This window comes from Sus scrofa, chromosome 12 (genome assembly GCF_054392235.1).
Source record: "Sus scrofa isolate SSC_HxYL_T2T_F1_AM1 chromosome 12, Sscrofa_HxYL_maternal_Yorkshire_Landrace_v2.0, whole genome shotgun sequence".
Taxonomy (NCBI): domain Eukaryota; kingdom Metazoa; phylum Chordata; class Mammalia; order Artiodactyla; family Suidae; genus Sus; species Sus scrofa.
The window spans coordinates 64,043,979-64,112,782 of record NC_139394.1 but is presented as its reverse complement, the minus strand read 5'-3'; the positions used below and the strand labels follow the sequence as shown (position 1 = coordinate 64,112,782).

The following is a 68,804-nucleotide window of genomic DNA, read 5'->3' as shown; positions in this document are numbered from 1 at the left end:
ATGAGGGTATGATATTTGAACAACCAGTCTCATTAACACAATGACTTAATTTTACCAAAGTATTGCAAAGTCCTAGATCTAAACTTCTTTGAGTCTGTCTTTAAGTAGAATTTAAGGATAATATCTGAGTGTATATTCTGTTTTGTCAGATGGAAGAAACAAAAAACAAAAAAAGCTCCAGCAGTTGCCAGAGGTACTCGATCCTAGAAGTCACCCTCTTCTAGCATCTGGCTGGCGGTAACCACTGCTAGAGACGGACTGTAGGATTGTCCTTCATGTGCCTGGGTCTCTGACAGGCTATTTCTTCTAAAGGGCCTTCAGTCCCAAATGGGAAGTGATTGTGTTTTGTGACACTTACGGGCATTTTGGTGTGAGGTAACTAAAATAGGTTCTTTTCCGTATGTGTGCATTTTGGGTTGTCGTCTGAGTGGAGTTATAGCTACAGAAATAGCTAACTTCCTCTAGAGAGAAAAGAGAATTTAGAACTAGGTGCCTCCCTTTCTTACCTTCGTTTGGGTTCTGCTCGTCTTATCTTGTGGATTTTAAGACCCTTAGCTCAGGATACATTTCTTTGCCTGCCTGGGGCTTGGGATGTATCAATAAAATGAGCTTATGGAGCTTATGGAGTAGCAGCGTTAGAGAATGAGAGCTATCTAGGGAGAATTTCAAGAGTCTTTGGGGTCCTGGTTGGTTGATACTCAGAATGAGTAATTACCTTCTTGAGGAGAGACATTTTGAGATGTGTCCATTATTGAACCTTCAATAAGAGGAGGAAACTGTTCCTCTCTCAGGGAGGGAAAAGCTCAAATGCTCAGGGGTGAGGCAGAAAGACCTATGGGTGGTGAAATAAGGACCATCTCTGTTGGTCGGTTTCCTGATAGAAGGTCAAATCCAGTGGCAAGAAAGCAGATACACTGAAGCCCCGTAGGAATGGCAGGATGGTTCAATAGCAAGTGAGCCAAACCTCAGCTTCATTCTGTGTCCCTGCTTGCCGGCTGGTTGGATCCCTGGTGGAGGGCAGAGCGAGATGTGTGGAGTGAAACCGTGCGAGGAACTGGGGTTCGGACTGGGAACTGTGACACCTCCTCCGCCAGTGTCACCCCCTCCTGTCTCCACTGGTCAATCCTTTGAAGATATTGTATGTGGAAAATTGCAATTCATTCTTGTTTTTATGTAATGATTTTTATTTTTTTCCATTATAGATGGTTTACAGTGTTCTGTCAATTTTCTGTTGTACAGCACGGTGACACAGTTACACATACATATATACATTCTTTTTCTCACGTGATCATGCTCCATCATGAGTGACTAGACATAGTTCCCAGTGCCACACAGCAGGGTCTCATTGCTGTGCAGTTCATTCTTGATCATTCACTCAGTCAGCTGATGCTCACTGAGTCCCTTCCATGTGGTCGTGCTGTATCGGACTCTGGAGATAATGGGAGGGACAAGAGTGACCCGGTCTCTGCCCTCCTGGAGCTTGCAGTCCAGTGGATTAGACTGGTAACTAGATCATCATATAAAGCACTAAGATCATTACGACAATTTGTGGGAGGCATTGGACCTTGAAAAGCTTTCTTTCCCTTTGGAAATTTTATTGGAGTGTAGTTGACTTACAAAGTTGTGTTAGGAAGGCTTTCCTGGAGTTGCGACCTGTAAGGGACTGTCTGAAAGGTAAGAACTCTAGACCTGTAAGGGACTGTCTGAAAGGTAAGAACTCACGACCTATAAGGGACTGTCTGAAAGGTAAGAACTCTAGACCTGTAAGGGACTGTCTGAAAGGTAAGAACTCACGACCTATAAGGGACTGTCTGAAAGGTAAGAACTCACGACCTATAAGGGACTGTCTGAAAGGTAAGAACTCACGACCTGTAAGGGACTGTCTGAAAGGTAAGAACTCACGACCTGTAAGGGCCTGTCTGAAAGGTAAGAACTCGCGACCTGTAAGGGACTGTGTGAAAGGTAAGAACTCGCGACCTATAAGGGACTGTGTGAAAGGTAAGAACTCGCGACTGTAAGGGACTGTCTGAAAGGTAAGAACTCAGGGTGCAACGTGACGGGGGTGGGGGAGCCCGCAAGCGTAGGTAGAGGGTGTCACATTTTCAGAGATCCTGAACATTTGAGGCGCTCCACGCAAGCGTCAGATATGGGCAGGACTGGCCTCCTGGGCATGAGAGCTGTACAGTCACTTGGGGCCCTGGGCTCGGGATGGCTCATGCTTGGTTCAATGCTCTCTTGCCACCATCTTGAAATTCTTTATAAGGAGCCCTGCATTTGCATTTTGCAACGGACTCCTCAAAGCGTGTAGATAGGCTTGGTTGTGGGAGTTGGCCCGTGATCCTGCTGGTGATAGGTAGCCCCTGGAGGGCTATCCTCTCGTTTCCTAAAAGATGCTCTGGTTTTGGTGTGACGCGTGGAGGGAGGAACACCGGTCATTGTCTTTTAAGAGCTTATAGTACAGACGGCGAAACAAAACCTGGCCAAGGGGGCTCTGAATAGTGACACATCGAGGGAATGTACTGAAGAGGAAATTGAGCGGAGGCTCATCTAGGAGAGGCTGCCGGTTGGGAAAAGTTACCGTCTCTTACCTGGTTCCTCCCCATTGCCCCCCGCCCCAGTCTTCTTTTCTCTGAGCGAAATAACCATCTTTTTTCCTCTTCAACTCAAGCTGAATTTCTTAAATCAATGAAGAAGCTTAAAGAACTGAAAACCACCAGGTCCCATTTGAAGCCTCACGGTACTTGGAGGCATTGCTTCGTAGCTTTGGCTTAATGCTGGAGACGTTCACGTGAGGCGGGGCTGCTGGCCGCTCTTCCTTCCTGTGACTCAGGGAGCTCCGACAAGATGATCAGGACGAGGTTTTTCAGTTGTTTGTCTGCGTCTCCGCTAATCTAATTCCTCCGACGCCCTGGAGTCCTTCCCGCAGACACTTGCTGTCTCTTCCACTTAATGGGCTGTTTCTGTTGTCAGTGAAGCTCCTTTTCTAGGCATTTCCCATAAAGACTATTTTATGGCATTATTGCCAGGCACAGCATCTTCTCGTGGTGTTTTAGCTGTCGGTGCTTAAGTCCAGTAGAACTTTCGGGAATGAGGGAAATGTCCAGCACCTTCTCTGTCCAGAACGGTAGCAAACAGCCACAGGTGGCTGTTGAACACAGACAAGGGTTCCATGTGAAAATTCAGGGCACTAAAGCTCAGGGAAGCTATTTAGTGGTTCGGGGTCCCAGAGCCAGAGTAGGGCAAATCCAGACAGAAGCTCAGATCCTCTGAATCTTCATGCTCTTTGTTCTGTGGTATGGCTGGGTGGTCCCTTACAGCGTTTATATGTAAGGTTTTATAGAGCATCTCCCTGGTGTACTGAGTATTGTGGGGCTGCTAAGAAATAAAATAGCTCCATTGGGTCAAAAAGGGGTGAGCAAAGAGAAGAATCACTTTGCTGACCTCTAAGAGCAGCGAAAAAGGGAGGGTCCCAACGTTCACCTCTAGGGGTTCAGAGGTGTTGCCCCTGCTGTTGTACAAGATGGGCTGGGTTTTGCCTCTGTGCTCAAGGCAAGGCTCCTGATCCCTGACACCCAGGCTACATGTGGTGAATCCCACCGGCTATGCCACTCCAAGGTTACAGGTTCAAAACACTATCTACCCAATAATATGTCATCTCACTCTTCCTCTGGTAATTGACAAAAAATATCAAATATTAGGAAAGAGTCAAATTCTTTGCTACTAATTCATCTGCACCAAGTGTCCTTCTCTTGAAGAACCCTCATAAATTGCCAAATATATAGTTGATAGTTTCCACACATGCACAAAGCGCTTACATCACTGAAATGACCCTAAGTGATATTATCAGAGCCATGAAGTAATGCTTTTAAAATACCATGAGCTCATTCCAAAATTCAGATACACATTTGAGTGCCTTTTACCCAATAGAGTCTGTGTGGAAAAGAAAACCTTATATTTCCTGCTGATCCCTTCACACCATGTGCTGAAAAGACATGTGCCAAATGGACACCACCAGATTTTAAATTCCAGTATGAGCGCCTTTCCTGCATTATTGCATCATGATTGGCATGGATAGCATTGATCCTGAGAAGACAGATATTTATTTTCATGGCACCTGCTCCCCCAGTGCCTACCTGGCTACTGTTCCACGTACCCTATTCCTGACACATATCTTCCTATCCTCACCATGACTCACACGATAATTGTTCACTAAGATAAATGCCTCTTCTTCTGCACTATAAGTTTCCAGCAGAAAAAGGTCGCCAGCCTCTTCTTCCTTGAATCTAGGTCACTCACGTTCTGAGTGCGTTCAAAAGCTGGTGCCTCTCTGGTTGCATCCAACCGCAAACCGAAAACACACAAAAGCCTTCCCCCCAACCCCTCATGATGTTGTTCTTCCCATGTTATGTGCTCTTAATACTCTGCGCCATCCAACTGAGATCCACTGATGAATGAGGCCTATTACGATCTATCAGTCAGGTTGGGTTAAGTTATGCTGTAGTAACAAAAGGCTCTCAGATCTCACCCAGCGAAGTTCATGTCCAACAGAGGGCAGTTGAGGGCTCTGCTGCATGTCATCCTAACTCTGGGATCCCAGCCAGTGGAACAGCCACTTCTGGAGCATTGGCAGGTTGTCATGGCAGCGGGGGAGCGAGAGCTCTGAAGTTGTTTTTCCACCCTCATTTCTCAGCCTGAAGCAGGTCACATGGCCATGACTTCACTTTGCCTGACTTCAAAGGCAGCAGAGAGATGCAGTGCTGTCAGGCACACAGAAGGGCAAGCCCTGGAAATAGGTAGTGAACGGCTCTGATGGCTTCCACATGCTTATCCCACTTCCTCTCGGAGCAGAAATGTGTCAAAAACGATGCAATTGGGTTCACAAACTTTGGGAAAAGAGTTTGGCTCAAACCTGTTTATGTTTTGGAGACGGCTTTGAAGTTTTAGACTCCTTAGATAGAAATATTCCATTGAAGACTGGAACGCAGTATTTTGTGGTTCTAGGGGGAAAAAAAAGCTCAGCGGGTTTATTAGAAAAGGTCACTGTTGGAAAATGACTCAGAATCTTCATACTTTCTGGACAGGGCAAATCCATGAGGAGTAGAAAGAAATTCCTCGGTCCAGTGACACTCAATTTAAAAAATTCACTCTTCAGACTTTTTATTCAGCCCTCCAGTTGGAGTTGTTTGCGGGAAATCTAATTGCCTATCACTGTGCTGGCACCTAGAGATGTATCCTCTATATTTGATCCCTGACACACAGGCTACGTGTGGTGCATCTCCCACGTCGATGAGATTCCTCTTTCCTATTTATATCATATTTGTGATGTTGTCTTGAGCTGTAGTATTTACATGACTACTTTCCTTACACTCTTACGCTTAACAAACCGCTTTTGAGCCATGGATTCCTTTCTGCGAACAGGGAGTTTAAAGCAGCAGGAGAGGGACCACCACCCCAAACAACATATTTGATCGAAGAATAATTTTGAAGAGAAAATAAAATCAAGTACTTAAATAGACAGGGTGGACGTCCTTGAGCAGGATGAACATATGTTCATTAAAAAATAAATAAAAGTTGACCTGTGAAAACAACACGGGCAAACCTCTGTGTCCCGAGGGACAGATGATGTAAAAAACCTCCTGAATTTTCAGGACAAGGGGAAAAATCTGAAAAGATCAGCATTTGTGATCTGAAGAGAATGGGCTCACACCCTGGTCTATCAGACCAGGTCCTTGTCAACAACCAGCAAGGGGTTCAGAGGTTTATTTTTGGCCTTTTACTGAAAGAGACGCCTCACTTATTTAACTGGTCCCCTCTTTAACCTTCTGACTCATTACTATGGCATGTAGAGACATTTGAAGAGCCGATCTCTCCTCCTGCTGTTGAGTTGTATACACAGATCTCTCTAAGCGACAGAGAAACATTTTCATTTTTAAGCGTCCTTTTTTTAAAAAAAGTTTTACGGGCGTGTCGTTGACTTGCAGTGTTGCGTTGGTTTCAGGTGCACAGCAAAGTGATTCGCGTCTGCATGGACACGTATCCGCGCTGTTCCAGCTCCTTTTCCCTCGTAGGTTACGACAGAAGAGTGAGTAGAGATCCCCGAGCTAGACCGCTGGTCCTTGTTGGGCATCTGCGGTAAATACAGGAGTGTGTGTATCTGCTCATCCAAGACTCTGGATGTGTCCCTCTTCCTCGCATCAGAGGGAGGAAGTTGGTTTTCAAAATCTGTGCGTCTCTTGCTGTCTTGTATATAAGTTTGTGTCATTTCTAATTAGATTCCACATATAAGAGATGTCACCGGATATCTTGTCTTTCTCCTATGACTCCACTTCGTACAATCATCTCCGGTTCCGTCCGTGGTGCCGCACGTGGCGTGATTTTATTCTTTCCACGGCTGAGGAGGTATAGGTACCATACTTCTTTATCCGTTCGTCTGCTGACGGATACTCGGGTTGCTTCCATGTCTTGGCGATTGTAAATAGCTCATGCTTCCCTTTTAATGGGATGTTAGGTGCGCCGATTAAGAACACAATATCCTGATGCAAAATTGAAAGTGGGTTCTCAAGCTCAGGACAAAATGGGGGTCTCTTCTCTCCTGGCTCTTCCCCTAGGATTGACATCTGGGAACCACATTCTCAGCGGTAGGGCCTCAAGAGAATTCCTGACTCAGCCACTGACTCTTGCTCAGGACTGAGGGTAACTAGCCAGCTCTGTGCAGCTGCTGAAAATACCAGAAAGAGCGAGCGGCCCAAGAGCAGTGGCTTGAATCCGGGGAGCCCACTGCTGTGAATGAACTTCATGGCTCCAGGAGTCAGTGATCCTCATTCCTCCCTGGGGAAGGACCCTGGACGGGGGTAGAGAGGGACTCCGTAGGCGGGAGAGAGAAAGTCCCTTTGTCTGTGAACCAAACTGTGGACCATAGAGAAGGATGGTCTTCCTATCGGGCTCTCGTGGTCATTGGCTCCTGTGGTTTGAATGTGTGTGTCCCCCCCAAATTCATGTGTTGACCTCTGCCCCCCAAGTGATGGTGTTAGGAGGCGGGGCTTTTGGGAGGCAGAGCCCTCACCAGGAGGAGTCATGTCTTTTATAAAAGTGACCCTTCTGCCTTGAGGACACGGCAGAAAGACGCGAGGAACCAGTGTCTGTCGTGCATAAGCTCCCAGTCTGCGGGGCTTTGTTACAGCCGCCGGAACGGACTGAGACTGACTCAGAAGACGGTGGCGGCAGTGAAGGACCTGAACGTGGCGGCAGCATCACTGGAGGGGTTGGGGGGATGACATTAACCGATCTGATCACACTTGTGCAGCATCCTCACAGGCCGGGCGAGGCACTGGGCATATCCCAGTGACGTGAAGAGGGGACGCGGCTGCCCTCGTGCTCCAGGGGTCGTGGGAGATGGCCCCCGGAAGACGGGGAGAAGGGCCATCCAGGAAAGACAAAGGAAGGGGTGTTGGGAGGCAGAGATGGAGGTCGGGGGCTCTTTTTTGGTCTTTTTTGGATCTGGGGAAGCTTAATACAGGGTGTGAAATCTAGAGGTGGAGACAGATAAGTAGGACAAATTGTGACAAAAAGTATAAAGGGAACAGGAGGGACAGGGGCGTGGACAGGGAGTGTGCTTTCCGGGTGGCTGGAACGGAGGGTTCAGGGAGGGTGGGGGGACGTGCCTGGGAGGGAATCTAGTCACTGACAGCCCTGAGGAGGCATCGGGGTGGAGCTGTGCTGTGGGGAGAGGCACCGGGCTGTGGTCGGAGGTTTACGGAAGGAGGGAGGGTTGCGGGCAGTCGAGTTAGGGGCGGGTGAGATAAGGGTTGGCAGCCAGTGAGTCTGGCTAAGACATGGACCGCGAAGAAATATGTCTCCTTCGCAACAGAGGAGGAAAAGGAGTTCCCGTCGTGACTCAGCGGTTAACAAACCCGACTAGCATCCAGGAGGATGTGGGTGCCTTCCCTGGCCTCGCTCTGTGGGTGAGGGATCCGGCGAGGCCGTGAGCTGTGGTGTAGGTCGCAGATGTGGCTCGGATCCCGTGTTGCTGTGGCTCTGGCGTAGGCCGGCGGCTACAGCTCCAATTCAGCCCCTAGCCTGGGAACCTCTGTGTGCTGCAGGTGTGGCCCTGAAAAGACAAAAAGACAAAAAAAAAAAAAGGAAAAGAAACTTGGGGGGTTGGGTGAGGAAGGAAGGAAAGAAGGAAGAAAGGAAGAAAGAAGCCCAGACACTCCAAGTCTGCTCTCCTGGGGAAGGGATTTCAGCTCTTCTCGCGTTTGCTTCCCTTGGCAGAATCCCTCCTTCGTCTCCAAGCGGCCCTCCCACTGGGTTTGGGTTCCGTCAGAAGGAACCAGACTCACAGACAGAGGTTGCTTAGGTCCCCTGTTCACGAAGGGACTGTCCAGGGATGGACGCCTTTGGGTCCTCCCACCATCTCCTGCATCCAGAGGGTGCTCCCCCCGCAGCACCTCGCTCTCACCCTGTGGTCACAGGTGCTGAGAGCAGGGTCAGGGCTCAGAACGGAAGTAGCCCATGGCTGGAGTTTGTGGCCAAGACAAGAGCCCCGGAATCCAGCATCCCCACCTCCAGGCTCATCTACAAGCCAGGGAGGACATCCTGGGTGCCTGCCTGGCTGTGGTGGCCCCACCCATATGCAGGGAGGCCCGTGCAGTGAAGGGGCTGCTCTAAGCATCTGATGAAAGCTGTGTTCCCCCACCCCTGGGAGGGCCACGGACCAGGCAGCTGCACCCCTGCTGTATGTGTGTGTGTGTGTGGGGGGGCAACGCTTCCCTCTCACTCGAGACACACTGCAGGAACATTCTCTGGCAAAGACGAAGCCCTCCAGAGCCCTCGGGAAGCAGCTCTGAACAGCCAGGTCTGTGTAAACACAGCTCGGCCCCTCAGATGTTTGGAACATGACCGAAGGGTCGTACCGTGCCGCCTTTCTTTCATCAGAGGCCTCCTCGTAGTTCACACAAAACCCGGAGCCTGTTCCAGGCGGCTGCTCGTGTCAGCGGGTCCCCTGTGAGAACAACCTGCCGCCGTGAAGGAGATGAAAGTGGCCTGGGGGAACCGAAGTCTGAGCCTGAGCTGGTGGCTCCCGCAAGCGAGCCCGGTTCTGGTTTCCTTACTAATGGACCCGGGAGGTTCCTTAGACTCAAAATCTCACGTTCTTCATGTTCAAATGGGAATACTAGGCGTTCCCGTTGTAGCTCAGCAGGTTAAGAACCTGACATAGTGTTGGTGAGGATGCAGGTTCGATCCCTGGCCTCGCTCAGTGGGTTAAGGATCTGGCGTTGCCATGAGCTGTGGGTGTAGGTCGCAGATGCGGCTCGGATCCGGTGTTGCTGCGGCTGCGGTGTAGGCCGGCGGCTCCAGCTCCCATTCTACGCCTAGGCCAGGAACTTCCATATGCCGCAGTTGCGGCTGTAAAACAAACAAAAAATGGGGAAAATAACAATAGTGTGCCTTCATTTGCGTGGCTCGAAGTCTTTAATCAGATTATAAGGCAAGCAGGCTTCCTGCTTGACGGTAGGGAATGTCTCCAGATTCTTGCGTGCACGTCAGGAAGCATCAGAGAAGGTGGTTGTGACCTTCAGAGACGGTTTATCACTGCAGGAGGCATTCCGGAGACATCCTGTGACTCTGCGGCTTCAGATTTTATGTACCTTAAACCTGTCTTAAAGTCCACATGACGGAATGGAAGCTAGATGAAGCCTTAGGATGGAAACTTAAAAACGTATCAGCTGTGGGGAGTTCCCGTCCTGGCCCGGTGGTTAGCGAATCCGACTAGGAACCATGAGGTGGTGGGTTCGATCCCTGGCCTTGCTCAGTGGGTTAAGGATCCAGCGTTGCCGTGAGCTGTGGTGTAGGTCACAGACGTGGCTTGGATCCTGCGTTGCTGTGGCCCTGGCGTAGGCCGGCGGCTACAGCTCCGATTTGGACTCCTAGCCTGGGAACCTCCATATGCCGCGAGAGTGGCCCAAGAAATGGCAAAGAGACAAAAAAAAAAAACCCAAAAAAACCCCAAACAAATAAACATATGAGCTACAACTCAGAGCAACGTTTAACAGCTGAATCGTGGTGCGTATAAATTTGGAGTCTCTGTGTGCAGACAGTCCAGAAATACACGGAGGTTTCGAGATTTGTGTGTTTCTCTGACGCCACTTTTGCCTGTGTGTTCAACAAATATTAATAAAGTAGTGAATTTATGCCAGGGACTATAGTCAATCAGGAATCAGAAAACAGAAAGCCAGGCTTATAGCCTAGAAGGAGGAGGACGCCAATAAGGAAAGAAAAAATAGATGCCGTGAAGTGTAATTAGATTCCCAACAACTAGATTTGGTGTCCATGGCGTCAGCAGTGTGAGCACTTACCCAGACCTCACGGTGGTTTTCTTTAAAGACTATTTTTAAAATAAGAGTATGGTTGATTGACAGCGTGGTACCCATTTCTGCTGTAGAGCAGAGTGCCTTGGTTATACATGTATATATACCGTCTTTATAGTCTTTTGACAAGTCAGCTGCCGGCCTCATCTTCCCCGCTTCCAGAGAGCAACGCAAGGTATGTCAGCCTATGTTCTGACCCGTGGAGGAAGATCTTAAGGCCACAAGATCCTCCATCAGGAAGATTCTTTGCGGGACATCCCTTAAGGCACCCGGCGGAAGTTTCTGGAAGGGACACTCTTTATGGTCCTGGTGTCTGCAAGTTGTCAAGAAAGGGGTGGCTCAAGGCGGGGGCACACCCACATCCTTCTGCTGCCTGGGGTGCGTTTCCTGCCGCCCCAGCTCTGAGCCCCTCCCAGCAGGGATTGGACCAGCGCCCAGGGCAGGGCAGGGCTCCGGGGGCAGCTCGGACCAGCCTTGCCATCAAGGCTGTGTGTGGCTCACACTCAGTGCCAGAACCGTGCTTCAGCGTGTGTCTACTCTTTCTAGCCCAGGCGGTGCTCCAGGTTTGCAGCTGCTATTCTCACTCCTCGGCGCCCTTCCCAAGCAAGGGTTCTGGTCTTCGTAAACGTTTTTCCTGTTGTTTGCTTTTCCATGGGCCTTGCGCTGGGAATGGAGGATGTGCCATTTGGTCTGGTGTTCAAAGAAAAATGTTCAGAGTCAAGCTCGTGGTTCCAGGCCAGGGGCTGTAGGAACTGTGGGGCCAGGCGGCTTTGGGATGATGCTGCTGGAAGCGTGGGGCGCCCGTGGGAGGGACCCGTGCCAGGTTCCATGCTGTGACAGGGCTGCTTCGAGCAAGGAGAAACCAAGAGTGGGAACTTAGAAGGTTTCAGGGCAGTTTTATGTGGCATGACATCCAGGGCACAACCAGGGGGGCACGTCCACGTGGCTTGGTGATAGGATCACAGAAGTGGCTGGGACGGATTTAACTTGAACAGGATAAAGAGGCCCATGTGGGGGTGTCCCCGCAGGTAGTCTGGGGGCCCTGCTCTTGGCTGCATCTCGGAACACCCCACAGACACGCAGGCTGTGACCTGGAGGCTTCTCCATGGACCCCCGAGGGTCTCAGAAATCGACGGCCAGTCTCCGTGGAGTCAGGCGTTTCCCACAGAACCTTGGGAATCTTCTCATCTCTCTGGCCATTCTCCTCCCTCAGAAGCAATGATTAAAGCCCGCTTTCCAGGCCCCGGAGGCCCAGGAGCGTGAGCAAGTCTGTCCACCACCACGGGGGACGTTGAAGCTGCTCTGTTTGGTGCCAGAGCACAACTCTACGGGTCTTAATGTAGCAGGCAGCCTCTGCTGTGTAAGAAATCTCCCCCAGACTTAGTGACTTAAATGGCAAAGTGTTGGTTTTCATGAATCCGAGGGCTGACTGGGCTTTGTTTGGCATTCCTTCTGGTCTGGGCCAGAATCAGCTGTTCTGGCCTGGCGTGGCTCATGCATCTGGGTATCTGCTGGGCTGGCTGGCACAGTTGGGGTCACCGTCTAGGTGGTCTCGTGATACCCAGCAGGCCTCCCTGGATTTGTTCAGATGATGAGGGTTGGTCCCAGGTAGGAGAGTCACCCCAGTGGGCCCGTGCTCTTCAAACCTCTGCTGATGTGATGCTGCTAACAGCCCAGCAGCTCTCGTGGCTATTTCTGCATTTAAGGAAGACAGATGAGACCAAATGACAGTGTCTGCTCCTGGCCCAGAGGAGCTGCTCACTAAATAGCTGTTGAATGGATGTTGGCTCAGGAGGCCTTCAGTTTTCCTTCTCTTCACATAGTTGAGGCTAAGATGTTCGAAATACACTCCTCCCAGATTCTGGTTCTGATTGTGCATGGCCTTGGGTGCCCAAAACGCTTACTCATCTGTTTACTCTGTCATCATGGAAGAAGCCAGCAGAGTCCAGCGGCCTCAGTCAGAGCCTCATAGAAGCTTTGTTTCCCTCATAGAAGCAACCGCTGGTGTAGACCAGACACTCAGTCTTCACTCACTGTTGGGTTGTTTAGACAACACCAGCTGGTTTCAGTTCCACCCAGGTAGTCACACATGACATTGTGCATAAGGAGTAAGGGAGTAAAGATCCGCCACCGACATTGTTGGGTGAAGAATGGTTCTATCAGGCATACATCTGGAGAAGATTCTAATTTGAAAAGATACATGCACCCCAGTGTTCACAGCAGCACCACTCACAACAGCCAGGACATGGCAGCAACCTGAATGTCCATGGACAGATGAATGGATAAAGAAGACGTGGTGCATACACACAATGGAGTATTACTCGGCCATAAAAAAGAATGAAATAATGCCATTTGCAGCAACATGAATGCAACTAGAGATGATCGTACTAAGTGAAGTAAGTCAGAGAAAGACAAATATCATATGATATCCCTTATATGTGAAATATAAAAAGAGGATATAAATGAATTTATTTATAAAACAGAAATAGATCTACACTCTAGGAAACAAGCTTATAGTTACCAAAGGGGAAATGGGGGGGTGATAAATTAGGAATTTGGAATTATACACACACCTATATATAAAATAGTCAACAAGGACCTACTATAGAGCATGGAGAATTATACTCAATATTTTATAATTTTATAAGGGAAAAGAATCTGAAAATCTGAGAAAGAATATGTGTAACTGAAAAAATATATATACATGTACATCTGAATCACTTTGTTGTACACCTAAAACTAACACATTATAAACTATACTTCAATTTTTTTCTTTTCTTTCCTTTTTCTGCCATTTCTTGGGCTGCTCCCTTGGCACATGGAGGTTCCCAGGCCAGGGGTTGAATCAGAGCTGCAGCCGCTGGCTTATGCCAGAGCCACAGCAACTCGGGATCTGAGACACATCTGCAACCTACACCACAGCTCACGGCAACGCAACGCCAGGTCCTTAACCCACTGAGCAAGGCCAGGGATCAAACCCGAAACCTCATGGTTCCTAGTTGGATTTGTGAACCACTGAGCCACGACGGGAACTCCCTTTTTTTTTTTTTTTTTTTTGTCTTTTGTCTCTTTAGGGCTGCACCTGCAGCATATGGAGTTTCGCAGGCTAGGGGTAGAATCAGAGCTACAGCTGCCAGCCTACACCACAGCCACAGCAACACGGAATCCAAGCCGCATCTGTGACCTACACCACAGCTCATGGCAATGCTGGATCCTTAACCTAATGAGTGAGGCCTGGGATTGAACCTTAATCCTCATGAATCCAAGTCAGATTCATTTCTGCTGAGCCATGACAGGAACTTCAATTTTTTATTAAAAAAAAAAGAATGGAAAAACTTGAGCTTGCAGAAAAAGTTTTATTACCTTTTCTAATAAACCTCATGTTTCCAGAAACAAAGAAAAGAAAAACGGCTCCATCACGGCACCGGGGTGGGTGGGCATCCAGTGGTGTGCTGCCTGGGTGGGGGGCTCTGGCGCCACCCGGCTTACGTACAGGCTTCTGGACAGGATCTTATTTTCCAAGCTCCGTGGCTGAGTGGTCCAGGCATTCAGCCCCGTAACAGGTCTTAGCTCCCAGCTGGAGAGAGTGAGGCTTCTCTCCTAGAAGCTCTTCCAGTTGGGGCCCATCACAGGCAACCCATGCCGACCACTGTCACCCTGGATTCTGGAGGGAACTCTTGGGCCGGGCAATCTGAGGGACCTGGGAGCGTCTGTGTGATGATCCAGCTGGATGCTTGTTTCCATGGCGGAATTCCTGCCCTTCTTCACAGCATCCTCAGCGCATTGCTGGGTCTCCGAGCACCAGCCCCACTATCCCTCCGAATCTTCCCTCTCTTTATGTGTGGGGGTTCACCAGAGGATTCTGGGGCTGATCTAGGAAGAAAGGTATGACCACAAGTGGCTGCCACACACAGCAGGCTTCAGGAGATGGCTCTTGGGCATGCTTGCCTGAGAGACAAGGCCCTCCCAGCATGAAACTGTACAGGGTTCTGGTGGGCACTGGGGCACCACCCAGAAAGGAAGGAAGGAAAGGAAATTCCCTGGGAGGGGCTCCTTGAGGGGCTCATGTGCCCTGCTACATGGTGGGGTCCCCAGGTCTGCGGATTGAAGGCCCATCGCTGCTCGGGGGCATGTAACCAGGCGCTGGCTCATCTGTGGCCTGGGGTAGCGGGCGAGGTCATGGGTCCTGCAAGGCAGACAGGTTCTAAATGACTAAAATGCTGCTTGTTTGCCTATTTTAAAAGTAATTGGGGAGTTGCTGTCGGGGCTCAGTGGTTAGCAAATCCGACTAGGAACCATGAGGTTGCGGGTTCGATCCCTGGCCTTGCTCAGTGGGTTAACGATCCGGCGTTGCCCTGAGCTGTGGTGTAGGTCGCAGACGCGGCTCAGATCCCACGTTGCTGTGGCTGTGGTGTAGGCAGGCAGCTACAGCTCTGATTAGACCCCTAGCCTGGGAGCCTCCATATGCTGCAGGAGCAACCCCAAAAATGGCAAAAAAAAAAAAAAAGACCAAAAAAAAAAAAGGAGCAATTGGATGTGTGACAATTTGAGTTAGATGCCACCGAGCCTTGAGGTGCGAGTCTCAGTCTATAGTGAAGACACATCCTAGGGACCACTGGGCAGGGGCTGCCTTTGGCTCCTTCCTGTAGCACCGTAACTGGGTTCTGGGGTGTTCTTCCAGAGCTCATGATGAGGTTACCTCCCAAGGTAAGATGCTGTGTTCCCCTCCAAAGGAGGATAAACAGGTGACGGGGGAGCCTGAGGCCACTGGGAAGAAGGTGGCCTCATGACCTTGGGCCATATCCGCCTGTTTCCTCACTCAGGACCACAGTGCCCACGGACGCTGCCTCTTCCCTGCGGGCCTGGGCCACATGCCTCCTGCCTCCACGTCCGCCTCGCCATTCCTGAAACACCTTGCCGTCACGTTAAGGAAGTGCCCTGTCTTCCATCGGTCCCTGTGGATGGAGGCCAGACGGGGCTTGGAGGGTCAGCTAGCCCAGTGTCCCCAAGAGTGAGATCCAGGGCATCTGAGTCTCGGAGAGAATCTGGGAACAGGCGTTCCACGGCTGACACATTTAAAACATGCCTCCCCATCTGGCCCCTCCAAGGGCTTCCCAGGACACAGCTGGAGTTCAGTGATCAGTTGTTTGTTTAGTTGTATGTTCAGTGATCCAGGGTTCTAGAGGAGTGAGCGTGTCATGCAGACAATCCACTGGGCACATGTATTTTTTTTTTTCTTGAAAGATTACTTCCAAAATATTCATTTTTTAAAATTATTTTTTAAATGTATAGTTGACTTGGAGTTCCTGTTGTGGCGCAGTGGTTAACGAATCTGACTAGGAACCATGAGGTTGCAGGTTCGATCCCTGGCCTTGCTCAGTGGGTTAGGGATCCGGCGTTGCTGTGAGCTGTGGTGTAGGTCGCAGACGCAGCTCAGATCCCGCGTTGCTGTGGCTCTGGTGTAGGCTGGCGGCTACAGCTCCGATTAGACCCCTAGCCTGGGAACCTCCATATGCCATGAGAGCGGCCCTAGAAAAGGCAAAAAGACAAAAAAAAAAAAAAAATGTATAGTCGATTTACAGTGTTGTGCCAATTTCTGCTATACAGCAGCGTGACCCAGTCATACACGTATAGACATTCTTTTTCTCTAATCATCTTCCATTATGAACCACCCCCAAAGACTGAGTATGGTTCCCCGTGCTGTACAGCGGGACCCCATTGCTGCGCATTCTAAATGGAATCGTTTGCATCTACGAACCCCCACCTCTCTGGGGCGTGCTCTAGAAAGCATCTCGCTGGGGAGGAAAAATCTAAAGGATGCTGAGGTCTTTCAAGGACTGAGGCGAGTACAGGTAGTGAAATTCGGTTATTAATGGTATTTTGATTTAATTATGGTTGTACAGCATGAAGGATGGATGAGGCATGAGAGGGGGAGAGAAAGGAGGGAGGCAGAGACAGAGGGAGAAGGAGGAGAGGATTGGGGGGCAGATAAAGGGAGAGAGAGATGACTCTGAGAAATCAGACACGGGGGTCAATTTGATCCTCTTGGTCAAATGGACCACAGTGTTCATCTGAACCCATCTGGCCTTGCTTTTGCTAAGGGTTATAGGGATTCCCGGATTTCCAGTCGTGTTCTCAGTTAGCGAGTCCGCCACTTCCCTCTTGGCCTTTCCGAGACTCTCGATGTACAAAGTTAGGTCCCAAACTCACGGTCCGCGTACCCACCCGCATTTGGCCATCGGCGCCGTCAAGACGCACAGGGATTTCTTTGTCAGGCAGCATCGCAGCTCTGGCCTCTCATCTCTGGGCCTGGGGGTGCCAGTCCATCCGGAGATGGCCCAGAAGATGAAGGGAGGCCTGGCCCGAGGCCCTGCGGACCCCTCCCAGGGTGGGCCCAGCGCCCGGTTCCTGCACTTACGCCAGTGGTCACAGGCCCATCGTGCCGGAGGCCTGGAGCGGAGACGTCTGGTTATTAATCACCGCTTGCCTTGTGATGCCTTCGCTTGCGCACACGTTTGTTCTTCCCATATCGTGTTAGAAGTTGGAGACACGGTGTTGGGAGACTTCTATTGCGTGTGTTTCTCCAAGCTTGGCAAGGCACCTCCCTTTCTTTCCTTCCTTCCTTCCTTCCTTCCTTTCTCCTTGCCGGATCCTTAACCCACGGAGCAGGGCCAGGGACTGAACGGGCATCTTCATGGATACTAGTTGGGTTCTTAACCTGCTGAGCCACAGCGGCAACTCCTTGGCCTTCTTTCCTCTGTCACAGCGGTTCCTGGGACGAGGTGAGGTTTGTCCATTCGATGGAGTTTAGTAGCTTGTGGTCCAAGTTTACACTTAGACTCCACCATCGGCCAGCTGTGCACCCCCTCGGGCGCTGTGTTAACATCTGGCGGCCGTGGGGGCCACAGCGGTCCACCCCTCCGGGGACTGCTCTGGGTATTAAATGCAAGGTTTTTGCTCCGCGCCGGGCAAGCACCGATCCGTGTTGGGGGTGGCACTTTGCCACTTTTCCCCACTAACTACACGGGGTTGCCGTTCCCTCAGTTGATGAAATCATCTTCCTGGAGGTTATGTTAGGTCCCCACGGAGTGTTGTGTCTGCGGGCCGCGCCGGCCTTTAATCACGCCTGTCTCGCTCAAGACTCGGGGTACTCCTGTTTCCCCTCAGTATAAAAGTACTGCCACGGAGAGCTGCATGGTTTGCAGAGCCACAATTCTAGAATGTGGATCAGAATCCTCAGGTCATTGCCCCACGCGGTCCAGACCCTGAGGTGCCCTGGAGAGCGTTTTCCTGCTCTTTAACAGTGAAGAGTAAAAATACTCGAAGTTGTGCCCAGCTCTGCCTTGAGCCTCTCCAAAGGTTTTGACCTCGATCTGTGAACTTCCTTGGCTTTGGCCGCAGTTTCACACTTGATCAGGAGCTCGGGGACTGGTGAGGAAGAAAACTTCTGCCTTCAAGGTCACTGGCAGTGCAGCCTTGTTCCTCCAGCTCAGAGGCGCTCACGGAACAGAAGGAGGCATCGCGGGGCCAACAATGACCCAGTTTTCCCAGGCCCCCTGCAGGGATGGTTTATATGTGCCTGTGGTTTTATTTTTACTTTTTGGCTGGTGATGTGGTGTGACCTCATGTGCCTGGTGTGACCTCATGTGCCTGACACAACCCTCCTCTTGCCTTGCGCTGGGCTTTCCCGTCCACCTTCCCTCAAAAACAACCAACCTCTGCCATCAATCCCAGGCTGCCTTCTTGGCATTGTGGTGCCTGGTCTGTGGCACCTGGAAAGTCCACGAGGAGTGTCACCTTTCCCACCTGAGTGAGCCTCTCCCCCTCACCCCAGCTGCAGCAGAAACGTGTTCCTTAGGAGGGAGAGTTTTCGGAAAGTTCCCGAATGTTCCATCCCAAGCACAAGCCTGTTTCTGAGCCTCTTGCTTGAGTGGCTTCCACATCCTTGCCTGGGCAGCTCATGAGAGGTCAGTGAAAAGACTGCCCTCCAGCTCCACTTGCATCTGTGGAACCCGGCTTCCTAAGCAACAGTGCATTTGGGGACAGAGTGTTCTTTGCACTTCGCCTTGTGCCCATGGCTCCATGCCCCCCTCCTGTGCTTTCTCGCTCCCACAGGTGAAGGGACCAAAGATGCAGTTTATCCTGGGAAATTGTAAGTGGAGGTAACCTCGGGAGTGGTCCTGTGCTGCCCTGAGTTTGTGTTTCCTGCTTCCTTGTTGCTCATTGAGAGCATCTTTTAGGGTACCGGCGGTGGCTTAATTGCAGACATGTCCAGTTAGAGCGGAATCTGCTCCCTGAGGTCAGACAGGCTCTTCTGTCCTTGCCTTCCCCCCACCCCGCCCTCCTCTTCCCTCTCTTTCTCCTCCCTTCTCTCTCCCCATCGGTCCCTCCCTTCCTTCCTTCCTGCCTTCTTTCCTCCCCGTTGCTTGCTCTCCTAATACTGTGCTGCTCAGAAGAGTCTAGATGGGTCTGGATGGGGCAGTAACTGGCCCCTGGAGGACCCTTTCAGACCAGCTGCGTCCGGGCCTTGCCAGGAACGCCCACGCAGGCTGCTGGCTGAAGCTGGAAAGGACTTCCTGGTGGAGTAAACACTCAAGATCGTGACTGAGTGCCTGGTGAGGCAGATGCTCCAACGACAGCTTCATCCCCCGGACAGATGCCCAATGAGACGCACCTCTGTTTTCCCTTTGGGGAGTCCGCATCATGGAAAAATCTCAGGTTTGGAAGTTGGAGGAACTGGTTTCCAGTCCCAGCCATGCCAGGTACCCGCTGGTCAGTGGAGGAAACGCATCAGCCTCCACCCCTGTTTCCAGCTGAAAACGGTCCTAAGTCCCTTCGAATGAGATGCTCTTGGAAGCAGCATTTTAGCCGCTCTAAGTGCAGAAAAACAGGGCTGCCCTGCGCTTCCAGAATCTGGTCAGTTTCTGCATCCTGTAGGGGATAGTGAAGGTCTTATAAAACTGTCACCTGTGTGCAGGGCCCATCGGCCACTGGCTCTGAGGCACTTGAAAGGGGGGCACGCAGGCCTGCGGCAACTGGGGGAGATTCAGGGTCATTCTCTTGCTGTTTTTTTTTGTTTTTGTTTTTTAATGGGAAAAGAAACTTGGATTTGTAAACAGACACAATGTGTCAGTATCTTTGATGAAAAAAGGAAATCCGATTACACAGTGTCTGTGGAAGCACCACGGAGAAGATACAGATGGGCTATGAACTTGGAACACAAAGATGAGGCTCCGGACAGCCCCGGGTACCAGCCTGGGCTCTGCAGCCGGGGGCCTGCTTTGAATCCGACCTCTGCTGTTTCTTGAGAGGATGTCTTGGGAAAATCCCTCACTGTCCTTCTGTGTCTTGGTTCCTCCTTGTGTGAAAGGGGCTGATGGGTGCCTGTTTCCTAAGGTGGTAGAAAGATTCATTGATCTGATCCGTGCAAAATATTCAGAAGGGTGCTAGCCGCATAGTAAGCACCGCATAACTGTGAGCTATCTGTTATTGTTGTTGCTCTGTTCATCAGTGACTGAGGGATAACTCACGGCCGTGAGTTGAGGCTGCATATGGTGCAGCAGAAAAGCCCGGGTGTTGGAATCAGCTCGTCTGATGTGATTTAACTTTATCTCTTTGGGAAGTTTGCCCAAGTCTCATTTTCCCTGTCTAGAAAATGGGCAGAAGTAATGTAAGAATGACGGTAGTAATACTATGATGATGATGCGAATCGGTGCCCATGTTACTCGTTATCGTGGCAAGTGGCCCAGTGGGATCTTCTCACTCTCCATGGCCCTCGGGGTACACTAAGGGGTACTCAGCACAGATGCCTGCAGTGGGGTCCCATCTGGCTGAGGAGGGGGGTCTCTAGAAGCGGGGGCTGGGATGGGGTGAGTGTTGGGACCCACGGCCAGGCCAGCCGGGCACAGCAGGGACCAGCAGCAGGGCCTTCACCCCTCAAGAAGCTTGTCAAACAGGTCACGGCCAAAGTCCGAAGGTGCTCAGGGCTTGGGTGGAAGGAAACCCAGGGCCAGGAGAGGAGGTCTTGGGCCCAGAACTCACGGAAGGATGGAGGGCCAGTCGGGCTGGCCCCATCCAGCTGGACCCTGAATTCTCAGGCCTTGGAGCAGGAATGGGTTGCCCAAGAGAAGGCAGCTGGAACCCTCTGATGCCACATGACAATCTGGCTGGATGCTGGAGCATCCTGGAGGGTATTAGAAAGAACCCCCACCCAAGCCCCCTCCCACACTGCTGTGTCCACGGCTCTGGGCCTTGGCACGGACATTCCTGGCTCTCGGGTGATTCTAAGGAGCAGCCAAGGCTGAGATGTGAGAAATGGGAACAAGTTAAACTGTTTCACTGCGATGGGAAGATGCTGGCTGGGGGCAGAACGGGGAGAAGGCCGCTGGGCCCCCTACTCCTGACTGCGGAGCCCAACAAAACGTCTGTGGCCGAGAGGGACCTCCCCACAGCGCAGGGCGCTCCAGATGGGGGTCCCCTGACATGAGAGTGGGGAAACTGCCAAAATCCCAGGAAACTCTTTCGATGAAACCACGCCCCTCGCCTTGGAGCTTCCACCCAGGAGCCCTTGCAGGAGGTGAGGGCTTTTTCTGAGAGCTTGAAGGTACCAGCTGCAAAGGGCCTGAGAGACACTTTGCTTTCATTCACCCATCCCTCCGCAGCTTTTCAACTTTGTCCAGCCAGTCCTGCCTGACAGGTTAGAATGTTCTCAATAGAGGTTTGTTTGCTCCAAGTATCTCATGAAAGTCAACACTGAATAATGACTTGATTAAAGGCCCAGGGAAGACAGAGCTGGAAGGACCCAGTCCCCGGAGCTCCCTTCCAATACCAGCCCTGTGACTGGGTGGAGAGGGGACCAGAGAGGCAGATAGCAGGGGCCCCAGGCTGTCGGGGGCCGGGACAGTGGACCGATTTGGTTCCTGGCAGTGATGCTGTGAGAGGGACCGGGGCCATGTCTGCGCTCCTTAGAATGATGTTGTTGATTAAAAGTGAAACGACCTGCACACACATGTTATATACACAGTGTATTTCATCTTTGCAGACTTCACTGGGAGGGGAGGGGGTGCTGAGCATGGGGTGAGGGGAGCTCTTTGCCCTCCCACAGGCTGGCCCTCGAGGTGAGAAGGGCTTTGGCATCACAGGTTTCGGGCACACCCAAAACTCCTCTCCCTGCCGAGCGGCTTCCCGGCCCTCTGTGCCCTGAAGGGTCTCTTGGGATGACTGTCTGGCAGGTGCACAAAGCCGGTTACTGTCTCTTTAAATAGTAGAGGCTGAGCTGCTCTCAGGCCACCATGACATATCCCAGCATTGGCCCAGCCCCTGAATAAACTGGATGGACGCCTGGTCTGGCTTCAGTCACAGGGAGCACCACCAGGGAACATCTTGGGGATCCTGGCTGGAAATAGGGGGCTAGATCCTCCAGCTGCCGGTGCCTCTGCTGTCCTACCCCAGGGGGCCTCGCCCGCACACTCCTCGCGTGTGATTGCAAAGAGAGCCGCGTGGAGGAAGGGGTTACACCGTTTGGCCTGGTGAGTTGTCCTGGCAGACCATGCCTCTGGATGGTGTGTGCTTGTGTGTTACAGAGAGCCACCCCACCCCACCCGCTGCAAACCACAAATGGACAGGATTGCAGGGGAGAGGGCGCGCGCGGGTGTTGGAATTGACCAGAGTCAGAGAATTTCTACAATCCTCGGTTAAGAACTGGATAGATACTGGCTGGGGAGGCAAGAAAGACCCTCTGGGAGCGTCTAGAAACCCCAGTCCCTCCAGAGTTGAAGGGAGGAAAGGGACCAGGCGTGCCCTCCTTGATGGGAAACCGCTCCCTGCACACAGCTGGCAGGTGACCCTGGATTGGTAAGCAGGTTAGGGAGAAGCTTCCACCTGTAGTGGAGCCCTGGGTGTGGCCGAGCTGGTGACACTGCCCGGGGTGGCATCCAGTCTTCCACCACTGGGGGCTGGGCAGCTGGACAGGGGGGTTCAGATGTCCCCAAACTCCCAGTGTGGTGTGATCTGACTAAAATACTGGGTTCAAAGGAGAAGAAGAACTGAGCTACGCCTTACAGCCTGTGCACGTTTCTAGATGTCTGCACTTCATTTAGGAAAAAAAAGAAAATCCCCAGTTAAATATGCTAATATTTATAAAGTGCTTAGAATAGTCCTGGGCACAGGGTGATCCAGTCAGGGTCGGTTAAATAAATACAAAAGTCTGAATGGCCTAAAGGGAGACAAATAATTCCCAGGACAAACCTGGCCTAGAACAGGCCCCTGGAGGACAGCGATCACGCCCATTTCTTCAGCGAGCGCTGCTACCTACATTTGTGCTTTCAATCTATGGGAGTGATGAGCAGTTTGAGGTGGGGGGGCAGGCTTGCCTTGAAGGGATGTTGGGAGGATTAAATGTGAGATAACAATGATAAAAATAAGGGGGACCTGTTACTGAGTACTGATCCTTTATTTTGTTCCAGACAGCATGGTAATTCCCTTACACACTCTCTCTTTCAATCAACACAATAACCCTTTAAAATGGGCATTCGTCGTCCTGTTTGCAGATGAGAAAACCCAAGCTTCCTGAACTTGAGCTAAATGCCCCCATCCACAACTCTGGGTAATCAGGTTTGTCTGAACCCAGAGCCAAAGTGCCTAACCCCTGATCACACCACCTCTCCTGGCCCACACCCAGGCCTTGCCAACGGGCCTGTCATATCACAGGCACTGAACAGAAATTTTACAAAGATTCTTATTTTTCATCCAAGCATTTCTCAAAGGCCATTGTTTGCAGAATTTTTCCAATGATTTTTACTTAACAATAAGCCTGTACAATTAGCTGCAGTAAGCAGCTGCTTCCAAATAATAAAAGAAGTAGTATGGGATTATTTGAACCGCTTCAAGGGGCCGTGTTTTGCGACCCAGTACGCTAGCAGGTGGCCGTGTCCTGTGTATGACCTGCTGCTTTAGTAGGCAGACGGTTAATACCCGCCTTGGGGCTGGCTCCCCGTGGCTGCACGGAGGCTGGCCCCCAGAAAGACTCCATGGGGCGCCCTCAGCCTGCGCCCGCCCGCCCGGAAGGGCTATCCTCTCTCCCCGTGATGCTGGGCGTGCAGGCGGCTATGAATCAGCTGATTTCCCTGGCTGCTCTTCCCCCACCTCAAATGGTCAACTCCCCACCCTGTGGCGGGGGGGACGCCAGCCGAGGCTGGGCGCCAAGCCAGGCCAACTCGCCTGGAGCGTCCCGGTTGTGGTCTGAATTTGCCCAGGCTCAGAGGACCCCACCCCAGGGCGCGTGTCCCGCAGTGGGCAGGCCTCTGCCGCTCCCCTCACTCCCACCCAGGCAGCCCCGCTAGGTGGGTCTGGGAATCCGAGGCGCCTGGCGCACGGCCCCGGCGCAGACAGCGGGGGCAGACCAGGTGCGCCAGGACCCGAGAGGAGGGACACTTGCCAGCGCCGAAGTGCCACCTGTCCCCTATCCGTGGGAGGGAAATCCAGGCTGGGTCTCCGCGTGGGCGCGGTCCGAATGCGTGCGCCCCCACGCCCTGCGCTGGGCCCCCGCCGGGGCGATCTCTGGCGGGCTTTTCCCACGTGGGCGGAGCGGGGAGAGGCCAGTATTGGGTCAACTCTTGGTCTCTGCGACTGAGCCGGGGGAAGAGGAGGTGAGGAAGCTCTCCGCCTCCTGGTTTGGAGTAAAAGTCGCCGCGGCTCTGTAGTCATCGACTTTCTCCGGGGACACAGCGAAGGCCGCGGAACTGTGTACTGTCCTCCCTCCCCTCCCCGCGGCCCCCGCCACCCAGCCCGCGCTCTCCCCTCCCGGAGTCCCGCCCCCTGCACACGCTGACCCAGGGACACACCCTACTGCAGCGACGCAGACAGGGCGTTGTTCCCGTTAAAGGGGAACGCCGGGAGCCTCCCTCCGGCCCCTTGCTTCGCGCGCGCAGCCCAGCAGCGCAGCTGTCTTTGCGGACGCCAGCAGCCCCGCGGGCCCGCCGAGTTTGTGCCTAAGGCCACCCTGAGGACCTCTGAGGACCGGGGACAGCTATCCCTTTGGGCTGTAAGTGCTTTGGCAGGGAAAGTGGAGGAGATGGAGGAGAAACGTGGGCATCCTCCGTGGACCGTCCCAGAACGCGCGGAGCAGTCGGGCTGGCGCGGTCCGCGAATTTTCTGTCCCGGGCGCAGGCAGACCGCTGCCCGTGTCGCGTCGTTCCTGCGGGGCTTGTAGGAATGCGGTGTGCCGTGCCTGATGGTCTGTAAACCGCCAGGGGCGCGGGTGGTGGCGTCCGGATGTGGGGCTGGGGCGGAGCACTACTCGCCTCGCTGGAGAGGCGCCTACTCGGGGACTCATTGGCAAAGCAGTCCCTGGGGTGGACATCTCGGGGGTACTGGGCCCCGGCGGCCCCCCAATTTCTAGTCGTATATCCAGTCCCCTTTCTCTTGTTCTCCCTCGGCATTGGGAGTCGCTGTGTTTAATTTAAACCTCCTGGGAGGCAGCGGAAAACCGTGCTTATCTCCTTCTGCACATTCCAGTGTTTCTTTGAATCTGTTGCTCTAACAGAGGAACGGAGGGGCTTGCTGTCGGGTGCCTTAAAAACTCAGTTATTGAAACGTTGTCTCAGGCCCAAGACTCTGTCCTGATTAGTCCCCTAAACGCAGCTGTTCATCACAAACGTTCAAATCTCACGGCTCATCCGGGTCTCCAGTCCCCGAGGTCTGTAAAGTGTGGGGCTAGGACCACGCAGTTGCAGATAGAAGATGACCTGCCGGCTCCGACCGGCTGCGCTTCTCCTGAGACTCAGCCCATTACCTCCGCCTGTCTTTCCCACTAGACACTTGCTCCCTTCCATCCAGGCTCCTGGGCCCCTGTCGCGGGAGCGCAGCGGCCCGGCCCGCAGGGCTGCCTGGGAAGCGCGCGCGGTGGGCAGGAAGCGTGGATCCGGCAGCTCTTCCCTCTCGGCTCTCGCCAGCTCTGCGCCGTCTCTCCCGGGCCGCCAGTGGCGATGCCGAGCTGTGCTGGGCTCAAGACGGCTCCCTGCGCTGGCAGAACTGGGTGGAAACTTGGAGCTAACGGAATGCGGAGTTCTGGAAGCTGGGAACCCGGCTCCCAGCCGAGCGAGCGCTCTCCCTCCCAGTACAGCCGCCGGTGTCCCCGCGCCCCTCGCAGAGACGGGGGCGCCTACCCGTCACCCCCACTTCCACTCCACGGGGGAACGCGCGCTCTTCCTCAAGTCGGGATGCCCCGGGAGCGCCCGGGTGGGTGGAGGCTTGCGGCGGCCTCAGCTCGTCACTCTGGAAAAACCTACCCCCCTGGGTGACTTCGACGAGCGTAGCGCGTACCACTTGTTTTGATCCAAAAGCAAAAGATGTTCCGTCGCAGGCAGGCCCAGCGGGCTGCAGGTTGGGGATGCTGCGGTCCGCTGCTGCCCTCTCTCGGCGGCTGCCGGGCGGGGCGGGCGGGCGGGCGCGGCGCCAGCCTGGGGCATTCCGAGCGCAGGAGCCTCCCTCCGCGCCCCTCCCTCCCTCCCTCCCTCTCTTCCTCCCTCTCTCCCGCTCTCCGAGCCCCTCCCTCCCTCCCTCCCTCTTTCCCTCCCTCCCCCGCGCTCGCTCGCTCAGGCCAGTTCGCTCGGCCCCCTGTCCAGTTCGGCTCTCTCTCTCCTGCCAGGCAGAAACTCCGCTGAGCAGAACTTGCCAGGATGCTTCTCCTGTTGCTCGGGATCATCGTCCTCCACGTCGCGGTGCTGGTGCTGCTGTTTGTCTCCACGATCGTCAGCGTGAGTGTCCGGCGCGAGGCGCGCGGGCGGGCGGCCGGGGGGGGGCCCGGGGCTCACCCGGAGCTCGGCCTCCGGACGGCGATTCCAGCTGCGCTCCCTCGGATCTGTTGTCGTTTGCAGACGGCGAGTCTCAGACATCCCAGGGCGTTTTGCAGTTGCTGGCAATCAGCCCCTTTTGAGTTGTTTTGAGAAAACCAGAGCAGATTCCGGCAAGGAAGAAGCCAGCGCTGGCTGGGTTAGCGGCGCAGGCCTCTCTTTTAGCGGAAGAATTTCGGTGCCATCCAGCCCCGCCCCCTTCATGTGATAAGTTTTTTTTTTGTTTTTTTTCTTTAAAGCATTTTTCTTGATGCAGGTTCGTTCAGGAAGGAAGTGGAGTATTTAGGAAAATGGCATAGATCAGATGGGAGGCTTAGTTCATAAACCAGCCTTTAGGACTTGAAATTGGGAAGTTACACCTGGCTTTTCCTTAGGAGTTGGGAGCGCCAGGTCTGCTTTGTGATGGGGATAGGGCACCTTCTTAGAAAAGCCTCCTCTATTTGGAATAAGCCATCTAGACAACTGTGTAACCAAACCATCAAACATCAAGCTCATTAAGTTTTTTCTTTTTTTTTTTTTTTAAAACAAAACAAAACAAAAGCTGCTCTAGCGGTTCCCAGGCTAGGGGTCGAATCGGAGCTGTAGCCACCGGCCTACGCCAGAGCCACAGCAATGCCAGATCCAAGCCGAGTCTGTGACCTACACCACAGCTCATGGCAATGCCTGATCATTAACCCACTGAAGCTCATTAGGTTTTAAACTCATTTTCCTAAAGATGAGCACAGACTCAGGCAGTTTTGTGACTGTGGCCCTAATAGATGGCACGATCTCAGCGTGGTATTTTTGCCCATTTCCAAGGCTGAGAAATGATTGCACTGGGGACTTGCGACTGGGTTTGTCTGGTTCCAGCATGGTGGCTTGTGCAGTGACACCGGGGAAGTCAGGGAAGGAGAGTCCGCTTGGATGCAGGTGTCCTGGGTTGAGGCCCAGGCTTCTTCTATAGAACACATGTCTGCACATCACTATGTGTGTGTGTGTGTGTGTGTGTGTGTGTGTGTGTCACTTTTCTGTTTCCAAAGTGCGTTTTCCTTGCAAGACCTTGGCCCTCCCTTCACTTGGTGTCTGGGCTGGACCTCTCGCCTTTCTCCAACATGACCGAGACCTCTGGCCAGGCAGCCCTGGGCAGGGCAGAGGCGGGCCCCGCAGACGGGTTGGTGCTCTTGGCCTCCCCGTGGCCTCCTCCCTTCCCCTTTCCTGCACCCCTCCCCTGACTTAGCACATCTGCTTCTTTCTAGCAATGGATGGTGGGCAATGGACATGCTACTGACCTCTGGCAAAACTGCACCACCTCCCCGTCGGGCAACGTGCAGCACTGCTTCATGTCGTCAGCAAATGGTGAGACTGGGTTTTTGTTCCACAGAGCTGTCCTTATCTGTCTGTGACATGTTTCTCTGTCTGGACCTGGCATCATGTGTTCTTGGAGGACACAGCTGGGGAGTTGTTGCAGGGGTGGGGCGGGCTGCCACAGGGGCAGGGAAGCCAAGGTAGAAAGAGAGGGGCTGTGGCTCCCTGGCTGTGCTGAGATCCTGGGGCTCGCTGAGCTTTCCCTCTACCTAGAGAGAAGCCCTGGAGCGCGCCCCCTCCCCCCCAGTTATCACTTGTGAGCAGAGAAATGTAGACACTGATGAACAGTAATGATGCAAAACCTGAAGCAAAGCCCACTGGGAGTTTTGATCCAACTGGCATCTTTGGTCTGGTGGCAGAAATATTCAGGAATGTCCTGCATCTTTCTGGCACAGTGATGAAGGGGCCATCCCAAGGATAGATGGGCCAGCTTTTGGTTCCCAGTTATGGGATTTCTTGTGCCTCAATGATGTCGTTTAGCATCAGAACTTTCCAGTGCTTCCTCTTTGCAAGGTGGGGCATTGAAGCTGTTTCCAAAACCCCAAGCTGAGCCCGGAAGTATTTCTACCCTGTCCTCGGCATCGTTGCTTGTGAGATATGGGACCCACGCGCTCTTGGATTCAAAGAGGGGTTAATTGGCAGCGGAAACACACACTTAGGTATTTCCAGCATCCAGAGAAAAGGAGGGCTCGGAAGAGGTCTGGTGTCTTTGGACGTGCAGAGGGATAGGTACACAGGATGTATTCTCTTGGTAGCTGGACAGTGTCTGGTGGCAGCATGGACACTGGAAGGATGAGGGCCAGGCTTCACGAGGTCTCGTGTTGCAAAGGACGTGGCACAGGCTGGAGAGGGAAGTTGCTGCAGATCTGACAGAGCTTTCTTGACATCCTGGCTTTGAAGACCAGCAAAGTACAGGTTCCAGGGTGGCTGCAGCTACTCCTGCATCAAGTATTTCTGTTGAAGATGCTCCCCGGGGAGAGAAGTCAGTTTAGGGGCAGCTCCACAAAGCGGGTAGGGTAGTGGGCCCTAGTTCTGGGCTGGCACAACTCAGTTTCTTTGCCAGCCTTTCCTCCTAGGGGCTCTGTGCCTGACAGGCTGTCACTGAAGGGTCACCAACCAAACGGCTCAAACCTCAATATAAAGAGAAACTGAGAATTGTTGTCGTTTCTGTGGGGAGGAGGCCCAAGGGTGGAAGACCCCGCATTGCGTTTCCACTATCGCCGGGGAAGAGGGGAAAAAGAAAGACCCCAGTCTTTATGGAAGGGAGCAGTCCTTCATCTTTTTTCTGGATCTGCGAAGGATGTTAAATTAAAACCACCCTGGAGGGTAGCACAGTGAGTTGGCAGCCAGGTGGATGAAACACTCAGGCGCGTCGTCGGTGCATCTGCCCAAAGCACTGCTTGTCCCCAAAGCTGCGGCATCCGCGGGTTCCCCAGGCTGGGTCTGGCTGAGGTTCCCTGAAGACTCAGGATGGGAGGCTCCCTGCTCACTACTGACACCTGGTGGCCACGAGTGGTGACGCCACTGGAAAGTGCTGTTCTTCCTGAGACCTCTGGCCCCGCAGTTGCCTCGCCCAAGTGGCGTTTGGCCATGCGGAGTTGGCAGGGAGTTCTGGACTCTTAGGCACGGAAGGGGCAGTTCTGGCAGGCGTGTCCCTCCCCCGGCTGGGTTTCAGCAGAGATGAGTCGGCAGAGCAGCTGTGATCTAAATCGTGTTCAAATCGCCTGCAGGCAGGACGGCTGGCTGGCCTGCTACTGCCTCCCGCGGTGGGGAAGGCAGTCATTTCCGCCCTGGCAGCAGCTCTCCAGGAGCCCCAGGGTTCTTCAATCAGGAAGCATCCTATCTCTCAGCTGGCTCTGGGTGGGCGAACCTCATCCTCTTGGGTTCATTGACCACGGCTTCAGGTTGTTCCTCGTGGGTCTTTATCCACATCCGCGAGATTGCTTTCCGGGGGGCCCCAGACCCCGCTTCTCCTCCACATCTGCCTTCTCAGCTCCCCCAGCGAGGGCGTTTGGAGGAGTTCTGGACACTGGGGCTGATCCTATGTCAGAAGTTTCCATTTAGGCTTCTCCAGTGGTCTAACCCTGCTGTCGCCTTCTGATGTGTCAGCTTGTCCAGTCCTAATTCTGATGCGGGTGAACCCCTGCCGCCTCCTTAGCCTTGTCAACTGGGTTTAACCCTTTCTGTGCCAGACAAGAGGTGAAAAAAAACCACATGAACTCTGCTAGTGGGAAAGCATTCACGCGCGTCCGCATTTGCTCTCAAAATGCTTCAAACGCACTTTTTATTTAAGTGATTGAAAATAATTCGTTATCAATACAGATTTGTGAAGACTACATTGCGGGCATATGAAAATACGCACGCAATGTGAAGATACATTGGCTTACAGGATTTACTGTTTTTTTTTTTTTTTTTTTTCTGAAGGAGCTTGCTTTGCATGTGCAGGACAGAGATATCATTCTGCCTTTTTTCGTTTTTGTTTTTAACGTATGTATATGAATAGTGCCTCTTGCCACGTTAACTGAATGGCAGTCAAACGTCTATGTAATGGAGTTTGAAGAAGACCTATGAGAGTTTTCCCTCAAGCCCCCTCTTGATATTCGAGTAGTTTCAGATTTCTCACCCCCTGCCCTCAACTCTGTCTGCTTTTCCCGTTTTCTAATGGTGTTTGCATCCTTTCTGGCCCCGTCCTGGTCCCCGCTGCAGGTGGAGGTGAAAGAGGCTTAGTGGAGGGATATGTTTATCATGACCTCATCTCGAACGCCTCGCGGCCCAGTGACTGTTGGGTCCCGAGCTCTGTGATGAATCGCTGTGAAGGCAGCACAGGCCAGGTGCCCGAGTGGAAGCGGAAGTGCGGTTTCGTGGGAGGTGGGATTTGAGCCGTCCTCCAAAGGATGGGCAGGGTTTAAATAAACACGGGTGAGAGGAGGAGGCTGTTCTCTATGGAGGCAACGGCGAGACTGAAGCAAGGGGAAGGCAAGACAAGGACATGTTACAACGGTGGGCTCGTGTCCCAGTCGGCATTAAGGTTGACGGCATGAGACAGAACCTCTTCCGATGGTGGTGACTTAAAGAAGATTGTTTGTTTCCCTTTCTTTCCAAAGCCATGTGGGAGGAGGCAGCCCAAGCTAGGCATAGCAGTTCCATGAACTGTCAGAGTCCCAGGCACCTCTTAGCTCGTTCCTTTGTCATCCCTTGGAGTTGGCCCTTGTCCTCATGGATCAAAAGGCTGCTGGGGCACCAGCCATTTCATCCATGCTTCAAGCCATAGGGTAGAGAAGGGAGGAGGAGAAGGATGTGTCCCCCTCCCTCTTCATGAAACATCTCCAGCCAGACCACACACTTCTGTTTCTCTCTTCTACTGCGAGTTAGTCACAGAGTCACAGTGGCCAGGGAGGCTGAGAATGGCATCATTCGGCTTCACGGGAAGCATGGCTTCTTGAGTCATACCCTTTTACAGCAGCTCTTCAGGGTCCTGGGCAGTGTGTGTGTGTGTGTAAATGTTATTTCGTGTTAGGAAGTTAGTGTGAGAAACAAATAGGTCCTGTCTGCCTGGATTCAGAACGTGGAGGCTCCAGATGTGGCCGGTGGGGCTGGAGAGGCAGCATCCGCTCAGGCCAGCATCCCTCCAGAGACAGGTGAGTCTTGGCTCTCAAGCTGCTAAGATCTGAGCATCTCTGGCTGGGATCAGGGCATCCCCGGTCCTGAAGGTGCCTGTCTGCCCCAGGGCTTCACACTACGGGTGTGTTTAAAATCTCCTGACCCAGAAGGTTCAGCAAAACGTTTGCCTTGCCTTGATAAAGCTTTTTGTTTTGAATGCTCCCAATGATCCAGATATTAGCTGGGAGGGTGCAGCGCTGGCCTCTCTGTCAGCTTCAGAGCATCGAACAGCGGGCGGCCCAGGCACAGTGTATCTTCCCAAGTCCTCTGTCTCAGAAGAGAGGGGCACACTTGTTCATGCTGAGGTGTGAGGCATATAAAAGGCACACATTCGCGAAGCATTTTCACTTTGTAAAGAAGAGCCTTTCAACATGAAAGCCTGGAGAAAGGAATCAGGCTTTCCTCCTGTCTGCCCCAAAGCATCCTGGGTGACAGGGCAGCCAGACACGAGCCCTCCCATTGCTCAGGGGCACCGTCCAGCCCTCTTCTGCAGTGTGCGCACTGGAGCCGATCAGGTGACACCCAGGGCTTACTCACAGCCGCCGGGAGCTCAGGGCAGCACCTGACCAGTGCTCGGGGTTGAAAAATAGAAAAAAAATAAGTTTCGTGTCTCCGGAGCCCCTGGCTTAAGCCCCCCACGTCTGTCGTGCCTGTAATGTCTGTTATTCCAGACTTGTCTCAGTTATCTGTTTGGTGGCACTGTCCCTTCGGCAAGGACACAGACCACATCCTGGTCGGTGGCTCAGCTTTTGGTCAGAGTTTAGAAAACACGGGAGGCCCTCTGGTGGGTTCATGTGCTGCAGTTGAAAATCTTTGAGGGTTTCCGGGCTGGCCGGCAGGCTCTGTCCCAGTCATGGCCTTGACTCGGCAGGCCCTGGGGGGTGCGAGGTCGCCGCGGGGGTGGGGGTGGGGGGGACGAGGTATCCCAATGCTGAGGTTTCAGCTCTTGGTCTCTCATCAGATGCCAGCATCTGATGCTGTCGGAACCCCCACGGCCCTTAAAGCTCAATCTCTGCCTTTTCAGAAATTTAAACTGCATCCCCAGGGTTTTACCAGAGTTGAGAAAGCAGCTCTTATAGTTGAGGAGCAGGTTTGGCCTTGGATGTTGGGTTTCGGTGCCTGGGAAAAGGGTGTCTGGCACGAAGCCTTCTGAGTGTGTGGTCAGCACACTCACGGACCCTGACGCTGGCAGGGACCCCAGAGGCCGTCAGGTCCATCTCCCTCCCCCGCCCACCAGCTTCAGACCACCCCCACCCCCGCAGGGTGCTCATGCTTCCAGTGTTGGGGAGCTCACTACCTTTCAAGAGAGCCTCTGTCGTTTTCAAAGAGCAGACAGCATGGGCCCTTCATCCGTTCTTCAAACATGTGGAGCCCATCCTAGCACTGGGCAGAGTTCCAGAAGCTGAGCAGGGAAGACCCCGCCCCTGCCCTGGTGGGACAGTAACTTGGGGGTGTGTGTGTGACATGAACGAGTCCCCGTGGGCAGTGGACAGTCAGTGCTCTGCAGAGAGCAAGTCGCCAGTGGTCACGGAAGGCCTCTTGGTGCCAGAGTCGTGTGGACGGAGGCTTAGAAGGCGGGAGGGACCTGTTGTATGAAGAACCACAGGAAGAAAGTTCCAGGAGGTGATGGGAGGGGCCCGGGTCCTGAGGCGGGAGGATGTGGGTGTGTCCCCAGCACCGGGTCGCAGGGCTGAGCGAAGGGGACCGACCGGCCGATAGCCGGGCCATGATGCAGAGGACAGTTGGGCAGCACTGGTTGTGTTTTGAAAGCCCCTTCTGGTGTTCCCTGAGAAAGTGGATCAGCAGCAAAGCACTTGGACTTAGGGAATCTGGCCCAGGACCAAGATCTGGGCCAGAAACTCACATCTGGGATCGTTACCGTCCCGGGGGAAATTTGAAGTCACGGTGCAGGGGCATAGCTGAGAGGAGAGGCACAGGGAGCAGAGGGCCCAGAGTGGGGCGGGGGCCCCCTGTGGCTGGCGGGGCAGGAGGGGGCAGTTGGAGAGCTTGGGGAGGAGGGGCCGGTGATGTGGGGATGCCAGGAGAGGCCGTCATTAGGAACTCAAACTTAGCTTGGAGTTCCCCGGTGGCTCAGTGGGTTAAGGACCTAGCGTTGTCACTGCTGCAGTGGGGGTTCTGTCCCTGGCCTGGAACATCTGCACGCCGAGGGTGCAGCCAAAAAAAAAAAAAAAAAAAAAACATTTCTTAGCTAAGGCCACATCTGTGCCCTGAATCTCCTGTCGTTTCTGGTTGTCCTTGTTCATGCCTGGAGGGCCGGACCTGGGTTTCGCAGGTCGCCAGCTTGTCCTCAAGGGGTTTAGGCCCCACTGTGTCCCTGCATGGACTCTTCAGACCCTGGAGGCTGCAGTTTTATCTTCCAGGGACTTCCCTCTGGTGATGCCTCCTTCCTGCGGGCTCCTGCCCCCTGTCCCCGGCGCTGGCCTGCAGTTTGGCCTGGCAGGTGGACGGGCAGAGACGGGGGGACTCCATCGCTTTGCTCTACCTTTCTCGCTCCCCCTCCCTGGCTGCGGGTTCCAAACCTAAGGCGGCAACGTCGACTCATCCCTTAGATCTCAGACATCCGGTGGGACGTGGCAGCGCCCCAGTGTGTTGTGGGGAAGCCCAGCGGACAGGCCTTTCCACGCTGGGTCTGCCGCTAATGAAGTGGGGACGGATGTGGGGAGCAGCTGCCCTGGTGGGCTGATGGGGGGGCGCGGAGGCTGGGCCCGGAGTTGGCCCCCACCCAAGCCCCTGCGTCCTGGCGCCACCTCCTCTTCTGGATGTAACTGTGATGCGGGGTGGGGGGGGCCCCCCACATGGACGCAGCCTTTGAGCCGAGCCTGGCAAGTGGGCGGGAGGTCAGTAGGCGTGGACGGCCAGGCGAGTGGGTGGTTTCCTGTGGCTGCTGGGGCTGTGCGTTCCCACGAGGCTTGGCCCTTCGTTTTATATTTTAGGAATTACAGAGGAGAGAGGCCTCCGATGGTTTTTATCTGGAGCAGCCTTTTAAACCCCCGGGTTGCCCCTCCTCCTGGTCCCTGCCCCATGAGCACAGCTTGTGATCAGCAGTTCAAATGCCTTTCTCATTCCCAGCGCCTTCGCCTGCGGCCAAACCCAGCAGGTCCAAGTTTGGTACCAACTTGTTTGGTACCAGCACCAACAACAGAGGTTCTCTGATCGATCAACTTGAAAGACACTACAGGAATTCCCGTTGTGGCGCAGCGGAGATGAATCTGACTAGCATCTGTAAGGTTGAGGGTTTGATCCCTGGCCTCACTCGGTGGGTTAAGCATCTGGCGTTGCCGTGAGCTGTGGTGTAGCTCACAGACGCAGCTCAGATCCTGCATGGCTATGGCTGTGGTCTAGGCTGGTGGCTACAGCTGCGATTCGACCCCTAGCCTGGGAACCTCCATGTGCCGCAGGTGCGGCCCTGAAAAGACAAAAAGACAAAAAGCAAAAGCAAAAGAAAAGCATACAATGTGGAAGTTAGGTAGGCTATGTTGAAATTTTTTTAATTAATTAATTTTTTAGTGGCGAGAGGTCTACTGGCCTGGAGCACTTCTTTGGCCATCGCGTGTCCAAGGCGGGCAGGTCCGTACCCTTGACCATGGAGCCCACTCTGCTTCTCTGTTTAATCCCCTGCTGGGCTCTGTCCTCCAACAGTCCCTTGCGAAACACAGCCTCCCCTGATGCTCCTGTGACTAGAGTTTTCCACCACGGGAAAGAGGGAGGAAGCCCGACACAGCTGAGTATCTCCGGTAAACTTAGCCTCTGTAACGGCACTAGAGTCCCAGTTTGAGTCTGAAGACCAGTTAGGATGAGCTGCCTGGTGTCAAACCCAGCTCTAAGTTAGCCTCTGGGAAACAGTTCCTGCGCCCACCAGGAAGCCTCTTGGTGAGAGGCCAGGTCACTGTGTGACAGTGGCAGGTGCAGCCTGAGGGCCTTGATGTTTGTGTTCGCTCCTTGGCCCAGTGTACACACCCCCCACCCCCACAACCCCATGACTGTGAGTTGAGAGCGCCTCCTGCGTGGCCCCTCCCCTCCTGGCCAGGGTCTGTGGGCTGAAAGCCCCCCCTGTGGCTTTCCCCACTCATATGCCTCTTGTGCAGGTCACAAGCTGAGTTAGCCTGAGCTGCAGGCCGATTTCAGAGCTTCCCGCTGGGCTGGATGGGGGGAGGTTGGAGGCCTGGGCGAGGACCCCCCGCTGGCTCTGTACAAGCTCCCACCAGGGGGGTGAAGCCTGGGGGCAAAGGCCATGCGGTTAGGATGGAGGCTGCTGGGCAAGGCAGCCACCTTTGCATGACAGCATCTAGAGAGGGAGGGAGCCTGGTGGTTTGGGGGATGGCGGTGGGGGGAGGCTTGAGAGGCGGGGTCCAGGCCTCGGGGATCCTGTGCTTTTGGAAAGAGCCCAGCTTCTGGTGAATGGGCAGCACCAACTCCCTCTGGAGGGTGGGGGGTCCACCCCTGAATGGCCTCTCTCCTCTGGCTTGGCCTCCCCAGTGGATGCTCTGATGCAGCACCACTGGCTTTCCTTTCACTTTCCAGAAAACCCATTCTATTGAATGAGTCCAAGAGCTGCTATGAAGCACGAGAGTGCCGTCCGAGGTGGGGAAGGGGTGCCCAGGGCGGCGGCCCCAGGCTGTACAGGAAGGATGCAGAGGGCGCAGAGGGGCTGGTGCATGGAGGGTGTTTCGCTCCATCCCAGCCGTTAACTCCGCAGAGCCTGGGCCTTGGGCTAAGAATACAGCTGAGGGGGCAGAGGCACTTCCTTCATTGCTTGGCTGCCAGGGCAGGAATCTGACCTTTGCGCAGCTGGAGCTTTTCCCTCTGCTGGGGGGTTGCGGGGGAGGGGTGGTCTGCTGGCAGCCTGGGCCCGGCCCATGGCAGAAAGCTGTCAGCTGCCCCATGGCCTGACACCCTCATCAGAAGAGCAGGTCTGCAGAGGGTTGCAGGGCTTTGGATTCCTGCGCTCAGCATCAAAGCTGGAGATGAAAATGCTGCCGCTGGGGATTCCGCAAATAGTTCCCCGGCATCCGCTTGGGGCCAGACCCTGAGCCGGGCCTGGAGCCTGACAGTGGGGGCCGATCCTGGGCTCTGCTAATGACCCTGAACTTGCGATTCTGGGAAAAATGAGTATCACTGCCCTGGGGCTTGGGCAGAAGTTCCGATTTGCCTCTCAGCGTATTGGCCTCACATTGAGGTCGGCTGGTACGAATCAGGACTGCAATGGACAGTGTTTTCCCTGCACCAGGTTGCCCCTCAAATAATTGTCTTCTGTCCACTGGGTTTACTTGGCTGCGGCAGAGGCTGGCAGAGCATAGTCTGCCGGGTCCAGTCTGGCCCAGCGCCTGATTCTGTCAAGATTTGCCCAGGTGAACGGGCCATGCCCCTTCACTGACATCCTGACCAAGGTGGAGTTTGTGCTAAGATGGCAAACTTGACCTTGCGAAGCTGCAACTATTTCCGGTCTGACTCTTCCCAGGTACGGTGCCAGCCTCTGGGCTAAAGATTAGCTGTGAACTGATATCAAAGTTGTCTCGGACTGTTTTTCAGAGTTCTGGTTGGCGCCCTAGAATGTGGCTTCTGTGGACACTGGGGTCCCACTGGGGTCTTTACTTGGTGCAGCCCAGATGGAGGTGGCTCAGGAACTGTCCCCTGGGACCGTGGGTAAACTGCGACTTTCCCTGCCCCTCAGCGCAGCCTTTTAATGGGATTATTTGTGTTGTCCTGCAACATACCTTTTATAGCCATTCTTTTTTTTTTTTTTCCATTTTAAAAAACTTTATTGAAGTCGAGTTGATTTATAAGGTTGGGATATTTTCTGCTCTACAGCAAAGGGATTCAATTATTCACCTACCCACATCCATTCTTTCTGAGATTCTTTTCCCGTAGACGTTGTATATCGACTCCTTTTTTTTTTTTTTTTAATCCTTACAACAATCCTATAAGAGGGTTAGTCCCTCTTGTTAGAAGGGAAGGATTTGAGGCCAAAAATATGCCAGTAGCCAGTGGAGCAGGTGGTGCCCAGGCCTGTTCTCAGGGAGTGTGGGGCCTGAGCACGGTCTGGGCCACCGCCTGTACTGTTAAAACCATCCTTTGCTGAAGAAATGTTTACTTCTCAACCCTGACGCCCATCAAGAGATTATCGGGAATACTGTTTAAGATTTTCCAAATTTATCTTGGCTGGTGCGTTTTCAATTTCCAATGTCTGTTTGCCTTTAGTTGCGTTTACATTATGGCGGCTTCTTTTGAGATTTATTGAGATTTTTCTTGTTGCCTGCTGCATGGTTGTAAGACTGTCCCGTGCGTTTTTGAAAATGATTTACAGTCTTTGTTAGAGGGACTAAAATTGTCCATACGTCTGTTGAACCGAACTGGTTCATCTGTAGCTTTACCGTATTGGGCACTTCTCGGCCCATGGAGCTCCCGGGCCAGGGCTCAGATCCGGGCTGCAGTTGTATGGTACGCCACAGGTGTGGCAGTGCCAGATCCTTTAACCCACTGTGCAGGGCTGAGGATCGAACCTGCGTCCTGGCACTGCAGAGACGCTGCTGATCCAGTTGTGCCACATCAGGAGTTTCTGTATTTTGATTTATCTATCCTGAGAGAGGTAGGCTGAAGTCTCCCACGAGGATGGTAGCTTTCTCAGTTTCTTCTCGTACTTCAGTTATTTTTGTTTGTTTGTTTTATACAATTTTTCCAGGCCAGGCTATCATATGCCCAAGGGTTTATGACTTGTATTTCTTCATGGTACGCTGGATCTTTCCTCACAATGAAATAGCCTTCCTTGGCCATTTTCATCTTCTTCAATTTGGACTCTTATTTTGTCTGATGCTGCTGTTACAATACCTGCTTTCTTTCTGGCAACATCTGCCAGATGCCTCTTTTTAAGGTCTTTGGATTTTCAGCTGTGGTTGGTTTTCGGGTCTCTGGGTCGGCCTGTGGGTGAGGATTGCGTAATTCAGGATGGATTTCCACGTCTTGCAATGAGGGACTCAAACCCATTCACACAGACCGTGCTCGAGGATATAATTGGACTTCCTCTCATCATGGGTGTGTGTTATTTCTTGTGCTTAGGATTGAAAACGTTCCTTTTCAACTTTGTATCCCCAGAGCCCACCACAGCTCTTGGCTCAAAACAGAAGGGGTTCAACCAAAGCTTCCTCAGTCCCCTCCCTCAGATCTGATCCAAAGGCCCGCTTAGGGCCAGATCACTCAGGGGTGATGACGTTGGCCTTAAACCTCAAACTCTTGGTGAAGGAAGTTTTGGAAGGATTTAGTTACCTTATTGCATCTAAGGGGCTTCTCCTATTCATGTAGATTTAACACGTACAACTTTGAGGTCCGCTAGAAGTTCCTGTCGCTAGTGACGCTGGAGTTAAGACTAAGAAAACGTTCTCAGGACCAGAGAAGGGCAGCCAGGAGGTCACCTGCATCCAGCCGCGCTCCTTCTCAGAACATTCCCCGGCAAAGTAGAATCACTGTTCCAGTTCGAGATTTGGGGTTCAGATTGTCCTGTGGTTCTAGCTTCGTTTCCCAGAGTGCTAGATAATTGGTTTATTAAAAATAATATTGTGGCAGCCTTAGCTTTGTTGCAGACCATTCGTCTAGAACAGCCACGTCCTGGAGCAGTGGTGTGATGAGAGCCATAGAGAAATGGGGCCAGGATGGCTCACAGGCCATTAGATGTCATTTCTTACCTTATTGGACAAACTGCAATAAGGTCAGCACAGTGCGAAGAACAGCAGAATGGAGTGGGGGGCCTCCCAGCGTTGGCTGTGCCAAGGGGGATCATCCAGACGTCTCTGGAAATCGCCTCCAGAACAGAGGGGCTGGACTAGTTCATCTCCCACGCGTCTTTCAACTCTAAGATGCTTCCAATCTGTGTCTGGAAACATCTCCTGTGAAAGTCTAGTCACGGTTCCTCTAACCAGCACCCTTAAAATTCTGCCGCGAACTCCCTGGAACGCAAACCATTTCACCCCCGTGAGTTACCGTCGATCAGCCGTCAAGCGTGGTAAGCTCTGGTGTGCGTTGGTCGAAGCCATCAGCCAGTCACGGAGCAGAGGGGACCAAACCCTTGATCTTCTCTCATTGATTTTCTTTATACAGAGCAGCACCCGCCCCTGCCATTCTTGGGGGCTGGGAAGGGAAGGACGCAGGTGACAGGTTGGCGAGGCCCCTGGAGGCGTCCCCTCTCTGCTGCCTCTTGGCCTTTTCCTCCTGAAATGACAGGAATTGGCAGGAGAGGGTGAACGACTGGGCTCCCTTGCTTGCTCTACTTTCAGTCGGAAGCTTGGAGATTTGATCGCAGGCCAGGGGCTTAGCGAAGATGAGGACATGTCCTCTCTGGTCCTATCTGTCCATCAGACTGAGCACGGACTGCTCTGACCTCGGGCGAGATCGGCCGGGCCAGCGGTTCAGGGCTAAATAAAGCATGCTCTCCCCATCTGCACTTTCTTCCCGTTGTCTGCGAAATTCGTTTTGGCTCCGACATCCTGTTCTTCTTCCCACCACCCTCACGATCCCCGCCCCCCCTTGGGGATGTGATATTTTCAACAGTGGGAAACGCTTCTCAGAATACAGGGCCCAAGAAGCCCTTCAAACCCCCTGAGGGCAGGAAGAGAGGGGGCAGAGGGCAGGGCTCAGACCCCCCTCCCCGCAGCGCAGGCACATCTGTGTAAGTAACACATTTGGCTGGAAGAATGCTAGAGGATTCAGTATACTTAAACCTTAATTCCTAGTGGTGGGACTAGGTCTTTTCATACAGCCTTGTCTTAACATGTCTGCAGTTAAACACGTATTCTTATCTTTTTTGCTTCTGAAAGAAACCACAAGGAGTTCCCTGGTGGCTCGGCAGGTTAAGGAGCAGCCATTGTCACTGCTGTGGCTTGGGTTGCTGCTTGGTTCTATCTCTGGCCTGGGAACTTCGCATGCTGTGGGGACGGGCAGAATACACACACACACACACGAAACCATGAAATAAAGACTGACTTTTAAGAGTGCAGAAGTGGGGCGCTCCTGTTGTGCCTCAGCAGGTTAAATACCCGACATAGCGTCTGTGAAGATGTGGATTCGATCTCTGGCCTCGCTCGGTGGGGTAAGGACCTGGCATTGCCGGTGAGCTGTGGTGTAGGTTGCAGATGCGGCTCAGATCCGATGTTGCTATGGCTGTGGTGTAGACCTCGGCTGCAGCTGTGATTCAACCCCTGGCCCAGGAACTTCCATATGCTGCAAGTGCAGCCCCTAAAAAAAAAAAAAGCGCTGAAGGGAATAGTCTGAGTTCTGTTTGCAGAAGGGCTGCTGCCGGTGGGGGGGGGCAGGGCTTCCGGCAGTCGCACCCAGGCCCCGCCCCCATGGCGGAGCCCCGCCCCCAGCCCCCTGCGCCCGCGGGGCTGGCTTTTCCTGACCCTCTGTCGTCTCCTCCCTCAGAATGGCTGCAGTCCGTCCAGGCCACCATGATTCTGTCGGTCATCTTCAGCGTTCTGTCTCTGTTCCTGTTCTTCTGCCAGCTCTTCACCCTCACCAAGGGGGGCCGGTTTTACATCACCGGGGTCTTCCAGATCCTGGCTGGTAAGTTGGGGACGGCCAAGTCCACGGGTGGGGGTGGGGGTGTGGGGGTGTGGGGGCTGGGCTCCCCCAGCCCCAACGATGCTCCGTTGGAAGGATGTGGCTCCAGAATGCGGGTGAGGCCACCCCCTGGGTGGATTGTGTACAGCGCAGGTGTGCAGCTGTCTGTGTGTGAGTGAGTGTGTGTGCATGTGAGAGGTGTGTGTGCATGTGTGTGTGTGAATCTGGCAACCCTCTGCTTCTCCACGGAAGGGGGTGTGTAGGAAGTAGGACTTGGAGGCTCTGGAAGGAGGATCCCTGCCCAGGGTCGGAGCCACAGCACGGGCACTCAGTCACAGGAAATGCTGAGGACCCGGTGGAGCCCAGGCCAGTCTTGAGGGCAGGTTCCGTTGCTCGCCTCATGCTGCAGGAACGTCCCGGCTTGCACGTGGAAAGGGCCGTGCTGTAGGGCCGCAGTCGCCCCCAGGTCCTCGTCGCCTCTGAGCGGTGATGGAGCCCCTGACAAATTCTCCCTGTCCTTTCCTCCGGCTCCTGGGGGCCGCTGGGCCCCAGGGTACTGGCGCCCCCACTTTCCGTCCTCCCGGTGTAACCCACCATCACTTCCAGACATGGGGCCACGACGCCAGGGTCTCCTTCACCTCCTCGCGGAGCCGCCTTTGAGCTGCCGCTTGGTGCGGATTACCCATGCACACCACGTGCGGAGTCCTGGGTGTGACATCTGCCAGCTCTGGTCCCTGGGTTCTGTCTCACTTGGTCGCCTCTTATCCTGTGTCCACTGACGGCCAGGTGCCTGAGTCGGTGGGCGCTGGAGAGACACAGGCAGAGGGGCTGGATCCCGGGGTCCAAGCCAGTCCCTCAAACCCCACATGAGCCACAGGACGTCTGGGGGCCGTGACATGTTCTCCATCCGGCCCCTGGGTGGCTGATGGGGCCGGAGGTGGCGTCTCTTGTTTAGTTGTCAGAACGTCCGTGCTGCCGAATCACCAGCCTGTGCTTAGGAGCACTTGGTGGATGGTTGAAAAACTACCCACATGTCCTGGATGGATGGACGGATGGACGGACAGGCAGGCAGATGTAATGGCTCATACAGGCTCTATGGCAGGACACAGCCTGAAGCTGAATGTTGATGACCCTTCTCTGGAAGCCAGAGACTTCCTCTTTCCTGGAAAAAGGGAGTAAGCCAGAGAGCCCTTTCTCATCAGATACCCGCTGCAACATTTCAGTTTGGAATTTCAGCATCAAATGGCGCTTGGCTACTTGTGCAGGTCTCCTTATCCCAGCTGCGCGTCTTGAGTGCTGCCAGCGTTCTTAAGCTGCTCGTTCTGCAGTGAGGTGTCATTTCTGGGCACCCCGGAGCAGTGATCATTACTCACCCCACTTCCAGAAGTAACCCAGGCAACTAGAAGGCGTGCTGGGCTTTCTCTTCCGTCCCCCTGTTTCATTTCCATCAATGTTGATCATCTCCATTGCAGCAACGACTCCATCCTCAGAAAAAGGGAGAGAGACTTTAGGAACGGGATCTGTACACACTTGCTATTTTACTGCTAAAGAGCTGAGACTTGGAGCGGAAAAGGGAACACCCAGCTCGTGGTGGCCCTGGTCCCGCCCGTCCCGCAGGGACCGAGTGTGTCTGGAGTCAGGATCCACCAGAGCTTTTAAGAAACACAGCATCCCAAGCAGAAATGCTGCTTATTACCCGATCTTTCATTGCACCTGATTTACGATGGAAGATCCGTTTAAACCTGCACCATTGATGACTCTCGGGGTCCCCGACATCTGTGATGAGTGAGAGTGGACCTCATCAGAACAAGTCAGACTGGAAACGTGGGCTGAGAGAGCTCAGCGTGGGAGGGACTTCTCAGAACAGGGGGCACCTCATCTTCCTCCTCCCACTGAGATAGTTTAGCTGAAAATCCTCTAAAAGTGTCATTGTTGGTTGAAAACCAAAGTCCAGGGTTAAGTACTTCTGTTCAGCCCAAACACTCTTAGGTATCAAGGTTCTTCTCTTCTTCCAAAGTTCATTGGCCAGTTCCCATTTGTTGGACGGTTTGGGTTTTCCTGCCAAGTCGGCACCAGCCTTTCAGAACTCTGCCCTGCAAACCTCCAAATTTAGAAGCACTCGCTCTGTTCCTGTGCCATCCTCGTCAAATCTGGCTTCTTATCTCTCATGGGGCCTCATTTTTGGTTGCCAGCTTGTCAGTTTAGTGGTCCCTGGGTGAACAGGAAGTTCTCTGCCGTTGGCAGTGCTGGTCCAGAATAGTGGTGGCTCTTGGTACATCCCTTGAATGTTCTGTGCTTCTTCTCTCCGGTCAGAATGATCTGAGAGCTGGTCTCCCAGCAACCTCAGCTCTCTAGGATGTGGGGTTTGAATGTGCAGCGAAGTTGAGAACCGAGAGAGTCGGGGAGCTCCCTCAGAGATTTCCTAACTCTTAGCGTCTGACCATCCCAAGCCTCCTTGGTCATGTGTGTTTCCCACACTCATGGCCTCTTAAGGGTCCAGTAACTAGAGGCACGGTTAGAGGAGGGTTTTTGGGGAGGAGACCTGGGGCAGCCGGAGAAGGTGCCGCTGCACAGCCAGGAGAAAATCGGGAAAGCAGAACCATCACATGGAACACACAAGTGTAGAGAGGAAGACGGAGAGGAGGGAAGGAGGACGAGAGGGAAGGAAGGAGAGAAGGAAGGAGGGGCCCACGGTCTCGGGACGTGCGGTCTGCACACTCGTTGGCCCCCTTGGCTGGGATCCACGCAGGACAGAGGCCTCTCCAAACACTGAAGCCTTTTGTGCGGCAGCAGCCAGGGTCTGTGGGTGTCCTCAGGGCTGTGGGGGCTGGATTGTTTCTGCGAGGCTTCCCTTTGGAGGGCCCAGCTGTGGACATTTGAGGCACATGTGAGCGGGCAGGGCAGCAGGTGTGTGGGCCCACCGGGCGGACTGCATCCCCGGGAGCCGTCTCCGCCCGGCCCCAGATTGCAGCCCTGCGGGTGCCTGGCTGGCGCATCACCCGCCGCCGCTTCATCATATGCCCAGTCTCGACTTTAAGAACCAGCTTCCCTTGATTACATACTTCTTAGGTTGGCTGCTTCCTGAAAGTTTGTTGTTTTTTTTTTTTTTTTTAAAGGATGCATTTTTTAAAATGCCAGGCTTCATCCCTGGAGGCTCTCATTTCCGTGTTCTGGGCTGGGGCTGCCCCCGGGTGACTCAGATGTTCAACCAGGATTGGGAACCCCTGGTGGAGCCATTGAGCTGCCCCTGATCCCACTGTGGGGTCTTCCAGGGTGTTTTCCCACGGACAGCACAACGCATCATCTTCCAAGCCCTCTTCCCAGACAAGGGCCGTCCCGAGCCTCTGTCTGGACTTGGGAGCCATTCTTCGTGTCGAGACCTGTCGCCACCTGTTCCCAGACGGTGCCGACCCTGGCCTTGGCTCTGTGGGGGCGAGTTGTACTGGGTGGGAAGGCATGGGGAAATTCAGGGAGACCCTGGCCGCACCCAGCAGTGAGCTCCCCGCTGCCACCAGGGATGCCCTGACTGTCCCCTGCCCCCCGGGTCCGGCGACTGGCCAGCGTGTTCCCTCAGCAGAATCACACCCAGGCCGCCTGTGTCTCGACCCTTTATTGTGATAAAGAGGAACGGCAGGGCTGGTAGGAGGAGGTCCCTGAGGCTCTTGGACTGTTCTCGTGGCTTCTCTTCCCTTGGTTTCACATAGATGGTTGTGGACATAGGGTGTTTACAGTCAAGTAATGTGGGGGGCGGAATAGAAGCCCAGGGCGTCCTGAGTGGATCCAAGAGAGGCTGAGTCGGGGACCACATCCAGGACTGCTGGTTCTGGACGAATCATTCCAGATGTCGTCCCGGGGGCCGCCCGGAGTGGCCTCTGGAAATGCAGTGGGGCTCCGAGCTGCCGAACGTGCGGACGCTTCCTGGCCCACTTGGCACCTGGCTGCCTCCTGCCCTGGCACCAAAGGAGCTGCTTGTAGGGAGGGCCCCGCTGGGTGTGTATTTCTGAGCTGTGGGCTGACTCCCTCCCCACCTCTCAGGACCCTTGCTCAGCTCCCTCTTTGAACCAGTTTCCTCAGCTTTCAAGACCTGGTTACCTAAGTGAGCCCACCAATGGCCCTGCCAGAGCCCCCCAGCTGCACCCCCTGTCCAGCTCCCATGGGCCCTCCACTGTGGGGCGTCCACCGAGACATGGTGCCCATCTCTCTTTCTCTGCCCATGACTCCATCCCTGGGCAAAAGCCAACTTCTCGTCTGGTCCTGAATCCGGTGTGGTCTTTGTGACCATAGCTCTGGTCCTGTTTCTCCTCTGCAGAAGGTGTGTTTCCCGTCACAGCTCTGTCCAGGGCCACCAAGGCCCTCTCTCCCGGCCTCGGGGAGCGCCCCAGCCCCTCCATCACGGGGGCTCTGGTCAGGACCTGCCTGGGCGTCCAGCACACTCTCTGTCTTTCTTGCTGCTCTACCTGGCCTTCCCTTCACCTGCGCCCCCCATCCTTGGACGCAGGTTGCACCCATGTCCCCGTCGGCCTCCCCAGGCCTCTGGTGTGTGGCTCTCTCTCCCCCCCTTGGAGTCACATCCTGCCATGTTGGAAGTCTCCACTGACCCGAGGTGACCTGAGTGTCACCTCCGTTTCTGGTTGACCTCACCCTACAGGTGGGGGCCGTGTCTGGTGGACCTCGGTTCCTGCCCACGCCGGGCTCTCATTCTGGGTGGACTGAGCCAACCAGAATGGGGGGCGGGGGGACGCCTAGAGAACGCCCCACTCCTTCCTTGGCCTTGGCCTCCTGGCTGTTCCTCCCAAACGTCCTGGGCCTGATCGCGCCCCTGCGGTTGTCGCCACCGTTAAAGAGGCTTGAGGTCTCGTCTTCCGGGACCATTTCCAGGGATCCTGGCAGACCCCGCCATCCCCAGGCAGCGGAGGAACTCGTGGGACGCGGGTGGCCCACCTGTCCTGATAGGGTCCGTGCCCTTCCACATGCCTGACCTCCACCCTGCACTCAGGGTCCCTGCTGCTGTCACTTGTGTGAGGTCAGTGGCCTCGTCTTCTCCGTGGGGACCTTCGGAAATGCACCTCCACCTACTGGGGGCTGAGAATTTGCGTCACAGTCCCCTCATTGGGAGAAATGTTGACTTTTCGGGACTGTTCTCTGAGGCTTCCTGCTCTGTTCGGGGCACATCTGTTGCTTTAGGTACAGAGAGCCTGGCAGTGACCTCATCCCTAAAACACACGTCCGTCTGCAGACAGTAGTAACTACAAAGCAGTGTCCTCTCATAGGCTTTGCAGGTGTATGAGCTTACGGCTTTATCGAAGCAAAGCATGAATTCTGTTGCTTGTAAGATCCCCAGGCACATCATTAAGCCGTCGAGTCTGTCACTGCCCTGTGCATCCTGCCTTTGTCCCACCCTCCAGGTCACAGATGTGACCCGAAGTGTTTTCTCTTGATGTTTTTTCTTTGCCCATGAGCCCTGGTGCGGCTGGCCCTCCCAGCGCTCACGGGGTCTCTCCTGCCAATGCTGGTTACACACACACCCCACTGGGACGCTGTGCCAGCAGGATGGGCGCCATCCTGCCCAAGGTGCTGTCCGCGCCTCCCGCCTCCCTCGGCGAGGCGCCCCCAGGAGCGCTGTGCCCTCCGTAGGCGGGTCAGAGTCAGTCCGCGAGACAGACAAGAATTAGCACTTCGGAGAGAGGAGCCGCGGACCTCGCGGTGTGTTTTCTGCGGCTGGACACCGCCGTCTCCCTCCCGCAATGGTCCACCGGCTGTGACGTCCCCGCGGGCGGACGCAGCCACCTTCCCGTCTCCCGGGCTGTCTGTAGGTAGCAGGTGCTGGAGCCGATCCCACGGGTCCCAGGACCCTTGCGTGGTCCTCTCAGCGGGGCTGAAGGAGTGGGCGTTTTCTCCCTCTGACTTGCACAAGGACAGTCTTATCGGGGCGGTGAACGTGACATCGTCCCACTTCTGCACTTTGTCCCAACAAAACTGCAGTGTCCAGGAAAATAGCCGGAATAGCAGTGAGGTTAGATGTAGGTGGTCCGGCCCCTGGGGGCTTTGGAACCGCAGGGATCCCACATGCTTGCTGGACTCATAACAGAGTCCCTCAGAGCCCGTCAAAGGGCCTGTTTTCTGGAGGGAACAGAGCAGGCTTTGTGCGCCCCAGGCTGGCGTCCTGACGTCAGCAGACCACCCCCCACCGTCCGAGGGGGTGCTGACGGTCACTGTGGGCCTGGCCTGTCGCGCGTGAACTGGCCTGTCCGAGGTGGAGGCTTTGCTCATCCCTCCCACACCCGGGGCTGCTTGTAGACAGGGCGGGGGGGAGGGGTGGAGGGCAGGGGGGGGGAGGGTGGGCTGGACCTTCCTGTAGATGCAGCACCACTTCCCTCTCACCTTTGTTTGGGTTCAGACCCAACTTTGGGGGACTGGGAGCGGTCGAAAGGGACCAGGTGCCCTGCCGCTGGCTTGTGACAGCCCCGCCCTTGGCAGCCCCACCCCCACGAGTGTCCTGTGCTTCCTCCTTGTTTCCTGCCCCCTCCTGACTCCCCACCTGGGCCTTGGCCTGCCCGGTGGTGCCTGCAGGCGGGGCTCGCTCTGTGCTAGCTGTCCGGCCAAGGGTCCACGCGGCTGCCCTGGGCTCGGTGTCAGTGCCACTCAGGAGACGGTGTGTCCGTTCACTTTCCTGGTTTCCAGTAACTCCACGGTCTGTGGGGTGGTCCGCGGTTGCCAGGGGCCCCCCCATGCAGATCAGCTTCCTCCACCACCTGCATTCTCACCGGCCGCTCGGGTCGATGGGGAGTGGGGGATGGTTGAAGGGAGTGAGGCAGAAAAGGGATGAGGGACCTTGGGGACGACGGCCTGGGTCACGGAGATGGGCTGCGGAGAGCAGATCGTCCGTTTGCGTTCCTGGACCCTCCATCTCAGCTCTGGATCTGGCCTCCTCCTCTGCAGCCTGCATCCTTCTCTCTAAGAAAGAGAAAGAGACAGGTGCCCGGTGTGTGTGTGACTGTGTGTCTGCATGTGTGTGTGTCTGTGTGTTTCTGTGTGTCTGTGATGTGTGTGTGTGTGGTGTGTGTGTGTGTGTGGTGTGTGTGTGTGGTGTGTGTGTTGTAGTGTCTCTGTGCCCATGTGCCTGTGTGTGGTGTGTCTATGTGTCTGTGTGTGTGTCGTGTGTATGTGTGTGGTGTGTGTGTGTCGTGTGTGTCCATGTGCCTGTGTGGCGGTGTCTGTGTGTGGTGTGTGTGTGGTGTGTGTCTATGTGTCTCTGTGTGTATTTGTGTGTGTGTGTGTGTGTGTGTGTGTGGTGTGTGTGTCTATGTGTCCGTGTGCCTGTGTGTGGTATGTGTGTGTGTGTTGTGTGTGTCCATGTGCTTGTGTGGGGGTGTGTCTGTGTGTCTGTGTGTGGTGTGTTGAGGTGTGTCCGTGTGCCTGTGTGGGGTGTGTCTGTGTGTCCGTGTGCCTGTGTGTGGTGTGTGTGAGTGTGTGTGTGTGTGGTGTGGTGTGTGCGTGCCTGTGTGGGGGTGTGTCTGTGTGTCTGTGTGTGGTATGTGTGTGGTGTGTTGAGGTGTGTTCGTGTGCCTGTGGGGGGTGTGTCTATGTGTCCGTGTGCCTGTGTGTATGTGTGTGCACGCGCCTGTGTGGGGTGTGTCTGTGTCCGTGTGCCTGTGTGTGTGTGAGTGTGAGTGTGGTGTGGTGTGTGTGTGCGTGTGCCTGTGTGTGTGTGAGTGTGGTGTCTGTGTGTCCGTGTGCCTATGTGTCCCTGTGCCTGTGTGGGGTGTGTCTGTGTCCGTGTGCCTGTGTGTGTGTGAGTGTGGTGTGTGTGTGTGTGTGTGCGTGTGCCTGTGTGTGCGCCCGCGGGGCGGCTGGGAGGAGAGCGGGGCAGGTGTGGGTCCCGTCGCGTCTGGGGGGCGGCGGTGCAGGCGCCCCGCCCGTGGCCCCCGCTGACGGCAGCCGCCCGGGGCTCCGCAGGTCTGTGCGTGATGAGCGCAGCGTCCATCTACACGGTCAGGCACCTGGACTGGCATTACGGCTCGGAGAACTCCTACGGCTTCGCCTACATCCTGGCGTGGGTGGCCTTCCCGCTGGCGCTCCTCAGCGGCGTCGTCTACGTGATCTTGCGGAAGCGGGAGTGAGGCGCCGGGAGGGGACGTCCGGGGCTCTGAGCGCGCGCGGGGAGGGAGGAAGCAAACCGGGAGCCGGGAGCAACCAAAGAGCCGCCCAAACACCCAACGCCAACCAAACCAAACAGAAAGCAGCGGGGGGGTCGTGAGTGTTGACTGAAGATGTATATAATATTGACGGTTTATAAAACCTATTTATAACACTTTTTACATATATGTACATAGTATTGTTCGCTTTACGTGTTGACCATCAGCCTTAGGTTGAACCTTAAAGAAATAGCTAAGGAACTTGACATCCTAACTCTATAATCGAGCTCAGATTTTTGTTGTGTCGTGGTTTTCGTTCTTTGGTTGGTTTTGCCCAGAAATACAAGAAGTCCATCTCACCCCTTCCCGTTCATCTAAGAGATACCTCCCTCCCACGCCACCTCATTTAGGACCCCCAAGTGTGGGGAGAAACCCCGCATGGCCCAAAGCCCTTTCCCTGTGGGTGACCCGCGTGTGACACACGGACACGCACTGCCCACGCCTCTGGGCACAGCCTTACCTGCACTCGGACAAAACCCCCGAACTGGAGCCCTCGGAGAATCACGGCTCGTGGCTTTGGAACGCTCGCCCTTGAGGGCGGGGTCCCCCAGTCACGCCTCTAGATGAGAATTCGGTGACAACAACCTACGAAGTGGTGCTATTATTGACCATTCCTTATGATCACTAATCATCTAAACTTCTCACTGGAAAGTCAATTAACAATTTGACGACAGAAAGTCAAACGGAGACCTGAATAATTCTGTGTAATATAAATGGTTTATAACTGCTTTCGTGCCTAGCTAGGCTGCTATGATTACCATAGTAAATAAACAATAAGCCCCAGCCTCTATCATCCCAACATGATCCGCATGGTTGGAGCATCAGGACAAGCCTCTAGACCCCCTGGGACGGTGGGTTCCAGGCGCAGCAGGGTCTAGGCTGTCCTCCGTCTCCAAGGACTGTCTGGCAATGACTCGTACTGGCCACCAACTGTACATGTATATATGGTGCCCTTCTGATGCTAAGACTCCAGACCCTTCTCTTGCTTTTTTCCTTTTTGCTTCGCTTTTTTTCTGATTTTATACCAACTGTGTGGACTAAGGTGCATTAAAATAAACATCAGAGTAACTCATTGGTCTCTCGTGGGTTTTTGTGGGGCTGATTTTGTCAGTGTGGTGGTCGTGGTAACATCTGCGCCTTGGCAAACATCGATGGGGACCCACGTCAGGCACGTTCCAGGTGAGGTCAATCCATTTCGAACACAACTGGGAATGAGAGCACCAGCAGGATACAAAAAATCAGAAGAGGAGTTCCCATCGTGGCTCAGTGGTTAACAAATCCGACTAGGAACTATGAGGTTGTGGGTTCGATCCCTGGCCTTGCTCAGTGGGTTGAGGATCCGGCGTTGCCCTGAGCTGTGGTGTAGGTTGCAGACGCGGCTCAGATCCCGGGTTGCTGTGCCTCTGGTGTAGACCAGTGGCTACAGCTCTGATTCGACCCCTAGCCTGGGAACCTCCATATGCTGCGGGAGAGGACCAACAAAAGCCAAAAAAAAAAAAAAAAAAAGAAAAAAAAAAAAGGTCAGAAGGAACGTATTGAGGCCAGACTTAAAGGTACCAAGGAAGGAATCAAAGGGGAAAATGAAGAAAAAACAATCGTTCCAACCGTACACACCTATCTTCATCCATACATATGTGCAAGGCTCTATCCAATCGGAAGCAGGCTGGCACGCCCTGATGGATTTGGAGAGAAGGGTTTACAGAGCGAGGCATGGGAGGCATGGCGTAGGAGGGTCTCTGCGTTCTGAAAGCTTTTGAGAGAGAGAGAGCGAGAGAGCCCACGCGGAAGGGCCCTTCTTGGTCTTTCATGAAAGCGGCGGAAGGAGGCCCCACCCTCACAGGGGCCCCAGACAATGCAGCCCCAGGGACTGCTGAGCCAGAGAGAGGAGGAAAGCCTGAGAGTGGCTGTTCCAGCCGATGTCCACACGAGGGCGCCAGAACCCCTTCCGGCCCCAGCTGCAGCTCCGAGGCTCCAACAGGTGAGAGCGGCAACCCTGCAAATGCGCAGGCTCCGCGCTGGGGCTGATGGAGTGTTGAGCGGAACAAGCACCCAGAGGATGTGCGGGTGTTTCCTGGGCACTAGGGACTCTCTCCTCCAAGACACCTCCTGTCAGGCGGAGGGCAGAGGTGTCCCTTCCGGATTTGGAGGTGGATGGGCAGCCTGGTTGGGTGGCAGTGGGTTTCGAAGGCTTGAAGCATGTCCTGGGTTTCGGCGTGCCGTGGATTCCTCTAGAGGCAGGCGCCCGGACACACACAGCCTCAGGATTGGACCGTGAGCTGGCCCTGGTCAAGCCCCTCCCCGTCAGGGGTTCAGGTAGGTGAGCAGGAGGGTGGTGCTGAGGAATCCATGGGGGGCCTCTGTGGCAAGAGCGTGGGCAGCTGGGCTAAGCCCCATGCTTTTTTCCCAATCGGGAGGCTGAGGGAAATGCCCTTCTCACCTTTGGAGAGGAGCCTCCCTTGTCAGGAGGGCGGCACGATATGGAGGCAGGACCGAACCCAGGTCTGCTGAGTTAAGGACAATTGATTGGTCTCCTCCAGCAAGCTCCCAGGGAGTTCCTACATGGCTGCCAGGCTTAAGAGTCTCTCCTGGTCACTGCTGGAGCTGGGGCAAGAGCTGCACTGGTCGATCCACCTCTGGCCAGACCACATCTGCGTGTCTCAGGGGGCACCCAAATCAGTGGATCCGTAAGAAGAGCGATTGAAACAAATGATCTGAATGGTTAAAGAAAGGAGTCAAGGTCAATCTCTCTTTCTCTCTCTCTCTCTCAGTCTCCCTCTCTCTATATATATACGGACACACACACACATATATAGTACTGAAGAATAGCTAGGGGAATGGAGAGATCTGTCAATCCTAAGTCTCTCCTGACCCAATATCTCGGGTGTCAGTGTGTTTGACGAGCCCGCCTGGGGATGCCCACCTAGGAGTGGAAGCTTTTGCCAAGCAGAGTGGATCTGCATGCCACACAGGTGTGCAGGAAAACACCCGATAAGTGAATCAATTTAAAAAGAATCATGTCTTTACACTCATACATACACCCAAGCCAGGGAAGTAGGTCTGGTCCAATGTCGATAGGCTTGGAAACCTTGATCTGAACCACGGAGACCTTACGTCTGTCTCTTTAGAATGGGGCAGCACTCCCAAGACACAGCCTCGTAAAACCATGGATGGGAAGATTAGTAATGCCTGTGCAAAAAAGGTAAGGGGAAAGAAGTGTGGGGGAAAGAGAGACAGAAAAAAAGAAACACGCAGGAGTTCAAAGTGGGAAAAAAGGAATGAAACAGGAAAATGGGGAAATATCAATACCCACTTCCTGACAAACCTATGTTCACAAATACCGGAGTACAAGGATATATATATATATATATATATTTATACTTTTTTTTTCTTTTCTGCTGTCGTGAAAAATGGGTCTGGAGCTGAGGGTTTGAACGGTGTGGCTCAGGGTAGGTGGGCCTCAGGGCTCTGGGCCCCTTTGAGAGGGCGAGGGCGAGGGCGAGGGCGAGGGCGAGGGCAAGAACCCCCTGGGAAGGGCCCAGCTTGCTAGGTCCCCACAGCTTGCTTCCTCCCGAAGCAACATATTGCCCAGGGCCAATGCAGCCCAGGTGCTGCTGGGCCAGCCCGAGCGGGAACCCCGGGGCGGTGCTGTGCGCGCAGATGTCCACAAGACGGCGCCAGAGGCCCTTCTGGCCGCAGGTGCAGCTCGGAGGCGGCAGGCACCCGCCCAGGAGTGGGGTGGATGCTGCGTGGGGCCGAAGCCGGAGCCAGCAGCCAGAGGTTTGTGGTGGTTTTCCGGGCACCGGGGACTCTCTGCGCCCAGGTGCCTGACGTCCGGCCGAGGACAGCGAGGTGTCTCTTCCACACTCGTTGGGGGAGAGGCAGCCTGGTTGGGTGGCAGGGTGCTCAGCCTTGTTGAGGGAGTCGCTGGGTTTCTCCACGCCTTGGGCTCCTCCAGAGGCTGGAGCCGAGGTCCCCGGAGTCTTCTGGGTGGAATCGTGAGCCGGCCATTGTCAAACCCCTGCCTGTGCAGGTTGGAGGGATGTGGCGAGAGGGAGGCTGGTGCTGATGCATGAATGTGGGACAGGGGTGGCATTCGGGCTGGAAGCGGTGCCATCCCTGGGCTTTTTTCCCTTGTTTTTTGCCCCTTTTGCCTTCGTTTTTCTTTTGGTGATATTTGCTGGTGATATTTGCTCCTTGCCCTGAGCGATGAGCCTGTCTTTTCTGTCCAGCGCCGGGGTGTGGAAGCTTGACCGCACCCGGGTCAGCTGAGTTAGGCAGGGCTGACTGGGATCTTGAGGACCTCTCTGAGGGAGTTCCCTCGCGGCTGCCTGGCTCCAGAGTCTCTCACGTTCCCCGCTGAGGCTGTGGTCAGAACCGCGTGCGGCGATCCCACCCTGGTCCGTCAACCTCCCACTGTCGCAGGTGACGCTGCAACATACTGACACGGCCACAAGGTATTGAAAAGAATGAGCTCCCTTGCGAAAGAGCTCTCTGTGGACAGTCACACCCTCCTATCGAGGAGCTCAGGCAATTGACAGAGGAGGCCACGAGCAAGTCTCTCCTGACACAATACCTCGGGCGGCAGAGGGTCTTCAGGACCTGCCTGGGGTAGGTCCGGCCGTGGTGTGGCTCCAGGGCCTGGGCAGACAGCATCTGCGTGCCAAGCATTGGTGCACACCCCTAAACGGGGGAGCCAAAACAGAAATACATAGAGAAAACTAAAATCCTGAGCCTGCTAATATAGGCACAAAAGTGTCCACCATAGGGAATTCTGTCTGGTCCGAGGTCTCGTTGCTAAGAACTATGGACAGCATCGGCGGTGCCCGTTGGCCTAGTTTTCTCTCCAGGGGCAGGAGTCTGGCCCAAGGCACCGTCTCGGGGCAACGCCGAGCCAGCCTCTTTGGGGGCTTCCTTTGCTATTGTTGGTTTGAGGTCCATTCAAGCGGATGGATGGGCGATCGAGGGGTACCTGGAGGTGCCTGGGGTTTGGCTCCCGTTCTCCTCCCTCTTGTTCCCAATCCAAGGGACTAGATGGAGGACCGTGGGCTCTCGGGCAGGCTGTGCTTGTTTTCCCACGCCACGTGCAGCTGTTTGGATCGGCGACACCCCAAACCCCCATCCTTCCCATCCCCTCCCGTCCCATCTGGCCACCCCAAATCTGGGGTCCAGTGCATGAGTGGCCTGTCTGCACCCAGGGTCCCTCGTGCCATTTGTGAGACTCGCCCTCCCAGGGGTCTTCTGTGGCATTGGTCTTTCTCTTGCGGACTTATTTCTCTTCGCAGGAGAGTCTCTCAAGCCCTCCCTGTGGCCGAGCAGGGCCCCTTTGGTCCTGTTTGCATGATTATGCTTCCAGAGCCTTGTTGCACGGGGTATACGTACACCACCTCCCTCCTCCTGTCCGTGGGCGCTGGGCGCTGGGCGCTGGGCGTGTTTCCATGTCTTGGTTTTCTGAGAGTTGCTGCAGGAACCTAGCGGGGCATTGAGCACTTGGAGGGCAGACGTTCGGGATATGTGCTCAAGGGTGGGATGGCTGGGGTCTAGGGTGGTTCTGCATGTGTTGTTCCGATGGACCTCGAGCCTGTGGCCCATCGTGGTTTCCCCAGTTGCCAGAGCCCCCCTCCTGGAAGGAGAGCCCCCTGTGCTCCACAGCCCCTCCGGGGTAGTTTCTTGCTAGGCCTGCTAACGAGGGGCCTTCAGGGAGGGATTCGGAGGCACCTCAGCCTTCTTTTGATTTGCAAGGCCCTCCTAAGGAGCGCCGGTGGTCCTTGGTTCCTGAGGCTCGTTGCCCTGTGTGCATCTGGATTCGGGCATTGTGGATTCAGGGCTTTGACCCCTCGTGGAATGGGGGTGTTGGTTTTGTTTGGCTGTTGGCTGGTGTCAGCTGTGGAGCTGGTGCTTTGGCAACCGCGGCCTTCCCGGGGCTTTGGGACCCGGATCGAGTTGTGCTGGGATGTGCATGGAAGGTGGGAGAATGGTGCGATGTCGGGGAGCAGCCCCGCTCCTCCCCGTGGTGTTCTCTCAAGAGGTCTCCTGACTCTCGGTGCCTAGAGGTCCATGTGGGAGCCGCCCGGCTTCCCGAGAGACACCTGGTATGAATGCCTGATCGAAAGAGAGGTCGAGTGGTTTCAGGCCGGTCGCTCGATAGAAAGAAAGGGCGCACAGACATTGCCCGTGGCTCCCAGGGTGAAAGGTCTGTCTTGGTCCCTTTGGGGGCTGGGATCATCGCTGTGGCTTGCAAACCGAGGACGGGAAAATAACTCATGCCTGTGTGAGGCGGGGTCCAAGTGGAAGGAACGCTGAGGGGTAGGGAGCAAAAACGGACAGGAAAGAAGCAAGGCTTTCCTGTCCGAATGAAGGAATGACAGTGGGAAGAGCCAGCAAACATCAATAGCTGCATCCTGAGAAACCTATGTTCACAAATACCGGAGTACACGGAGAGGTGTAATTTATATGTATTCAAAAAAAAAGAAAAAAAGAAAAAAAAGAGGCAGGATGCTGTCGTGGGAGAATGGGTCTGGAGCTGAGGGTTTGAACGGTGTGGCTCAGGGTAGGTGGGCCTCAGGGCTCTGGGCCCCTTTGAGAGGGCGAGGGCGAGGGCGAGGGCGAGGGCAAGAACCCCCTGGGAAGGGCCCAGCTTGCTAGGTCCCCACAGCTTGCTTCCTCCCGAAGCAACGTATTGCCCAGGGCCAATGCAGCCCAGGTGCTGCTGGGCCAGCCCGAGCGGGAACCCCGGGGCGGTGCTGTGCGCGCAGATGTCCACAAGACGGCGCCAGAGGCCCTTCTGGCCGCAGGTGCAGCTCGGAGGCGGCAGGCACCCGCCCAGGAGTGGGGTGGATGCTGCGTGGGGCCGAAGCCGGAGCCAGCAGCCAGAGGTTTGTGGTGGTTTTCCGGGCACCGGGGACTCTCTGCGCCCAGGTGCCTGACGTCCGGCCGAGGACAGCGAGGTGTCTCTTCCACACTCGTTGGGGGAGAGGCAGCCTGGTTGGGTGGCAGGGTGCTCAGCCTTGTTGAGGGAGTCGCTGGGTTTCTCCACGCCTTGGGCTCCTCCAGAGGCTGGAGCCGAGGTCCCCGGAGTCTTCTGGGTGGAATCGTGAGCCGGCCATTGTCAAACCCCTGCCTGTGCAGGTTGGAGGGATGTGGCGAGAGTGAGGCTGGTGCTGATGCATGAATGTGGGACAGGGGTGGCATTCGGGCTGGAAGCGGTGCCATCCCTGGGCTTTTTTCCCTTGTTTTTTGCCCCTTTTGCCTTCGTTTTTCTTTTGGTGATATTTGCTGGTGATATTTGCTCCTTGCCCTGAGCGATGAGCCTGTCTTTTCTGTCCAGCGCCGGGGTGTGGAAGCTTGACCGCACCCGGGTCAGCTGAGTTAGGCAGGGCTGACTGGGATCTTGAGGACCTCTCTGAGGGAGTTCCCTCGCGGCTGCCTGGCTCCAGAGTCTCTCACGTTCCCCGCTGAGGCTGTGGTCAGAACCGCGTGCGGCGATCCCACCCTGGTCCGTCAACCTCCCACTGTCGCAGGTGACGCTGCAACATACTGACACGGCCACAAGGTATTGAAAAGAATGAGCTCCCTTGCGAAAGAGCTCTCTGTGGACAGTCACACCCTCCTATCGAGGAGCTCAGGCAATTGACAGAGGAGGCCACGAGCAAGTCTCTCCTGACACAATACCTCGGGCGGCAGAGGGTCTTCAGGACCTGCCTGGGGTAGGTCCGGCCGTGGTGTGGCTCCAGGGCCTGGGCAGACAGCATCTGCGTGCCAAGCATTGGTGCACACCCCTAAACGGGGGAGCCAAAACAGAAATACATAGAGAAAACTAAAATCCTGAGCCTGCTAATATAGGCACAAAAGTGTCCACCATAGGGAATTCTGTCTGGTCCGAGGTCTCGTTGCTAAGAACTATGGACAGCATCGGCGGTGCCCGTTTGCCCAGTTTTCTCTCCAGAGGCAGGAGTCTGGCCCAAGGCACCGTCTCGGGGCAACGCCGAGCCAGCCTCTTTGGGGGCTTCCTTTGCTATTGTTGGTTTGAGGTCCATTCAAGCGGATGGATGGGCGATCGAGGGGTACCTGGAGGTGCCTGGGGTTTGGCTCCCGTTCTCCTCCCTCTTGTTCCCAATCCAAGGGACTAGATGGAGGACCGTGGGCTCTCGGGCAGGCTGTGCTTGTTTCCCCACGCCACGTGCAGCTGTTTGGATCGGCGACACCCCAAACCCCCATCCTTCCCATCCCCTCCCGTCCCATCTGGCCACCCCAAATCTGGGGTCCAGTGCATGAGTGGCCTGTCTGCACCCAGGGTCCCTCGTGCCATTTGTGAGACTCGCCCTCCCAGGGGTCTTCTGTGGCATTGGTCTTTCTCTTGCGGACTTATTTCTCTTCGTAGGAGAGTCTCTCAAGCCCTCCCTGTGGCCGAGCAGGGCCCCTTTGGTCCTGTTTGCATGATTATGCTTCCAGAGCCTTGTTGCACGGGGTATACGTACACCACCTCCCTCCTCCTGTCCGTGGGCGCTGGGCGCTGGGCGCTGGGCGTGTTTCCATGTCTTGGTTTTCTGAGAGTTGCTGCAGGAACCTAGCGGGGCATTGAGCACTTGGAGGGCAGACGTTCGGGATATGTGCTCAAGGGTGGGATGGCTGGGGTCTAGGGTGGTTCTGCATGTATTGTTCCGATGGACCTCGAGCCTGTGGCCCATCGTGGTTTCCCCAGTTGCCAGAGCCCCCCTCCTGGAAGGAGAGCCCCCTGTGCTCCACAGCCCCTCCGGGGTAGTTTCTTGCTAGGCCTGCTAACGAGGGGCCTTCAGGGAGGGATTCGGAGGCACCTCAGCCTTCTTTTGATTTGCAAGGCCCTCCTAAGGAGCGCCGGTGGTCCTTGGTTTCTGAGGCTCGTTGCCCTGTGTGCATCTGGATTCGGGCATTGTGGATTCAGGGCTTTGACCCCTCGTGGAATGGGGGTGTTGGTTTTGTTTGGCTGTTGGCTGGTGTCAGCTGTGGAGCTGGTGCTTTGGCAACCGCGGCCTTCCCGGGGCTTTGGGACCCGGATCGAGTTGTGCTGGGATGTGCATGGAAGGTGGGAGAATGGTGCGATGTCGGGGAGCAGCCCCGCTCCTCCCCGTGGTGTTCTCTCAAGAGGTCTCCTGACTCTCGGTGCCTAGAGGTCCATGTGGGAGCCGCCCGGCTTCCCGAGAGACACCTGGTATGAATGCCTGATCGAAAGAGAGGTCGAGTGGTTTCAGGCCGGTCGCTCGATAGAAAGAAAGGGCGCACAGACATTGCCCGTGGCTCCCAGGGTGAAAGGTCTGTCTTGGTCCCTTTGGGGGCTGGGATCATCGCTGTGGCTTGCAAACCGAGGACGGGAAAATAACTCATGCCTGTGTGAGGCGGGGTCCAAGTGGAAGGAACGCTGAGGGCTAGGGAGCAAAAACGGACAGGAAAGAAGCAAGGCTTTCCTGTCCGAATGAAGGAATGACAGTGGGAAGAGCCAGCAAACATCAATAGCTGCATCCTGAGAAACCTATGTTCACAAATACCGGAGTACACGGAGAGGTATAATTTATATATATTCAAAAAAAAAGAAAAAAAGAAAAAAAAGAGGCAGGATGCTGTCGTGGGAGAATGGGTCTGGAGCTGAGGGTTTGAACGGTGTGGCTCAGGGTAGGTGGGCCTCAGGGCTCTGGGCCCCTTTGAGAGGGCGAGGGCGAGGGCGAGGGCGAGGGCAAGAACCCCCTGGGAAGGGCCCAGCTTGCTAGGTCCCCACAGCTTGCTTCCTCCCGAAGCAACGTATTGCCCAGGGCCAATGCAGCCCAGGTGCTGCTGGGCCAGCCCGAGCGGGAACCCCGGGGCGGTGCTGTGCGCGCAGATGTCCACAAGACGGCGCCAGAGGCCCTTCTGGCCGCAGGTGCAGCTCGGAGGCGGCAGGCACCCGCCCAGGAGTGGGGTGGATGCTGCGTGGGGCCGAAGCCGGAGCCAGCAGCCAGAGGTTTGTGGTGGTTTTCCGGGCACCGGGGACTCTCTGCGCCCAGGTGCCTGACGTCCGGCCGAGGACAGCGAGGTGTCTCTTCCACACTCGTTGGGGGAGAGGCAGCCTGGTTGGGTGGCAGGGTGCTCAGCCTTGTTGAGGGAGTCGCTGGGTTTCTCCACGCCTTGGGCTCCTCCAGAGGCTGGAGCCGAGGTCCCCGGAGTCTTCTGGGTGGAATCGTGAGCCGGCCATTGTCAAACCCCTGCCTGTGCAGGTTGGAGGGATGTGGCGAGAGGGAGGCTGGTGCTGATGCATGAATGTGGGACAGGGGTGGCATTCGGGCTGGAAGCGGTGCCATCCCTGGGCTTTTTTCCCTTGTTTTTTGCCCCTTTTGCCTTCGTTTTTCTTTTGGTGATATTTGCTGGTGATATTTGCTCCTTGCCCTGAGCGATGAGCCTGTCTTTTCTGTCCAGCGCCGGGGTGTGGAAGCTTGACCGCACCCGGGTCAGCTGAGTTAGGCAGGGCTGACTGGGATCTTGAGGACCTCTCTGAGGGAGTTCCCTCGCGGCTGCCTGGCTCCAGAGTCTCTCACGTTCCCCGCTGAGGCTGTGGTCAGAACCGCGTGCGGCGATCCCACCCTGGTCCGTCAACCTCCCACTGTCGCAGGTGACGCTGCAACATACTGACACGGCCACAAGGTATTGAAAAGAATGAGCTCCCTTGCGAAAGAGCTCTCTGTGGACAGTCACACCCTCCTATCGAGGAGCTCAGGCAATTGACAGAGGAGGCCACGAGCAAGTCTCTCCTGACACAATACCTCGGGCGGCAGAGGGTCTTCAGGACCTGCCTGGGGTAGGTCCGGCCGTGGTGTGGCTCCAGGGCCTGGGCAGACAGCATCTGCGTGCCAAGCATTGGTGCACACCCCTAAACGGGGGAGCCAAAACAGAAATACATAGAGAAAACTAAAATCCTGAGCCTGCTAATATAGGCACAAAAGTGTCCACCATAGGGAATTCTGTCTGGTCCGAGGTCTCGTTGCTAAGAACTATGGACAGCATCGGCGGTGCCCGTTTGCCCAGTTTTCTCTCCAGAGGCAGGAGTCTGGCCCAAGGCACCGTCTCGGGGCAACGCCGAGCCAGCCTCTTTGGGGGCTTCCTTTGCTATTGTTGGTTTGAGGTCCATTCGAGCGGATGGATGGGCGATCGAGGGGTACCTGGAGGTGCCTGGGGTTTGGCTCCCGTTCTCCTCCCTCTTGTTCCCAATCCAAGGGACTAGATGGAGGACCGTGGGCTCTCGGGCAGGCTGTGCTTGTTTCCCCACGCCACGTGCAGCTGTTTGGATCGGCGACACCCCAAACCCCCATCCTTCCCATCCCCTCCCGTCCCATCTGGCCACCCCAAATCTGGGGTCCAGTGCATGAGTGGCCTGTCTGCACCCAGGGTCCCTCGTGCCATTTGTGAGACTCGCCCTCCCAGGGGTCTTCTGTGGCATTGGTCTTTCTCTTGCGGACTTATTTCTCTTCGTAGGAGAGTCTCTCAAGCCCTCCCTGTGGCCGAGCAGGGCCCCTTTGGTCCTGTTTGCATGATTATGCTTCCAGAGCCTTGTTGCACGGGGTATACGTACACCACCTCCCTCCTCCTGTCCGTGGGCGCTGGGCGCTTGGCGCTGGGCGTGTTTCCATGTCTTGGTTTTCTGAGAGTTGCTGCAGGAACCTAGCGGGGCATTGAGCACTTGGAGGGCAGACGTTCGGGATATGTGCTCAAGGGTGGGATGGCTGGGGTCTAGGGTGGTTCTGCATGTATTGTTCCGATGGACCTCGAGCCTGTGGCCCATCGTGGTTTCCCCAGTTGCCAGAGCCCCCCTCCTGGAAGGAGAGCCCCCTGTGCTCCACAGCCCCTCCGGGGTAGTTTCTTGCTAGGCCTGCTAACGAGGGGCCTTCAGGGAGGGATTCGGAGGCACCTCAGCCTTCTTTTGATTTGCAAGGCCCTCCTAAGGAGCGCCGGTGGTCCTTGGTTTCTGAGGCTCGTTGCCCTGTGTGCATCTGGATTCGGGCATTGTGGATTCAGGGCTTTGACCCCTCGTGGAATGGGGGTGTTGGTTTTGTTTGGCTGTTGGCTGGTGTCAGCTGTGGAGCTGGTGCTTTGGCAACCGCGGCCTTCCCGGGGCTTTGGGACCCGGATCGAGTTGTGCTGGGATGTGCATGGAAGGTGGGAGAATGGTGCGATGTCGGGGAGCAGCCCCGCTCCTCCCCGTGGTGTTCTCTCAAGAGGTCTCCTGACTCTCGGTGCCTAGAGGTCCATGTGGGAGCCGCCCGGCTTCCCGAGAGACACCTGGTATGAATGCCTGATCGAAAGAGAGGTCGAGTGGTTTCAGGCCGGTCGCTCGATAGAAAGAAAGGGCGCACAGACATTGCCCGTGGCTCCCAGGGTGAAAGGTCTGTCTTGGTCCCTTTGGGGGCTGGGATCATCGCTGTGGCTTGCAAACCGAGGACGGGAAAATAACTCATGCCTGTGTGAGGCGGGGTCCAAGTGGAAGGAACGCTGAGGGCTAGGGAGCAAAAACGGACAGGAAAGAAGCAAGGCTTTCCTGTCCGAATGAAGGAATGACAGTGGGAAGAGCCAGCAAACATCAATAGCTGCATCCTGAGAAACCTATGTTCACAAATACCGGAGTACACGGAGAGGTATAATTTATATGTATTCAAAAAAAAAGAAAAAAAGAAAAAAAGAGGCAGGATGCTGTCGTGGGAGAATGGGTCTGGAGCTGAGGGTTTGAACGGTGTGGCTCAGGGTAGGTGGGCCTCAGGGCTCTGGGCCCCTTTGAGAGGGCGAGGGCGAGGGCGAGGGCGAGGGCGAGGGCGAGGGCAAGAACCCCCTGGGAAGGGCCCAGCTTGCTAGGTCCCCACAGCTTGCTTCCTCCCGAAGCAACATATAGCCCAGGGCCAATGCAGCCCAGGTGCTGCTGGGCCAGCCCGAGCGGGAACCCCGGGGCGGTGCTGTGCGCGCAGATGTCCACAAGACGGCGCCAGAGGCCCTTCTGGCCGCAGGTGCAGCTCGGAGGCGGCAGGCACCCGCCCAGGAGTGGGGTGGATGCTGCGTGGGGCCGAAGCCGGAGCCAGCAGCCAGAGGTTTGTGGTGGTTTTCCGGGCACCGGGGACTCTCTGCGCCCAGGTGCCTGACGTCCGGCCGAGGACAGCGAGGTGTCTCTTCCACACTCGTTGGGGGAGAGGCAGCCTGGTTGGGTGGCAGGGTGCTCAGCCTTGTTGAGGGAGTCGCTGGGTTTCTCCACGCCTTGGGCTCCTCCAGAGGCTGGAGCCGAGGTCCCCGGAGTCTTCTGGGTGGAATCGTGAGCCGGCCATTGTCAAACCCCTGCCTGTGCAGGTTGGAGGGATGTGGCGAGAGGGAGGCTGGTGCTGATGCATGAATGTGGGACAGGGGTGGCATTCGGGCTGGAAGCGGTGCCATCCCTGGGCTTTTTTCCCTTGTTTTTTGCCCCTTTTGCCTTCGTTTTTCTTTTGGTGATATTTGCTGGTGATATTTGCTCCTTGCCCTGAGCGATGAGCCTGTCTTTTCTGTCCAGCGCCGGGGTGTGGAAGCTTGACCGCACCCGGGTCAGCTGAGTTAGGCAGGGCTGACTGGGATCTTGAGGACCTCTCTGAGGGAGTTCCCTCGCGGCTGCCTGGCTCCAGAGTCTCTCACGTTCCCCGCTGAGGCTGTGGTCAGAACCGCGTGCGGCGATCCCACCCTGGTCCGTCAACCTCCCACTGTCGCAGGTGACGCTGCAACATACTGACACGGCCACAAGGTATTGAAAAGAATGAGCTCCCTTGCGAAAGAGCTCTCTGTGGACAGTCACACCCTCCTATCGAGGAGCTCAGGCAATTGACAGAGGAGGCCACGAGCAAGTCTCTCCTGACACAATACCTCGGGCGGCAGAGGGTCTTCAGGACCTGCCTGGGGTAGGTCCGGCCGTGGTGTGGCTCCAGGGCCTGGGCAGACAGCATCTGCGTGCCAAGCATTGGTGCACACCCCTAAACGGGGGAGCCAAAACAGAAATACACAGAGAAAACTAAAATCCTGAGCCTGCTAATATAGGCACAAAAGTGTCCACCATAGGGAATTCTGTCTGGTCCGAGGTCTCGTTGCTAAGAACTATGGACAGCATCGGCGGTGCCCGTTGGCCTAGTTTTCTCTCCAGGGGCAGGAGTCTGGCCCAAGGCACCGTCTCGGGGCAACGCCGAGCCAGCCTCTTTGGGGGCTTCCTTTGCTATTGTTGGTTTGAGGTCCATTCAAGCGGATGGATGGGCGATCGAGGGGTACCTGGAGGTGCCTGGGGTTTGGCTCCCGTTCTCCTCCCTCTTGTTCCCAATCCAAGGGACTAGATGGAGGACCGTGGGCTCTCGGGCAGGCTGTGCTTGTTTCCCCACGCCACGTGCAGCTGTTTGGATCGGCGACACCCCAAACCCCCATCCTTCCCATCCCCTCCCGTCCCATCTGGCCACCCCAAGTCTGGGGTCCAGTGCATGAGTGGCCTGTCTGCACCCAGGGTCCCTCGTGCCATTTGTGAGACTCGCCCTCCCAAGGGTCTTCTGTGGCATTGGTCTTTCTCTTGCGGACTTATTTCTCTTCGTAGGAGAGTCTCTCAAGCCCTCCCTGTGGCCGAGCAGGGCCCCTTTGGTCCTGTTTGCATGATTATGCTTCCAGAGCCTTGTTGCACGGGGTGTACGTACACCACCTCCCTCCTCCTGTCCGTGGGCGCTGGGCGCTGGGCGCTGGGCGTGTTTCCATGTCTTGGTTTTCTGAGAGTTGCTGCAGGAACCTAGCGGGGCATTGAGCACTTGGAGGGCAGACGTTCGGGATATGTGCTCAAGGGTGGGATGGCTGGGGTCTAGGGTGGTTCTGCATGTGTTGTTCCGATGGACCTCGAGCCTGTGGCCCATCGTGGTTTCCCCAGTTGCCAGAGCCCCCCTCCTGGAAGGAGAGCCCCCTGTGCTCCACAGCCCCTCCGGGGTAGTTTCTTGCTAGGCCTGCTAACGAGGGGCCTTCAGGGAGGGATTCGGAGGCACCTCAGCCTTCTTTTGATTTGCAAGGCCCTCCTAAGGAGCGCCGGTGGTCCTTGGTTTCTGAGGCTCGTTGCCCTGTGTGCATCTGGATTCGGGCATTGTGGATTCAGGGCTTTGACCCCTCGTGGAATGGGGGTGTTGGTTTTGTTTGGCTGTTGGCTGGTGTCAGCTGTGGAGCTGGTGCTTTGGCAACCGCGGCCTTCCCGGGGCTTTGGGACCCGGATCGAGTTGTGCTGAGATGTGCATGGAAGGTGGGAGAATGGTGCGATGTCGGGGAGCAGCCCCGCTCCTCCCCGTGGTGTTCTCTCAAGAGGTCTCCTGACTCTCGGTGCCTAGAGGTCCATGTGGGAGCCGCCCGGCTTCCCGAGAGACACCTGGTATGAATGCCTGATCGAAAGAGAGGTTGAGTGGTTTCAGGCCGGTCGCTCGATAGAAAGAAAGGGCGCACAGACATTCCCCGTGGCTCCCAGGGTGAAAGGTCTGTCTTGGTCCCTTTGGGGGCTGGGATCATCGCTGTGGCTTGCAAACCGAGGACGGGAAAATAACTCATGCCTGTGTGAGGCGGGGTCCAAGTGGAAGGAACGCTGAGGGGTAGGGAGCAAAAACGGACAGGAAAGAAGCAAGGCTTTCCTGTCCGAATGAAGGAATGACAGTGGGAAGAGCCAGCAAACATCAATAGCTGCATCCTGAGAAACCTATGTTCACAAATACCGGAGTACACGGAGAGGTATAATTTATATATATTCAAAAAAAAAGAAAGAAAAAAAAGAGGCAGGATGCTGTCGTGGGAGAATGGGTCTGGAGCTGAGGGTTTGAACGGTGTGGCTCAGGGTAGGTGGGCCTCAGGGCTCTGGGCCCCTTGGGGGGGCGAGGGCGAGGGCGAGGGCGAGGGCGAGGGCGAGGGCGAGGGCGAGGGCGAGGGCGAGGGCACGAACCCCCTGGGAAGGGCCCAGCTTGCTAGGTCCCCACAGCTTGCTTCCTCCCGAAGCAACATATTGCCCAGGGCCAATGCAGCCCAGGTGCTGCTGGGCCAGCCCGAGCGGGAACCCCGGGGCGGTGCTGTGCGCGCAGATGTCCACAAGACGGCGCCAGAGGCCCTTCTGGCCGCAGGTGCAGCTCGGAGGCGGCAGGCACCCGCCCAGGAGTGGGGTGGATGCTGCGTGGGGCCGAAGCCGGAGCCAGCAGCCAGAGGTTTGTGGTGGTTTTCCGGGCACCGGGGACTCTCTGCGCCCAGGTGCCTGACGTCCGGCCGAGGACAGCGAGGTGTCTCTTCCACACTCGTTGGGGGAGAGGCAGCCTGGTTGGGTGGCAGGGTGCTCAGCCTTGTTGAGGGAGTCGCTGGGTTTCTCCACGCCTTGGGCTCCTCCAGAGGCTGGAGCCGAGGTCCCCGGAGTCTTCTGGGTGGAATCGTGAGCCGGCCATTGTCAAACCCCTGCCTGTGCAGGTTGGAGGGATGTGGCGAGAGGGAGGCTGGTGCTGATGCATGAATGTGGGACAGGGGTGGCATTCGGGCTGGAAGCGGTGCCATCCCTGGGCTTTTTTCCCTTGTTTTTTGCCCCTTTTGCCTTCGTTTTTCTTTTGGTGATATTTGCTGGTGATATTTGCTCCTTGCCCTGAGCGATGAGCCTGTCTTTTCTGTCCAGCGCCGGGGTGTGGAAGCTTGACCGCACCCGGGTCAGCTGAGTTAGGCAGGGCTGACTGGGATCTTGAGGACCTCTCTGAGGGAGTTCCCTCGCGGCTGCCTGGCTCCAGAGTCTCTCACGTTCCCCGCTGAGGCTGTGGTCAGAACCGCGTGCGGCGATCCCACCCTGGTCCGTCAACCTCCCACTGTCGCAGGTGACGCTGCAACATACTGACACGGCCACAAGGTATTGAAAAGAATGAGCTCCCTTGCGAAAGAGCTCTCTGTGGACAGTCACACCCTCCTATCGAGGAGCTCAGGCAATTGACAGAGGAGGCCACGAGCAAGTCTCTCCTGACACAATACCTCGGGCGGCAGAGGGTCTTCAGGACCTGCCTGGGGTAGGTCCGGCCGTGGTGTGGCTCCAGGGCCTGGGCAGACAGCATCTGCGTGCCAAGCATTGGTGCACACCCCTAAACGGGGGAGCCAAAACAGAAATACATAGAGAAAACTAAAATCCTGAGCCTGCTAATATAGGCACAAAAGTGTCCACCATAGGGAATTCTGTCTGGTCCGAGGTCTCGTTGCTAAGAACTATGGACAGCATCGGCGGTGCCCGTTTGCCCAGTTTTCTCTCCAGAGGCAGGAGTCTGGCCCAAGGCACCGTCTCGGGGCAACGCCGAGCCAGCCTCTTTGGGGGCTTCCTTTGCTATTGTTGGTTTTAGGTCCATTCAAGCGGATGGATGGGCGATCGAGGGGTACCTGGAGGTGCCTGGGGTTTGGCTCCCGTTCTCCTCCCTCTTGTTCCCAATCCAAGGGACTAGATGGAGGACCGTGGGCTCTCGGGCAGGCTGTGCTTGTTTCCCCACGCCACGTGCAGCTGTTTGGATCGGCGACACCCCAAACCCCCATCCTTCCCATCCCCTCCCGTCCCATCTGGCCACCCCAAATCTGGGGTCCAGTGCATGAGTGGCCTGTCTGCACCCAGGGTCCCTCGTGCCATTTGTGAGACTCGCCCTCCCAGGGGTCTTCTGTGGCATTGGTCTTTCTCTTGCGGACTTATTTCTCTTCGCAGGAGAGTCTCTCAAGCCCTCCCTGTGGCCGAGCAGGGCCCCTTTGGTCCTGTTTGCATGATTATGCTTCCAGAGCCTTGTTGCACGGGGTATCCGTACACCACCTCCCTCCTCCTGTCCGTGGGCGCTGGGCGCTGGGCGCTGGGCGTGTTTCCATGTCTTGGTTTTCTGAGAGTTGCTGCAGGAACCTAGCGGGGCATTGAGCACTTGGAGGGCAGACGTTCGGGATATGTGCTCAAGGGTGGGATGGCTGGGGTCTAGGGTGGTTCTGCATGTATTGTTCCGATGGACCTCGAGCCTGTGGCCCATCGTGGTTTCCCCAGTTGCCAGAGCCCCCCTCCTGGAAGGAGAGCCCCCTGTGCTCCACAGCCCCTCCGGGGTAGTTTCTTGCTAGGCCTGCTAACGAGGGGCCTTCAGGGAGGGATTCGGAGGCACCTCAGCCTTCTTTTGATTTGCAAGGCCCTCCTAAGGAGCGCCGGTGGTCCTTGGTTTCTGAGGCTCGTTGCCCTGTGTGCATCTGGATTCGGGCATTGTGGATTCAGGGCTTTGACCCCTCGTGGAATGGGGGTGTTGGTTTTGTTTGGCTGTTGGCTGGTGTCAGCTGTGGAGCTGGTGCTTTGGCAACCGCGGCCTTCCCGGGGCTTTGGGACCCGGATCGAGTTGTGCTGGGATGTGCATGGAAGGTGGGAGAATGGTGCGATGTCGGGGAGCAGCCCCGCTCCTCCCCGTGGTGTTCTCTCAAGAGGTCTCCTGACTCTCGGTGCCTAGAGGTCCATGTGGGAGCCGCCCGGCTTCCCGAGAGACACCTGGTATGAATGCCTGATCGAAAGAGAGGTCGAGTGGTTTCAGGCCGGTCGCTCGATAGAAAGAAAGGGCGCACAGACATTCCCCGTGGCTCCCAGGGTGAAAGGTCTGTCTTGGTCCCTTTGGGGGCTGGGATCATCGCTGTGGCTTGCAAACCGAGGACGGGAAAATAACTCATGCCTGTGTGAGGCGGGGTCCAAGTGGAAGGAACGCTGAGGGCTAGGGAGCAAAAACGGACAGGAAAGAAGCAAGGCTTTCCTGTCCGAATGAAGGAATGACAGTGGGAAGAGCCAGCAAACATCAATAGCTGCATCCTGAGAAACCTATGTTCACAAATACCGGAGTACACGGAGAGGTATAATTTATATATATTCAAAAAAAAAGAAAAAAAGAAAAAAAAGAGGCAGGATGCTGTCGTGGGAGAATGGGTCTGGAGCTGAGGGTTTGAACGGTGTGGCTCAGGGTAGGTGGGCCTCAGGGCTCTGGGCCCCTTTGAGAGGGCGAGGGCGAGGGCGAGGGCGAGGGCAAGAACCCCCTGGGAAGGGCCCAGCTTGCTAGGTCCCCACAGCTTGCTTCCTCCCGAAGCAACATATTGCCCAGGGCCAATGCAGCCCAGGTGCTGCTGGGCCAGCCCGAGCGGGAACCCCGGGGCGGTGCTGTGCGCGCAGATGTCCACAAGACGGCGCCAGAGGCCCTTCTGGCCGCAGGTGCAGCTCGGAGGCGGCAGGCACCCGCCCAGGAGTGGGGTGGATGCTGCGTGGGGCCGAAGCCGGAGCCAGCAGCCAGAGGTTTGTGGTGGTTTTCCGGGCACCGGGGACTCTCTGCGCCCAGGTGCCTGACGTCCGGCCGAGGACAGCGAGGTGTCTCTTCCACACTCGTTGGGGGAGAGGCAGCCTGGTTGGGTGGCAGGGTGCTCAGCCTTGTTGAGGGAGTCGCTGGGTTTCTCCACGCCTTGGGCTCCTCCAGAGGCTGGAGCCGAGGTCCCCGGAGTCTTCTGGGTGGAATCGTGAGCCGGCCATTGTCAAACCCCTGCCTGTGCAGGTTGGAGGGATGTGGCGAGAGGGAGGCTGGTGCTGATGCATGAATGTGGGACAGGGGTGGCATTCGGGCTGGAAGCGGTGCCATCCCTGGGCTTTTTTCCCTTGTTTTTTGCCCCTTTTGCCTTCGTTTTTCTTTTGGTGATATTTGCTGGTGATATTTGCTCCTTGCCCTGAGCGATGAGCCTGTCTTTTCTGTCCAGCGCCGGGGTGTGGAAGCTTGACCGCACCCGGGTCAGCTGAGTTAGGCAGGGCTGACTGGGATCTTGAGGACCTC

At 55.5% G+C, this 68,804-nt stretch overlaps 1 protein-coding gene and 3 non-coding genes across 5 annotated transcripts; all 4 read left to right on the top strand.

Moving 5' to 3' along the window:
• Positions 1 to 21,720: 21,720 nt before the first annotated feature.
• Positions 21,721 to 50,056, top strand: PMP22 (peripheral myelin protein 22). 2 transcript variants are annotated; one of them, XM_021067895.2, is made up of 5 exons: positions 21,721 to 21,895; positions 26,014 to 26,122; positions 27,454 to 27,553; positions 40,652 to 40,792; positions 48,746 to 50,056. In XM_021067895.2, the coding sequence occupies exons 2-5, from the start codon at positions 26,045 to 26,047 to the stop codon at positions 48,907 to 48,909; spliced, it is 483 nt and encodes a 160-aa protein (XP_020923554.1). In that variant the 5' UTR covers positions 21,721 to 21,895; positions 26,014 to 26,044; the 3' UTR covers positions 48,910 to 50,056. The 2 variants fall into 2 exon arrangements, with proteins under 2 accessions (XP_020923554.1, XP_020923553.1); XM_021067894.2 differs by lacking the exon at positions 21,721 to 21,895 and adding an exon at positions 24,273 to 24,408.
• Positions 50,057 to 55,038: 4,982 nt separating this feature from the next.
• On the top strand, positions 55,039 to 55,136 carry MIR9828-1 (microRNA mir-9828-1). The gene has a single exon (NR_128513.1). It is a non-coding gene; the product is annotated as a microRNA mir-9828-1 (primary transcript).
• Positions 55,137 to 58,133: 2,997 nt separating this feature from the next.
• Positions 58,134 to 58,231, top strand: MIR9828-2 (microRNA mir-9828-2). The gene has a single exon (NR_128514.1). It is a non-coding gene; the product is annotated as a microRNA mir-9828-2 (primary transcript).
• Positions 58,232 to 61,228: 2,997 nt separating this feature from the next.
• MIR9828-3 (microRNA mir-9828-3) lies at positions 61,229 to 61,326 on the top strand. The gene has a single exon (NR_128515.1). It is a non-coding gene; the product is annotated as a microRNA mir-9828-3 (primary transcript).
• The last annotated feature ends 7,478 nt before the right edge of the window (positions 61,327 to 68,804 follow it).

Excerpts from the sequence above, each read along its gene's own strand:
- PMP22 (XM_021067895.2), top strand. The coding sequence starts at position 26,045 with ATGCTTCTCCTGTTGCTCGGGATCATCGTCCTCCACGTCGCGGTGCTG. Across the intron at positions 26,123-27,453 it reads TTGTCTCCACGATCGTCAGC|CAATGGATGGTGGGCAATGG; the intron begins GTGAGTGTCCGG and ends GCTTCTTTCTAG. Across the intron at positions 40,793-48,745 it reads GGTCTTCCAGATCCTGGCTG|GTCTGTGCGTGATGAGCGCA; the intron begins GTAAGTTGGGGA and ends GGGGCTCCGCAG.